This window comes from Ylistrum balloti, unplaced genomic scaffold, assembly GCF_031769215.1.
Source record: "Ylistrum balloti isolate Yb309-2 unplaced genomic scaffold, AGI_CSIRO_Ybal_v1 Utg370590, whole genome shotgun sequence".
NCBI lineage: Eukaryota > Metazoa > Mollusca > Bivalvia > Pectinida > Pectinidae > Ylistrum > Ylistrum balloti.
The window spans coordinates 1,142,958-1,195,212 of NW_026782366.1; the positions used below are offsets into that span (position 1 = coordinate 1,142,958).

A 52,255-nucleotide genomic window follows, 5' to 3' on the forward strand; every position below is an offset into this window, starting at 1 on the left:
TCAACTATGTCCCATCTCTCCATCAGCTCTGTCCCGTCTCTCCATCAACTACGTCCCATCTCTCCATCAACTATGTCCCATCTGTCCAGTCTCCATCAACTATGTTCCATCTCTCCAGTCTCCATCAACTATGTCCCATCTGGCCAGTCTCCATCAACTATGTCCCATCTCTCCAGTCTCCATCAACTATGTCCCATCTCTCCAGTCTCCATCAACTATGTCCCATCTCTCCAGTCTCCATCAACTATGTCCCATCTCTCCAGTCTCCATCAACTATGTCCCATCTCTCCAGTCTCCATCAACTACGTCCCATCTCTCCATCAGCTCTGTCCCGTCTCTCCATCAACTACGTCCCATCTCTCCATCAACTATGTCCCATCTGTCCAGTCTCCATCAACTATGTTCCATCTCTCCAGTCTCCATCAACTATGTCCCATCTCTCCAGTCTCCATCAACTATGTCCCATCTCTCCAGTCTCCATCAACTATGTCCTATCTGTCCATTCTCCATCAAATATGTCACATCTCGTCATAACTTACGCCTTATCTCTCCAACACCTTTGCACATTTCCCTGTCACCTTTGTTTCATACTCATCCGTGTTATCTCGTACCTCTTCCTGATCTCTGTAATCATACCTATTTTATGTCGCCATTGACTTATTTATCCACAACTTTTTCTATTGCTTACATATTCAATTCACTACCAGATTGTGGTATATTGATTGGTAACTTTAAGTTTGTCGCCGTAATCGATTACGAAAAGCAACAATAATCCGTTCATAGGTTAACATGTCGCTGTTGATTCGTTATTCAATGAATTGTTTCCAATATCCTTATTTTTTGTGAAAGGTCTTCACAGCATACGTATAAATTTACGACACAGGGATTAAAGATGCATTTTGATGAAGACCATAGGAAATTTCTATGGTCGCCACAATGATATTATTAGGAAATAGTCCATCTACCTGTACAATATGAAATTAGATATGTTCAATGCCCGATAGTATCCTTGGTTGCTACGTTGATGCTAACCTTCTAACTTCGATCAAGCAAGGTGTTGTCGATAAAGCAGAAGACGCTCACCCTTCCGACACCTGTTCATCCTTTTTGAGTTCGGATAAGTTGTCGGTGCTTTCTGGTCTAGATGGATGTTGCAGTATCATTGCGGTCTAGAATCAGCTTACGAACTGAAATTGATACATCAATATATTAACCAACTAAAAATGTGAAATATGTTTTATCACCAAAATTGATTATACTTCTGAATCGATTGGCTTTAAGATTTATTTTCACCCCGTTATACGGCATAGGACACGGTTTACTGACACAACAGTAATTTACACGACCCTGTCCTAGAACTGACCTGCAAGCTTACGACGAGTAAGCCTGCATATTCTGCGGGCCCTAAAGGCTCTAAACCGTCATCACAGAAAATTAGAAGTTGAAAGGTGATGGCAAAAGCAATTAAATGACATGTCGTCCAGTTTCAGAAGTACACCCTGGTAATTATCTCTTTTTTAAGTACGTGCCTGGCATTGCAGTTACTCGCATATGTATTTAGTTGGCAGCAAATTCATTTGGAAACGTTTTCTTTTGTCAGTTCCGTCACCCTGGCGATTCCATAAACATTGCTTTGCGTGCCGTTACCGACAATGCCTTTTTGTAGTAGATTACAGAACTGTGAAGCAAGTCCATTTATACAATAATACCATATTTTGTGAAGCCTAGCGTAAAATTCCTTTTTAGAAGATAGGTAACTTTCAAGAAAAACAGTTGCTTACATGGTACATATGTAAGTTTTCTCCTAAATCTCCAACCGATATATTGCCAGAGCGAATTTCTGTTCCACTGATCTCGGCCTCGACTTCGACAAGTACATTGTGTACCGCATTATTTCAGATGCAAAAGAACAAGGAACAGTTGATATCGATCAGTAACGAATTACTACCATGGGACACAGACTAATATTTTCTGTTGAGAAATCGACAGTCGTGAGCATATATCATGTTCATTTTATGTTTGGCTCACTGATGATATGAATAATCGGTATCGGACATTGCCATGGGATATAGCTCAGGGGACAGAGGAAGATCTCTCTGCCATATCTATAATGTATGATACATACACGATCCCTCAAGGAGACAATAGTGCTTGTCTTTTCCATTGGGAGTGAGTCTCTAGCGACCCATATGTTTTTTTATGACACGACCTACCGGAATATTAACACATGATAATTCTTACAAAAATCTACTTCAATTTTTTAATACATGGTAGATATTTAAAAAAAAAACCTATAGAAACATTATAAAGACATGGTAAATCTTACAAAATGTCGTTATTTCCTATGGTTTGATGAATGTTACCAGTGAGTTTTATGGTTTTGATAGACTAGTATGTTGTGATGATTTCTAGGGTCTAATGAGTTTTACTAACCTGTCGTATTGTTTGCTGAATGTTATCCGTAGTTTCTTATGATTTGTTCAACAATACCAAGTTTTTTCTACAGATTGCTGAACACTACCAAAATTTCTACTGGTTTGCTACGTTACCAAGGTGTCCTACGGTTGCTAAACGTTGTTTTCTAGGGTTTGCTGTGCAAGACAAGATTTTCCCAACGACTCCAATAACGTTAATAAAGCCTTTTATTGCTTCTTAACCTTATGGTTGTTTTCCATTGTCCAATGAACTTAGAAATGTCCGTTGGTTTACTTACGCTGTCAAGGTTACCATGGTTTGCATGATGTTGTCAAGGGTATCTATAGTTTTGATGACTGTTTCTTTAAGTTCAAACTAGCATTGACAATACATGTGTGTAGAATATCGCTTCCGTTTCCGATAGTTCCTTTTAACATCCAACACCGCTACACATGCAACAGTTTACGACAAACGCTTTTACACTATTCAGAGAACATGCAAATTGTATAGAGCTTGAGATAGAGAATTGCAATCTAGTCCCAGCAAGTTTGACATAAACACATAATCGTTATTCAATATTTATCGTAGGCTTGCATTTTATATCCGAACATCACGCATAACGAGCGCCGCGTCAATGAAATTTGACTTCAGCGTCATTAGGCTTACTGTTTGCTTTTGTCTGAGCATTGCTTTCAAACATTCCTGTAAGCAATATTATTGTATTATAGACGCAAATCGATATCATCTTTATGGCACGGAGTCCTAAAAATGTCACTTATAATAAGAGTGTTACCAATTGATGTTCATATCACTATGAATAAGAATACAGTTCTAAACGAATTTCAGCTTTTGAGCAATTATGTGATCAGTTGTTAGAATATATGATAATTTCCTAAGTATTTCAATCTTGAAGATTTTTGAAACCATTGACAGTTTTGTGTGCGATATTAGAATTGATCGCTTGATAGAATAAGTATTTGGGAGCTATGTCATTATCTCGCACAAATCTTTTAAAAAGACGTCTTCACATAAAATAGATATATGGTATTCTGTCTAATAATGCTTCGATATTGTAAAAATCACCAGTGACAATCTAACAAGATGGCCACGTTGTCCCGAAGTGCGAGGAATGCAAAGCACGGAATCTGATTGTCTGTCTCGGCGGAAAAAGAAGATTAAAAATTATGCAGATCTAATTAATAACAAGAATAGCCAAGAGAATGATTTTCTTCTAGTAATATTGTAAACACATTGGATTACTGTTCTTTCGTGATTGGTTACTGAAGTTGATTGTCCCAAAATGATTACGCTAATGCTTTCTAGTTCATTGAAATAGGATTTTAAGGAAAGAGAACCAGGACAAATCTGTCCATTTTTAATATACCAAGTTGTTTTCGCGCAAAAAACAGTGCTAATAACTAGATTTATAAAAGTTATTTATTTCCGTAAGCAATTCAAATACTGTCAATTATTACGCCACCATAACAGATATCATTTGAATTATTGAATTATTCCTCCGCGTTTGGGGCAAGACTATTTGCGTAGTCTCAGCTAAGCGGCCATACAGTATCAAAAACTTTGACGAAACCAATCAAAGTTTAACGCAGTGATTTATATCTAAACGTTGGTACTAACTGGTAAATTTTAAACACCGGTGCCGTGGTAATGATCTCATATCGATATTTAGGATGTAAGTGATGACTGTTTATCACGTCATCAGCAACCATTCCATATTAGGTCGTCAGTAAAAAAGCCATGTAGAAATTTATTCTAGCAGATTGATTGCGTATCCAAATAATCATTATGTAATGTTTACAAAGGAACATATGTACAAAAATGAAATGCGACTGTTTCAATTCATTGTGTTGACACGATACAGTAAAGGCCATTTGACGACCAATCTCCTTTGACGAGCGGATTACAGATATATGTGTTTGACCACGGCAAGCCCCCCCCCACTCCCCACTTCAACTCAGTAGTTTGTTGTGCTGTGGTAGAAATGTCTGAATGTCTGTTTAGATTTCTTTTCATTTGTGATTACAGCAGGTTGTAGACAGAGAAAACTGTGAAATTGAATTTAAGATACCAGTAACACATACAACTAATCAATAGTGTTAGAAAAACGGTAGAGGTCCTCAGAGCTGCAGAGTGATCAGACACTGGTGGTAATACATACAGATAAACGTGACATGTTATTTTCCCGATCACACTGTCGTCTGGCCAGGAAACTAATCAGAGAACAGGTCATAGCATGGGCAGTTATATGATCTGTCTGGAGACACATCACTGACACAGGCCACAGCAGGGCTACTTATATCTGTCTGAAGACACATAACTGACAACAGGCCACAGCAGGGCTACTTATATCTGTCTGAAGACACATCACTGACAACAGCCCACAGCAGGGCTACTTATATATGTCTGAAGACACATAACTGACAACAGGCCACAGCAGGGCTGGTTATATGATCTGTCTGAACACACATCACTGACAACAGGCCACAGCAGGGCTACTTATATCTGTCTGAAGACACATCACTGACAACAGGCCACAGCAGGGCTGGTTATATGATATGTCTGGAGACACATCACTGACACAGGCCACAGCAGGGCTTCTTATATCTGTCTGAAGACATATAACTGACAACAGGCCACAACAGGGCTACTTATATCTGTCTGAAGACACATCACTGACAACAGCCCACAGCAGGGCTACTTATATATGTCTGAAGACACATAACTGACAACAGGCCACAGCAGGGCTGGTTATATGATTTGTCTGGAAACATATCACTGACAACAGCCCACAGCAGGGCTACTTATATCTGTCTGAAGACACATAAATGACAACAGGCCACAGCAGGGCTGGTTATATGATTTGTCTGAAGACACATCACTGACAAAAGGCCACAGCAGGGCTACTCATATGATCTGTATGAAGACACATCACTGACAACAGGTCAAGACCGGGCTACTCATATGATCTTTCTGAAGACACATCACTGACAACAGGCCACAGCAGGGCTACTCATATCATTTGTCTGAAGACACATCACTGACAACAGGCCACAGCTGGGCTACTCATATGATCTGTCTGAAGACACATCACTAACAACAGGCCACAGCAGGGCTACTCATATCATTTGTCTGAAGACACATCACTGACAACAGGCCACAGCAGGGCTACATACGGTATATGATCTGTCTGAAGACACATCACTGATAACAGGTCACGGCCGGGCTACTCATATCATTTGTCTGAAGACAGATCATTAACAACAGGCCACAGCAGGGCTACTCATATAATTTGTCTGGAGCAATGATATTAACCCTCCAAACACTAGAAGTCATGGTGATGTTGACAATATTGACCATATCATGTCATACTCTTATAATCAGAGGGATGTATGTTAGAAGTAGGAAGGTATGTCCAGCACTTTAATTATCAGTTTAATGGTCTTGTTTTCATCCACTTACAAGATGTATTTGCAGCACTGTCTCTACAGAAGCATAAATCATCTGCTTCTCTTTAGGTGTTTCTAACTCAATTTTTGAGGAATACACTTATCATGCATAAAGGTGACACATCATACTATGCTGTCTAGTCACTGTAACTCATCACTACTTTGAACTAAGATATCTCCAGGATAATTGCATCATCATTATCTAGAGAATGGCATACTGAATGTTTATGTTATCACATTTATTAACAGGTCTCGCCTACCTTAATTAAAGAAATTAATTCACAATTTCTGATTATAAGGTTATAATAGGTGTTGCTGCGTTTCATTTCATAGACATGCTCAATAAATTGGGCTTCTTTCTAAAGAAGAATGCATTTAATATTACGTTGCTTTACCAGACAAGCTCCAGTGTTTCTAGTACACCATTAAAATGTTTGTCAATAAATCTTGTAGGTATTACATTGATGAAATCAACCTTCTGATCCCTATAAATAACAAATAAGTTGAGAGCAGATATTTTTGGCAGTAATATATGTATTTATAAATATGAACATGATTTACACCAGAAATACACCTCATGCATCCCTGCTGGATTAAAGTTATCTTGCATGTACAATTAAAGACTGCTCAAGCTTCCTGTTATGTTGACCATGAAACAACCACTAGCACTCAAAATTTACACAATAAATTGAATTGTATGAGAGTATTCTTGGTTTCAGAATGGATGGAAATGTAAACATTGATACAGATGCACGCCTCAGCCGACTACAGGTAATTGTAGTCTATATCTAAATCCTTGTGGTGTACTATTCAAGTACAACTCCACCTTCAAAGTAAAATCTATTCAAATTGTTTATCAAAGCTCACACCAAAACCTTGCTGTCATTTTTATACCACAGGTTAAAATTTTAGCAACTTTCTTTTAAATTAATCAAACAGTATTTTGATGAATTCAAATTTCAAAATCTGATTGTTAAAGGACATCTTCACATGTGTCATTATTTTCTCAGATTAAGTTTTCTCAATCACATTAATGTACTGTAAAAAAGCGAAAATATACCTGCAAAACAACAGTATCTTTATTTCCTCTCTTATAATGAGATAGACAGAAATTTGAGGTCTTGTTCATGGGGCTATGTTGGATTGATGTCTGAAAGTTTTAGAACAAGGGGCTTACAAGTTCATAAGCTATATGTATGTTTTAAGCAATTCTGGACAAAAAATCACAGTTTATCAGTAACAAAAGGAATTAATGTGACATTAAAACTAATATCACATTCATCACATAACTTTCACCTTTCTAACTTACTATTGAAAACTAAAATAAAAAAGCAGACAAAATAGGATGCAAGATGTCTATGGGAAAGTATGAGAAATTCCTACCTTACATAAATAATGAATATATCATGATATCAACATTTTGATACAGATTAAAACTCCAATTATGGTACAAATTAAAAAAAATATTTTCCTATAATAAGTTCAAAGTAAGATTGAAAATAACAAAATTTATAGAAATTCCCAAAATTAAACATGTAACCAAATTTTGTTGTTCTAAATAGTTTTACCAGATTTAGAACGATATTTAACATTAAGCTACTTTGATTCAGACGGCAAAATGTTATATCTATAACAATACCTCTCCTGTTTCCAATTCTCTCCCCTGTACTTTTTCTCACAGTAAATGCTGATAATTGAATTTCACTATACACATCTGACAGAGCAGATACATCTTTTTACCAAAAGAAATATGCTGTCTCTGTTCCTGATATTTAAAAATGGTACGTTTAGACTTGCACTCATTTGTCTTGCTCTATGTTCTAAACAACAATCATCTCTCACTCAACTCCTACCCTCATACACCCATTTCTTCCATTCCTTGTCCTGAACAAACACCGACTCTCATCACAAGGATGGCAAACCTAACACTTTCTTCAATAACAAAAATAACCTCGCATACTGCTACCACATTGCGTCCAATCTGGTAAAAGCCTGGATTGCACTACTTCTGGCCATCGATAATACTGCATGAATTCCTCTGATCTCAGTACTTTTCCAGTTATATATGTCATTGCTTGTACATCTATATAGCAGAAATGTGTTTTATATCTGAAAAGTCTTCGTTCTCTTTTTGACAATGTAGAAATGAATGGTGACTACATCATCTACAGAGCAGGCTATCATTGTAGGTGAAATATTAGCTCTGAACATCAAAGTTTTTACATCAGTTGATGTTTCTTCAGCTTAAGAAATATGAACATTTGCTAATGGAAATTTTGTTTGCAATTATCAAGCACCATCCACCACACAAGCAATAGAACATTCTTGTTCTTAAGGTCAAATGAAACACAAGGGATTGGGGTCAAAGTTTATAGTTGAAAGGCAGATGGACTGATCATCGTAATGGTGAAGTCATGGTTGCTAAGGAAGACTCCTCCTCCCTCTCGGCAGCGTGTTGTTTGAGTTCGTGTAGTGTGTGTGCAAATCGTGACCATTCATCATGTTTTGGTGTTGCAATGGTCTGAAGAAAAAAAGAAAAATAATTGTAAAAATTTCAGCATTCATAATAATACAGATTGAAGTATATACTGAAGTAGCGATATTCTTCTCTCAGCAGAGATGCCATAAAAATGTTTGGCAAACATTGAACTGTTAAGTTTTAAATGAGAAATAGTTACATTATATGTTTTTGCTCAGCAATGATGAAAATATGATACCTTAATTTAGATATTTTGAAACCAAGGTAAAAGTTTCATGCAGAAAAATAAACCTGTGATACAGTGTATGATAGTGAACATATTTCTGTATTTTATATCTATTTCCATGTAGCAAACATGTAACAAAAATTATCAGCTTTGTATCAAAATCAAAATATAGTACCCTGGATGAAAATCAAAAACCCATCTTCTTTTGAGTCAATTCTGAGATATGGCATGAAAATGGAAAAACAATATTTCTGAACAAATCTCTCATATTAAAAAGAGATCAGATTACATATGGAAAAATTCTGTACTAACCTCTGCAACATCGTAGATGTATATATGTCCAAGATCATCACCAGTAGCTATATGAGCACCTGTTTGGTGCCAACGACAACGATTCAGAGCCACATTATTCTCCATGACAATGGTGGCTGTCGGTACCTAGACACAAAGAAATAATTACATGGTTTCATCAATTTACCTGGACAAACTAAATGATATGGATATTATATATCTTTTTGATTCGGAAATGATTTTCACTGGATATGGTTGCTTGTTGATGATAGATAGCACTTATCTGTAGTTTATTCAGAACTATTATGTAACAGACCTATTAACTAGTATTATAATAATTTCTCATCCTGAACAACTAAAATCATACAGTTAATTGTTTTAAAGACAACTGCTAAGTAGGTAATGATTTAACATAATTCAGACATTTTTCTCATATTTGCTAATAATTCCTCTAGTTTAATAAATTATAAGGACACATGATCTGGAAAGTAAACTGTTAAACTAAAGTAAAACCTTGTGAACTACATGACGCTCCTAAAGTCAAGTTATTTTACTGCATCAGGTGTAATGAGAACAGGTAATCTTATCACTACTAATGATACTATTTCTATTTTTTCCTGATGATTTTTTACATAAATTAATTTGCTAATTTCAATCAAACCTGTCTGTGGACAGATCTAGAGTCAGTTTTTGTTTTCCCAAAATACAGGATGGAACCTTTTTTGTAAAATACTGAAATTAAAACTGATCAATGTGAAATGGCAAATTATGAATATGATTTTTCATTGGGAAGCCCCTAGGACCTGTGTGTCACCATAGTTCTACTCCCTCAGTACTTACCTCTGTATCATTATTAAGATGCCACAAGTCCAGGCGTCCCATACCATCCACACTGGCAAACAGTGCAGGGTGAACTGGTGACCACTGTACATCATAAACATAGTCACTGTTGTCCTCAAACGAATGGATAAACTTGGAGTCCTGTGAATGAGATACTGTATGCTGAAGACAATGTGTTATATAAAAGACCTTTCTATTGAATATTGTAATTAATGATGAAATGAAATTTGTAAAATTTTGTGAAATTTTCATATATTGAATTTTAAATTTGACAATTTAATTTCTTAATATGGTTTGAAACTTCTAAATTCAGATGAATAGGACAATTTTTATGAACTGCTTTGCAGAGACAGTACTTAACAGCTAGAATGAACTCAGTTTAGTTACATTTTGATATTATTGTCCTTACTTTTATACTCCACAGCTTAATAGTCCAATCAAAGGAAGATGTCAGGAAGTAGGGAGAGAAATCTATCTGTCCTGGCACAGAGTGGCAGTTTATTCCAGTGATGGGACCCTGGTGACCTTCAAATGCCTCACTGATACCAGCCTTACTGTAATTAAATACATATATTGTGTGTATCAGTATACAAATCATTTCTTACCCCCATACAACAACATCATAGATGACCAAATGGTCATCCTTCCATAACATCATGGATACTTTACTAAAACTTTCCAGTAAGTAAACAAACTCTGGAGTAAAAGGAAAGAGTATCTCTCATGATCATTTTAGATAAATAAATGTCAGTATATAGAATTAAAATGCATTACCTTAAGGGGAAAAAAAACCCCAAGCAAACTGAGTTAAAAATACTACAGAGGGGAGATAACTCTGAACTTTCAGTGCAATTTTTCCATTCATTTAATTGGAAACATGACCTAACTTTCATGCTTACAGGAGAGGCTTCATTCCCGACATGCCTTCAAGAGACTTTACTTGTGACCTGCCTGCCTTGACCACAGCCTGTGTATACTGTACAGTCATCAAACCAAACCTTCCTTTCATACCTGCAGTCTATGTATACTTCATAATCTTCGCTCCAGACCTCCCTTACAGACCTACAGGTGAGATTTCTCACATGACCTATCATACATGCCTTCAAGAGATTTCATCCCTCACCTACTTTCTCTTACTACAGGTTGTGTATACACTACTATCATGAGTCTGTATATTCCCTGCATCCTAACTTCCCACCTTCCTTCCATGTCTACAGACTGTGTGCATTGTTCAGTTCCCACCTACCTTCCATGCCTACAGGCTGTGTAAACTGTACAGTCCTCACTCCCCACTACAAAGTTGTTGACATCATTGGCTAGGAAAGAAAATGAGGTCACAGCCACAGCTTTACTCTGTTTGTGCTGGAGTTCCATACTGTCCTGGAAACAATAATTTCAATTTTTTTTTGTAATTTCAAAAAAAAAAGATTTAACAAAAACTGAATAACAGTATAATAGGAAAAGAATGAATCTAGAAAAATCAAACTTTAAAGGATATATTTCATATAATAAACTCAAAAACATGTACAGAATGTAGGACAATGATATACTGGTTACAGAGCTATGAAACATACAGGTTTTACTATACTGTAGTTACCAAACTTAAAACAACCATTATCAAACCTGTAATTATCCATTAATGATGTACCTGTGGTTGTGACAACATGTCAAGACTCCATGAACACATCTTGCCATCCGTGGACACACTGATCAGATTGTGAGCGTTCTGTGTTCCTACCACATTCACACAATAAACCGGATGCTGAAATCATCAAACAAATTCATAATCTCATGAATTGTTCACATGACAAACAAACTTTTAATACATTTTGATATGCAAATACAAATATAAATTCAACTTGTTTGATTCTGTATATTTGTTACATGTTATATAAGTAAAATTTCTTGAATTGCTTGCATAAATGTTTGCCTCTTCGGTATTTTACATAACATTACATTTTACAAGACTTTATAAAGGAAGCCATGCTTTATAAGTCTAAGATATATGTGACCCAAATTTCAAAGTCAAACATGCAAAATATACACCTAACTGGTGAAACCTATATGACTTAGATTTTGAGATATGAAGTACATGGTCGGGACCCTTAAATCATCTCTCTAAAATATCAATGATCAGAAATAGATAGAGTAGTAACATACAGTGTGAGCAGCAGCTGACAGTGGAGTTCTCTGTACTGGGGTCCTCTTGTTTACTCTGTTGTCCCATAATACAATCTGTCCCGAGTATGTACCACCCACCACCAGATTAGGGTGGAATTCCGCAAAACAGCTCGACATCACTGCTGACTGTAATAACACATTATTACTGGCTGTTAATAACTCATATTTAGACGTCTAAATTGTAATATATCCACAGATATATCTATGCTAAGATAAAATAGACAACAATAGCTCTTTTCACACACAGGAATCAAAAGCTTTTTATAATTTTTGTTTTTACTTAGTGAGATCGACAAAACAGTATGATTTTACATACCTGGCAATGGAAAATATACTCTGGTGTCTGCTTTTTGAATTTGACATTCCACACTAGTGCCACACCATCAGGGTCATGGGGGGCATCTTCGTTTGTATTGTAAGAGGCTACAATTAATTCTGGATGCTGAAATTCAAAACACAATATTCATTTGAATTAACATCATGTTTTCAAAGTTGCATTTTTAGGAATTAATTATTTTTGGATATCAGATTGACATAATACAATACAGCACATTTTATACCTAGCTTGTAGACATGATTGTCACATTAAGAAAAATAGAGGTTCAATTGGCCTGCATTACCATCATTCAATGCTAGTTGGAAACATACTTTACATCTCAATCTGTGACCCTTGATCACATTAAGTCAAAGTAGAGAAGTTGACACAACAGACTACAAATGATGTGAATAAATTTTCCATATTAATCTTAACATTAGTTTAAATTTGAACAAATTCATCTCACTGCTTGCATCTCTGAAGGCTACAAGCTAACATATCATAATGCTATACCAACCTGTTTTGACCAGTCCATGCTAGTGATTGTTCTATGCTTAGACCACCTTTCATCATAAAATTCTCTATTAAGTTTCAGTCTCTCTCCAGCCAAATCACTAAAGAAACACAGAAATAGCCTTTAGTGTGTAATCATGAAGAAACAAGTAAGCATACATTTTCCTAAGCTATAATCGTTCCTCAATGTGGTACCTGATGACTTATAAACAAATATGTTCAATAAGTACTGAAAACTACAATAAACACATTTCTTTTGTCTACAATAGTCTACTTATATGTAAATCTGCTGTGTGCTGGGTTTAATGCCTCCTCCATAGAGAGGCTGATGGATGTTTCATAGATAAGGGAGATCTGTCAAATGTCATCAAAAACATACGGGTAAAATATTTTGCTCAAAGACACAACCAAGTTAGTGTGCATTGACTAGGTCATTTCTCAGCTTCCTGAGAAATATAACTAGTAGGGGGCATTAAGCCATGTATTCACGCGAGGTTCTTTAGGTCAATCCTCTACCTATTTGAATATCAGTAGAAGTATGTATATCTTTATTCCAATATAATATCAATTAAGATGCGATCACTTACACTATGTAGATCAGTATAAATGCTGTATATCATATATATAAAAGTTTTAACATTTAAATTGGAATTATATTGGGGTACAGATATTTCAGCATCTCATCTGACTAAATCACAAATTAAATAACATTAAATAACTTATCACACAGTAAGATCCTATATTGATTAAGTTGACCCATACTCATCCTTTCCCTCTCCATCTCCTCCAGTGTAATCCATGAAGATATCAACACTTTCACATAGAGCACGTTCAACGATGCGTGTCGTGTGATCGAAAAAAAGTTGGAAATCTTCTGACATCATGGCTTGTTTTTTCTCCTCCTCACTTAACTCTGGTACTGAGAACAGAAGACATTCAGACACCACTATCATTCAAATGCTCCTTACAAATTCAACCTCATTTTTTTCACTTTTTTCTTAGATGTCAATTGTAGGATTAAAGGCTAAATTAGGAATAATTATTTTATCTACACCTAATTTACATGGTCCCATATTGACATTGTTACACTTTGATAAATGATAATAAAAAGAAAACGAGGTACATTTATATAAGATAGTTTTACTTATCTATTAGAATACTTGAGCAAACAGTTCCTCAAATCTAAGATATCAATTTTATCTGCATATCTCATATTTCATTCATTAGTGAGGGAGTTACAATGTCTATTTAATTTACAAATCTGATTTCATGGATACGGATATAGTCATTTCAGCTGTATGGTCTAACAGCTAGCTTCAGACCTGAGTTAGCACTGCTATAACAACAGCAGTTGCTCTTGCTGAAGATGTAAGGTGATTGGGTAGTATAGTGGGGATGGACCAATGCAACCAGGGTTCTGATTTACTGATCATATATGAAAATGTATGGAGTCACCTGTTTGACCATGTGGGTTTACCCTGGGTACTCTAGCTTCCTCCCAGCTTCCTCAGACCCTTTACACACTTTCATCCCAGTCAATAAGATGAATCAATAGAAGTGGACAGCTTGTTTTGCAATTGTATATAGATGTTAGGTTAAACACATGAAAACTTCAGGATGAAGAAGATAAATGTGATGGTTTATTACACTTATGTGTGATAGTCAAACTGCTAACTTTTGTGGCTGTGTGGCTGTCTGTGTTCCTAAGTTCGGCAATGTCTAGAATCTAAATGGATGACAGCTCTGTTGTACTTCTGAAATGTGCTATTCATAATATGTCGAACACACGCTTTAACATCAGTGTGTGTATGGTGTGTGTGTAGGATTTAGACACTGTGATCACTGTAGTTCAAATTCTAATGTTAAATTCACTTGGCTGTTTCTCTTGGAAAGCAAAATTTTGTACATTTGCTGAGTTGATGTAGGACTTAGAGAATTGAAGACACACCGTATATCTATGAAACAATGAAGATTATTTTGTTTTATGAATGACCTAGAACTTACATGGCTTATCTTCCTTCTTGTCATCATCGACAGTCTTGGAAGGCGGTACCATCTCAACATGTGGCATCTTGTGGCTTGGTGAATGATCTGTCACATCAACTGAGTCAGCATCGTCATCTGTACGACCAACAGGGTCGTCATATACAAGAACTGTTTGTTAATATTTCCCTCTGCTGTTCTATAACAAATGTTTCAGAAACTCTTAAATTAGGAAATACTGATAACATCTCCTTGATTTCCAGATCCTTGATATCAGTACATACCTTAACATCACCAATACATATTCATAGTGCAACAGCAAAACATATTTTTAATAATTTTATTCACAACATTGAGTCAGTCTTCTTTAAAACTTCTGGGCAGAAAAACAATGCAAAGTTCAATAAGTACAAGGATAGGTAGGAAAGGTCCCTGCAATATGATTTACGATCATAAGCCTGAAGCAGAAGCCACAGTGATCATTGTGGATTTTAAGATATAGTATAGGTACCCTATACCAAGAAGTATATTTGTCAAATAAGACAATCAGAACAGAAGTCTTCAAATGAACAGTCCTAACCAACATAGAACAAAAGTTATAGAGATAGATTTTGTCTCGGTCATTCAAAAGGGGCATATGGAGGCCATATTGAATACTACGAGAAGGGCACATGGTGGCCATCTTGATTACTGTGAATGTATGTGATACTTAGGCATTATCAATATACCTATAACAAATCTACTAGCCAGCTATAACTTCTGATCATTGTGAAAAATAAAGGAATTGTCAGAAAAGGCAACAGAAACGTTTTTTTTTTACCAATTTATTGCCATATTCATGTAACAGTGAATGAACTTGACTGTAGCCATCGTGTTGTTTGAAATTACGATAAATATGGCAAAATTCACAGTATCAGTGATGATTATTTCTTATACTGAAAGAAGAGTGACTATAGAACAGTATTTTGAGAGATATTTTTTTAATAAGATTAAGCAGAAATTTTGATAAGGGAACTGATACCATTTGGGTTCTCTGTTCTTACCTTTCATATCATGTAATTCAAAAAGGTGACCTTCAATTGGCGGATATTTTTTTTAAAACAAGATGTTACAAGCTATAAAATAATACTTGCTTTAAGATTATCAAGAGTCTTTCAAAATAAATCTTATGTCAAAGGGACAACTCATCTAGAATTTAAAATCAAATAAAAAACCAGATCACAGTCTTACCTGAGAATAAAGTCTAGTTCATAATTGTATTTCATTTGTACTACCAGTATAATACAATCATGCATTTAATGTTCTACTTTTACTACCTACGCCGCAATGCATGGTAAGGACACTGGTATCTTATAGTAGTGTTGATTACATAATACTAGAAAGACATGCTAACCAATACAAATGTACAAATATTCTAATAAACAAAACCCTGTGTTCAAAATAGTGTCAATGTTACATATTACTTTATTTGAGATGGTACAGACTTTAAATACCTTATTTTTACCATACTGTTGTTATTTCTATTCTGTATTCATTTTCATTTCCATAAATTAGTTAAATATCAGGGCTAAAAATTCCTGGTACATGTATTAGAAATTTTTGAGTTCCTCCCAAAAATTCCTGGTACATGTATTAGTAATTTCTGAGTTCCTCCCAAAAATTCCTGGTACATGTATTAGAAATTACTGTGTTCCTCCAAAAAATTCCTGGTACATGTATTAGAAATTTCTGAGTTCCTCCCAAAAATTCCTGGTACATGTATTAGAAATTTCTGAATTCCTCCCAAAAATTCCTGGTACATGTATTAGAAATTTCTGAGTTCTCCCAAAAATTCCTAGTACATGTATCAGAACTTTCTGTGTTCCTCCCAATTCTGAAACACAATATTGAAGTATGTAATTATGTAGTGAAAAAATCTTAATCAAGTCATTTACATTATGAGATAATGTTTCAATTTACACACAATTATATATGACAATGTGTTTACACCTAAGGAACATTCATCATTACTTTTTGTTTAAAACACAGTTTGCTGCTACTACACATACTGCTATATATAAGTCTAACTATGGAAAATCATGGGAGAGAGTGATGAAGACATAATAAGCAAATAAACCACATCTGAATCAAAAATATCAAATTCAGATGGCACAATTGGAGCAATTAAGAATAACATCATCATTTCAATGCTTCATGGAAATTTTCATTTCAGCATGGCAAGATGACTATGGCTGCTAACTAAAGCAATACTAGTTAAATGCTTGACTAAGTGCAGTTTCTATAGTAACTGTTATAATCCTAAGAGAAGCTGTATTAAGATGCATCCTATCAAATACAATGTTAAGTATTGGTATAATGACTGCTTATAAAACATTTTCAGACATACCTTATGCAGAAGTTTATCAAATACAATAACATGCATCAACTTTAATTGAAATAAAAACTAAATATAAAAAAAAATATGTTCATATGATAACGTCCTCTTCAGCATTACTCAATATCTTATCAATTCAACAACACATGTGTTTATAGATGCATGTATATTTAGTAATTCTGAAGTTGGTCAGATATAAACTTATTCCATCTATCATGACTTATGACCCTTGGAGTATCAAAGTATCAGTTGTATAAATGCATTACAATATTTTTGGCATGCTGAATGTTGATATATGACCAAAATTTCAATAGTATCCAATTTACTACTGTCCTATCAAAAACTATGTTTTTATACACCAAAGTCATCCAACTTCAACATAAGTGAGTAAGCATTATATTGAGAGAGAAAAGAAGTAAAAACATAACAGAAGCACTTGTGCTGTCCTATAGTAATGGCAATACAAACACCGAATTACAAACCTACTTATATATAGACATTTACAGATATATACAAGTCGCTGGCTATCATTCCTCTACAGCTGTATATAGACAGGAGATGACAATGGTGGTGATGATGATGAAGATGATATAAAGTGATGAAAAACCGATAAAAAAGGACAACAAATACAAGAGAAGTCACATTTAAAATTATAAAAGTGATAAAAAAGCATTTCCTTAACTCACTTAAGAGAAAACAAGTATGTACAATCAAAGTTTTGAACTTCACAAGACTTGGTTACACTGAAAATATACTTAATAAGATTTACTTTAACAAACACCATGTACATAAGTAAACTGATATAGCACTGGTACACAGCTAAATCTACTGTGCTACAGTCTTGTATATGAGTTGATGATACCTACAAATTTTAACAACTGGTCTTTATGTATTTGTCAATGATGAAGAACTGTGAAAACTTTTCGAGTATATTTATCAAATGTAAGCTTCAGCATGAACTGAATACCTAGAACTGATGTCAGAGAGGACAAGAATTCCAGTAAGGAGTAAGTAAACTACATTTTTTGTTGTTCAAGTTTACAATTTTTGCTATGCATTTATTAATCATCATAAAAAAATCAACTCTGATGATTGTCTTTACTTTAGTATATCAAAGTTTAAACTACAAGTCACATGTAAATTTCTTTTCACAAAACTTCCAAAAGATCAATATCTTAATCTTAGAAACACAATGACATGCTCTGTACATAAACAATACACTGAATACATTAAAAGCTATTTACATGAGGATGAAAGAAATTTTAATATATATGCTATTTATCTAGTTATAAGCCCATCATTTATTATAACTGGAATTTTGTTGTTCTGAAAAATTACAATCATCTAGGATGTTGAGTAAAAAGTAATATGTTGCTACACCCTGATTTTGAGTAAGCAGTAAAGTGTTAGCCCCCTGTGCTACAGGGTATAAAGTAATTAGTCTGTCCACAGGGCTACACCCTGGCTTTGAGAAGGAAGAAATGTGTTGGTCCCTGACAACACTCTCACTTTGAGTAAGAAGTAATGTGTTGACCCCTGACAACACTCTCACTTTGAGTAGGAAGTAATGTGTTGGCCCCCTGACAACACTCTGGCTTTGAGTAAGAAGTAATATGTTGGCCCCCTGACAACACTCTGGCTTTGAGTAGGAAGTAATATGTTGGCCCCTGACAACACTCTGGCTTTGAGTAAGAAGTAATATGTTGGCCCCTGACAACACTCTGGCTTTGAGTAGGAAGTAATATGTTGGCCCCCTGACAACACTCTGGCTTTGAGTAAGAAGTAATATGTTGGCCCCTGACAACACTCTGGCTTTGAGTAGGAAGTAATATGTTGGCCCCTGACAACACTTTGGCTTTGAGTAAGAAGTAATATGTTGGCCCCTGACAACACTTTGGCTTTGAGTAAGAAGTAATATGTTGGCCCCTGACAACACTCTGGCTTTGAGTAAGAAGTAATATGTTGGCCCCTGACAACACTCTGGCTTTGAGTAGGAAGTAATATGTTGGCCCCCTGACAACACTCTGGCTTTGAGTAAGAAGTAATGTGTTGACCCCTGACAACACTCTCACTTTGAGTAGGAAGAAATGTGTTGGCCCCCTGAAAACACTCTCACTTTGAGTAGAAAGAAATGTGTTGACCCCTGACAACACTCTCAATTTGAGTAAGAAGTAATATGCTGGCCCCCTGACAACACACTACCACTTTGAGTAGGAAGAAATGTGTTGACCCCTGAAAACACTCTCACTTTGGGTAGGAAGTAATGTGCTGGCCCCTGACAACACTCTCACTTTGAGTAAGAAGTAATGTGTTGACCCCTTAAAACACTCTCACTTTGAGTACGAAGTAATGGGCTGGCCTATGAAAACACTCTCACTTTGAGTAGGAAGTTATGTGTTGGCCCCTGACAACACTCTCACTTTGAGTAGGAAGTAATGTGTTGAACTGTTAATGGGCTTATTGCAAGATAAATATGATAATATAACTGTATATAAGGATAGTTGAAATGACAAATGTTTTATCTAATGGTAATGCGATGTATGATTCATCATATATTTCCTACTGTTTACCAGAGACACGAATAATCTTAACTAGACTTAGCATAATATCACATGATCTCACTATTTATACATAGACAGTAACATATACTATCTACCTTTATTATTCTAAAACACTACCTGTATTTCTAATTATCTGAATTTCCAATCACCTCACACTTCAAAAAGCATTTAATTGATATTTTTATGACACATCATTTGACCTCTAACTATGACTTAATGATTAGGACTTTCTATGACCAATCATGGTTGACTTTTACATCAAATCTATTACAGAAAGCTAAAATGTGAATTAAAATTAACAATCACAACCATCCATCATATCAAATAGTTTTACAAATTTATTTAAATCTTTCCAATGAGTTAACACAGGTGATGAGTATTTTTAAACCATTCCAATGAAACGCTAGTATCACTTTCTCAATAGAACTGAGGTAAAACTCAGCAATATCTAACACATTATCAAGTGCACTTGTATAACAAATGTACCAAGAGATATGAAAATTAACTTATCAACAACTAAATGAAAATGACAAACTATACATTGTTTGTACCATAAAATAACGAAAAAAAGGAAGAAAGAGAAACTAAATAAGAGATGAAATGATTATGTTCACATGACAACATTGACCCACGTAAAGCAAGAATGGGTGCCACACTACCGTGCTTCTGATACACAGTCATAGTCAGTCAGACTCTTGTAGCCTCAAATTTTTAAAAAATTACATGTTGATGCTGAGGGAAACATCGGGTATTTAGAAAATTAATTTTGAAACCAAAATACAATAGAACATACCACATAACCTGACAACATGTTACAACTTTACATTAAGTGTGATTTTGTTTGATTTATGAATTAGTTCATGGTTCACAAATTCTACAACAAAATAATCCTCTGAGACTGAATGTTATAGTGGAGCAATATGATGGTCCTGTCATTTTCTGTTCCCATAGATGATTTAGTCAACTTTGTTTCAAGATGATAACCAGCTGACTGCTTAGATTTTCTATTAGATAAGATACCTGCAACAACAGCCAACTTGTATCTTATGTTCATGTCTTCTTAAAATATATTGTATTTGTCTGATACATTACATATATATGAAACAGAAAAATATACTATGAAACATAAAAAGGTATTGCCCTTGATGAAAGTAGTCTATAGAATTTTGCAATATGTGAAATTCCTTCAGAGAGAAGCATGTCTACCCCAACACTAATCAACTACAAGAGTCTGACTAACCATGATTTAACAAGACAAGATCTAGTGGACACAGACTTTTACATCACTAAATACCTTCATCATCATCAAAAAACTCGTCCTCCCATTCCAAATCGTGATAAATAAATTTGGGTGAACCATGTCGAGGAGAGCTATATCGCGACGACCCACCTAAACGCAGAGTCCGAATGAAGCATTAACAAGCAGAAAAATAGCAAGTTACACAAAAACAAAGTTCCTGTCTAATCTCTCATATAATTTACAAATATCTTACTATCATGTTTAGTTTAATACTCTGACAGAAAACTAGGTACAACTTTAACAAATATTTTTTACAGTTTTAATAAGAGTTCATCCATAAACGGTATACAACATTTCATTATTTAAGAAATTTTAGTCAATGCATAGTTTATATCGATGATAATATCATACATATGTGGCATAATTGTGCTCACTATTGTACATTGTATGTCAACGTTTTTGATCTTTTAACAAGATAAACGGCATCTGTCCTTCACATTAGCAAGCAAGCCAAGAAAAAACAGCATAAAGATTGTATTTTGTTTGTCTGTTTGGTTTGAAACAATCAAATGAAAATAAGGATGCAAATTTCTCAAAGGACAAAATTGTTACAGTTTGGTAGTGTTTGTTTTTTTTTTATATTTTTAATATTTGAATTAATATAGGTAGAAAATTCACAATGGGTACAACTTATCAATGTGCATTATAACCAGTACACCTATATAGTAAATATAAACAGACTATTAGTGAAAAGAAATGGAAAATGGATTGTAGTAAAAAGGCCAAAAAAGTGCTTAATGTATTGAAAAGTTATTTAACTACTTTATAAATCTATATGATCCTATGTCATATTCAACACAGAACAAGAGGTAAGAATTAGAATACATCTGGTAGTATGGAACACCTAGGAACAAGGGCCTGCCAAGCCTATATAGAACATGAGGTACAATGGGCCTGTCAAACCTACATTGAACAAGAGGCACAATGGGCCTGAAAAACAAGGCCTACATAGCATCAGATCTTTAGGTGTACATAGAACAAGAGGTACAAAGGGCCTGACAAACTCACATAGAACAAGAGGTACAAAGGGCCTGACACACCTACATAGAAAAAGAGGCACAATGAGCCTGAAAACAAAGTCTACATAACATGAGATCTTTAGATGTACATAAAACAAGAGGTACAGTTGGCCTGTCAAACCTACATAGAACAAGAGGCACAATGGGCCTGAAAAACAAAGCCTTCATAGTACCAGATCTTTAGATGTAGATAAAACAAGAGGTACAGTTGGCCTGTCAAACCTACATGAAACAATAACTACATTGGACCCAAAAATCAAACACAAATGTAAAGCAATAGATAAAATGGGCTTGCTTCCTATAAACAAGATATCCAATAAGAGGTACAATGGGCCTACCAACTAAAATCACCTTCCTGATTAAAAAAAAAATCTCAAATACAATGTGAATGCAAATTCCAAATTGAACATGAGATGCAATTCGATATAAAATTAAGATAAAAACAAGGTACCATTGGCATTCTAGATTTACAAAAGGTATGTACAATGGACCTGTTAAACTTTAAAAGAAACAGAGGTAAAATGGACATGTCAGATTTACTTAACCTGATCATATTATCTATGTATATACCCCATCAAATGACAGTATAATAAGATTGAAGTAGAAACATGCCTAATTTTTTGTATCTATCTGGTACATGCATATTGATGACATTAGCTTTGTTTACAGGCAAGAAATATTTGCAACATCATGGAGGTTTTATCAGACTTCCATTCCATTTTCATTTAACAGTTCTCATAAAAAAATCAATTCAATGCGTGTTCGAAAGAAAGTGGATAAAAGCAATCTACTCAAAAACATTTCAAGCTAGCAGGACCACTATATCTTTTTACAGTCATACTTTCAGCCACATGTTCATTTTGTACTATATAACAATCACAGGATGATTCCAGCTTGAATTTTTAACTGTGCCACAAATTGAAGTTTACAATAAACCTTCAGTGAAAAATCAAGTCAATTTGATTTTTACATCATAACAAATATGTCAAGGTAGGTACATCAGCTGAATTATAATACTTGTATCGAAATACAGTTTGACATGTCATAAAAATTGGTCCAACAATAATGAAATGTACTAACATAGCTATCTGGACCACAGAACTCACCAGAACATGGCAAAAAAAACTATGAAAAATTACCCGATAGACTCCTATCTAATATAAGTCCAACTGTACAAGCCAAACGTGACTATTGCATCCTCCACTAGATGATCTAAATTTCAAATATTCTCTTCCTCTAAGCCATGAGAAAACCATTTCGTACAAAGTAATATGGTAATCTACATTTGAAAGTTACCATTTTTAACTTAGATTCATTTCTGATCAAATTACTTCCTTATATAGTAATCATTGTTATTGTAGAGACAAGCCCCACCACAAAGATAACATAAAGGTGCAAGATCTAACTTCAATTGAATTGTGTGTCAGTGAAACCATAATCTATATTTCATCTATGAATTCACTTCATTTCATAAGCTAGACAAATAATCACACAGTGAAATACAAGTGAGAAGAACAATTCTGAAGCACAAGAAACCAACCATTTAACACACATTCAACAAACAAGACATTTTACCCCCTAGAGGAACACATACAAAGCAATGTTATCACTCTATAAGTGTATGCACAGCCATGTGATGCCCAGACCCTTAACTATGCTGAGAACTTTGGAGATCACCAATCATAGAACTACAAATCAAAACATGCATAAAGTGACACTTACCCCTACTACCAGGCCCTTGGCCTACCATGGGCGGAACATAGAGAGAGAAAATAGCATTGGTTTACAATCATGTGTGTCACCATTAAAATAATGAAACCAAGCTGGGCAAATGTTTATATTAAACCAAAGTTTTGTTGAATAAACACTCTATTTTTCTCAAAAATTGGAAGACCTTCAAAAGTATTATAGCTGGGAACTACAACTATGTAACATTGATTAGATCACACTGATACTTCATCATAAACTTTATCTTCCCATTTGAGAGCTTCTTCATCTTACATTATGAATTCAAGACATCGCTTCCTTTCTTGTACAATGTTTGAGTTCTTTTGTTCATATCTACACAATCCTCCAGACACCCATTAAATTCAGTACTTAAAGAAAATGACTTTGTACCATGTTGGTATAGAAAGTATAAATAATTTTAATGTTTTATTGTTATGTTATACAACAAACATCTTCCATCCAATGTTTTACAAGATAATATTCATACAATCCGTCTTTTTCTAACACAAAGTTATCTGCTCTTGTGAACAAGTATTGATTGTTATATTTTTAGTTTGCATGAGAAAATCATGTTTCCTCACAACTTTATGATGCTATTTTCTCTGAAACAAATGATGTAACAATCAATACCTGCCAACAAGAGCAGATAACCCTGTAAAAAGATAGAATATCTATCAGAAACACTGTACTGATATAGTCAGGAAAAAATAAGTGTTCCAGGATGACAGATTCATGCATATCGGTACTAACTTAATTTGGATAAAAGGCATCAGGTAAAACAGAGAAAACCAAACACAATCAAGAGGATGTAAGAAAATATATAAGCATACATTCCCTAAACCTTTTAGCTACAAGGTACATCAGCATAAATTGTCAGCTCTAGTCGTTTTGTAAGTATAAGCTGTATTATATAATACTGGAAACACATCAAGTATGTACATACAACCATACACACAGTAGACTGAGATGTGTAGGTAAAAAAATGTTTGTATCAAAATAAGTCTAAAGTATTGAATTTGATTATGTCTTTGTATCATCATAAAAAATGTACACATCTCTGTTTCAGTTGTGATAAATGTCTCTGAAAATTTGTTGTAATGTTGCAGACTAAAACTGACCATATCATAAGCAACTGAAATACAGGTCAATATCTTCATACAAAGAAATACAAACAAATAAAAACATCAGAAAAACAAATCTACCAATGCTGAAATTATATACAAATTATAAACTTAATTTAAAATTGTTTTCTGTAAATCTTGGTACCAAATCATGTATTTTCAAATAAAAAAGGACATGTTTGTTCAATTCTAATAAATGTATTACAACACTTTTTATCTTTTGAGTAATCAAGATTAAAGAGTATGTATGGAAATAGTATCCAGATTTACAGATATTAATAATAATAAAAAAAAAAACAGATGATAAAATTAAGAAAATGTGTATGCATGAATTGACATTAATGAGTATGACATGTTTTGGTATGACCACTGTGTATGAGACATGGAAGTATGGCACAGCAAGAGCAGCAGCAAACTGTATATAGTCATCAAATATAGAAACAAGAAGATTTTATCATCTCGAAAAACCTACCACGCTTTGGACTGCTACCTGCATCTGAAATATCATCTACAAATATAAATAGCCAGTTCTGATTTTAAAACATTGCCATTTACTGATGTAGTGACATATTAATGATTAAACCTACAATCTGAATACAAGTGTGGAAATCAAAGACTTTTTTTTATAGATTTCACTGTAATGTGGTTTTATAATATGGCTATCAGATTGTTGTTCCTATACTACAGTGTTATGTGTTTGCCTATATTGGTTGCTATCTTGGAATTCCCAGTAAGTTGTGTAAGAACTAGCTTTCCCCACCAGCTAAAAGCTAGCAGTACAGAATATATACACTATACTCAGTACTGACAAATAACCTTTTAGCAAATGCACTTACATTGATATGTAATATTACAAAGATAATATAACTTTTCACACTGTCTCAGACTGTTTATGCAACTAAACATTATAATTCAAAGATAAAACCTAACACTGCTGTCACTAACAGGTTATAGTATAAACTGTCTAGTGCCCTTTGAATTTGATGAATGAAGGAATTAATAAATAAGTAAATAATTTCTTGTAAAAAAAAATGATGCTTTAGAAAATAAAAAAAATTCCTGTTAAGACTGCTTCAATACTTGTCTAAAACAAAACAGAAATGACCAAAAAAGCAACAGAAAATGGTTGGGTTGGAATGAAATCAGGTCATCAAATCACATCAATCTATAAATTTCAGAACAAATCCAGTTCATATAAAAGGATAGAGCCTATGCCACTGCTGCTATCAATGGAGGATAAAAAATTCCACGTCACTTGTCTGGATACCCGAGGGTATGCAGGGGATTGATTTGAAGGAGTCAGATTAACTAAGGATGAATCACTCCAACAGATTAGAGGCAGGTTCTTCAATGTTTTATTTGGTAGTTAAATTTGGGCTTCATCAGGAATTAAATTGATGAAGTCAAAATTTAAGGGCAAAACCAGTAGACCAACAGCCAAATAAAACATTAAAGAACCTGCCTCCATTCTGTTGAATTGATTTGTCTTTATTTAAATCCAGTCTATGTTCCATTCTTAGTATCAGTGGCGCTCTGTAATCAAAATTATAATTCCAAAATAAGGAATACCCACTAACACTGTATTTAATGTACCAAACAAATAAAAGGATAAAAAGAGAAAAGATATGATGTGGGGAATCAAATCAATGAAAGGTCATATCTTCTATCATGCCCCAATGTTAATAGATGTAGGGTCCATATTGAAGGTATGTGTAAGACAATACTAAAGGTAGGTTTTGATATAGTGATAGGAGAAACTAAGACAAAAACAGCTTATATTTATAAAACTAAACAAAATGTTTTTGAAAATAAAGGGTAAGGATGGTTTCCAGTGTAATAAAACAAAATCTTTAAAATGTATCTTTACACATGGTATGTCAACTTTGAGAAAACAGAATAAACACAACCTATAGGTCAAAGGTTTTGTTTTAAAAAGACAACAAACTCATACTTTAATAGTTACTGTGATGCCTGTAGAAATTTTCATCTTTCATCTGAAGAACTACACTTACCGTAATAATCCCAGGGCCCTCTCACTAGTGATAGCATTAACAGAAACACACCAACTTTAGGTGGCAGATACGTCACAGTGAAAATTTTAAATAAGTAAATGTTACGTTTTTATTTGTTTATGCAAATATTTCTTTGACAAATAAATAAAGATAAATAAAATAATCAACAATGTAAAATTGATGCAATATGTCTAATGAGACTTTCTGTTCAGATGTCAAAATAAATTTGAAAAAAAGTAAACAACGAAAATAAAATAATAGTAAATTACTTCGTAATTTCTTAAATGCATATATTCAATTCTCTCTTAAATATTCATATATGTTCCAATCATCAATAACTTGATAATAACCGATAATTTTTAAATTTTAGAATCAGACAGGCTTTGTTTTACATGATACATACTAAAGAAACATATACATAAACATATTTCCATGTCTGTATGTTTATCATCTTAACATTAAACTGGAAAATATTGATTAAACAAGTTACTTAAACATGCATTGTACCTATAATTTAATACAAAAGGTTTTTATGTATATTTCCTTTTTTAAATATTGGTAGACGTCCAAAATTAAAAGGTAAACAGAAAGTAGCCAAAAACAAAAATTAAAAACAATAAATCACAATATTTGCTAGTGTACGAACTACCTTTTTTCTACAGGTAATATATAAGTTTGAAAAGAACAGGTGATGCGTGTATATAGTATGTGATACACATCCCTTATCTATATGGGATCAAACTGTAGTTCTTAAAATTTCTTGTATATCATATACACATAAGTCAGAAATGTTATATATATCATGTATATGCTCCGTGGGTAGAGAATATGAAAAATAAAGACCACATGCATATACCTAAAAATATACCAGGTATACAGCAAATTATATGAAAATATATAAATTAATATATAAGTGAAGAAAACAGGAAATTACTCATGTACAGATACAGCACTGCCTGTTAATATACTATATGTACCAGGCACATATTTTACGTATTGGACCAGAAAGCTCCCTTAACTGAAAAGCTGTTAATAACTTCCATACACATAGAAGGTACTGTCAACGATGTTCCTTTCACAAATGCATGGTTCCAGTTAGAGTTGATTAGAAAAGCTTTGTTTCTTATAAATAATACAGTCATACATCATATCAAAGCTGAAGTGAATATTATTTCTAGATATCATTTCATTTTTACTTCCATTGTTTTAGTCAATTGTTTGATGTGTGTATGTTTCGTGATAAAAAACAAATTACCTGGACTTGAAACTGTTTGCACAATTAGTATAACTTCTTTGTCTCACATAGTTTTGTGTTTGACCTCAAAAACATAACCGTTTCACACCATATTCAATCAAATTTCTATATAAAGATTACACATGATGTAAAAATGTAATGTTTTAGAGCTGAATAACTTGGTCTAACTTTAGTAGTATAGGTTTGTATGTAGGCATTTGTTTTATTCAATGTATCAACATGAATGCTGTGTGTGTATAAATACAGAGAAGGAAGAATCAAAATAAATATACAGACAACTAAATCAGAAATATATATTTTTGAAATATTGTAAATTTGATAACATGCTTGTGTAAATCACTCAAATTTAGTTTGTTTTGTAAAAAATCAGAATCTGTATAGAATCTTGTACCAAATTTTATCCAGTGTTTACTGGCTGTTTTTGCTTTTTGGAATTTCACAAATCAAGATTTTTACCATCAAAATATGTCTGTCAGGACGTTCATAATCTGTTTTAACAATTTTAATTGAAAATGTAAGTGATTCACTGTATGGTCTATAGATAATAGTCCTAGAGCATAAACACTATATTGGACTTTTACACTTACCACCATGCCTGTGTCCTGATTAGGAATGCAAGGTCACAAGTCACATTGGTTAAAATACACATACTAAATTATCATATGTATATGTTGTCAAACAAGTAAGGTAAGATTAATCACTAGTTGAAATGCAGAAGTTCTATCTACTGTTTAAAAACTAATTTGCATATTATGAAATAAATTACAATAATACATAAGGAAAACAATTACATCCATAAGACATGTATTACTGCATTAAGTAAGTTGTACACACAAGAGTTTATTAGTAATATACATATATACAACCACAACTTACAACAGTGTAAGAAATATTCATCCACAGGTGGAATTGAAAATACCAGAGTAATCAAAATATCTTGTGTTTCATAATGTAATATATATATGCACTAACACTTTTTGTGTAATATTAGGTTTAACTTTTGTCATCTTCATCAGTATGCTCCTACAAAATATGTTGTCAATCTAAAGTTGCAATACCTACATGTGTTAATGAAAAAATATGATTACATATGTAATATTTGAGTTCAGGACAATGAGTATTTTTACCATCACCTTCACACATTTCAGTTTACAGATTCTTTTGATCATAACATAAATATTGGAGGCATAAGTCTAAATCATACATTCTTTCACATGTTATAATTAACCAAAAACTATCTATGGAAATTTCAAAAGATTCAATACAAGATTTAGACATGATAATGAATTAGTTTCAAAACCCTGATTATATGCTAAACTTTGTTATTTCTACATGTTGTACATTGTGTAAACATACAACATGTACATCTGGGTTGTATATCTATAATCTAAAAAAATAAGTTTTTCTATAATGCTATAGTTTTTTAGTAAGTAAAACACTATAATTATCTCTGGTAATACCAATCATTTACTTGCCTTCCTTATCAAGGGGTTCCACAATGGTTGTCTGGGTTTCTTTGTTGTACACGACATTTTCACGTGGTGGGATGCTTGTTTCAGATACTTTGGTTACACTCAGTTTCAGTTTTGGCCTCATGGACCTGCAAAGTTAACAATTCAATTTAAGCTAATCATACTGATGTAACAGTTCAGCTGGTAGATAGACAAATTGATTATGTTATATCTATATTAATCAAATGATAGTACTGATGACAGATACATATTACACTTATGCGGTTGTTAAAAGAATACAATTTCATAGGCACTTAATTTATGTTTAAACAATACTCAAAAACCCACTTCTACCAACAAAATTGTTGATTTTAAATATTTATCTCTTCATTGACAGATGAATTTGTGGAGTCAAATCATAAAATCTATCTCCAAAAAAGCCATGAAAATTTATGATATCAGAACTATATTTTATCGATCAATCAGGTTAAGTTTAGTAGATAATTTCTGAACACCTAGTTTTAAAAAAGCAAAATTGTTCTTTTACTCAATAATTCTGTTATAATTCTGATATTAGAGTAAAATAATGATTGATTATAACTGAAAACTACTAATTTGAAGTAAAAGATAAAATCAAACATATTGTCAGTAGGACTACTGGGAGATAAGTACAATGTCTGTGGAGGCTGTGGTGTGGCCGATTCTACATCTTTCTGTCCAGAATTTGACTTCACTGCTTCACTTGGCACATTAGCTGCAGCGTTACCTACAAGACAGACACTTTTATCTTCTTAAAAATGTACATGTACCAGTAAATATAAAGATAACGAATTTCATTATGCACACACACCTTTGTAAGCTATTGGAGAATTTAGCTGGACATTAAAACAATATTAATATAAACTTTTATTTATTCACAACAATTGGAAAACAAGCTTAAAGCTTATATCAAACACTATTGTTGGCCTGGACGGAAGTCCCTGAGGAGTCTTATTGTGGGAGAAAATCGCAGAACCTGGGGTTTGGTAGGTGACCCCCATACCTTTTTCATGTCCAAGCTGGAAATAGATACCCAGATGCCTTGGTGAAAGGTGAGCGTGTTATCAGTGTGCCACCAAACCATCAAAATAAAGTAACAAAAATAATATTGTGTTCATCCTTTTACAATCATAAATACCTATCAAAGGATAACCTGTTTATCTTTTACTTAAGAAACAGCATTCTTTAAACAAACAATAAATGCTGAATTAAGTATTTGACCTAAATTGAAAAAGTTCTGAAAAAAGGACAATTTTGAATTAATTTAATTTATGCATACCAGCAGGGGGTATTCCTAGATCTCTCAGCAGATCTTCTGTTTCCTTGTGAATATCTCCTGTTGGAGCTTTCTTTTGTACATTTTCATCTGGAGTCTACAAAATAATTGTATAATAAGAGGAACATTGTAAATACTACAAGAAACATTCAAGAAGGGCTATAACTCCTCTACAATCAAGAAAAGCTCCTGGTAATTAAGGTATATATGGCATAAAGATAGTCATATTGTGAAAACAATTGATTAGTTGAGTGCAGGTCAAGAATAATTCAGAAATTTCAGATCATCTGTAGTTCTTCATGTCAATTTGTTCATTTAGAGGTAGTTTAACTTTTGGCATTGAAAGGCTGTACCAGAATACACATTGGTACTATTCAATAATCACCCAGAAAATACCAACATGGCAACATAATCATAATTCAAACTCAAATTCCATAAAACTAGGGCAAAATGTGAACAAAAGGTTTACACGGAGACTCATGAAAAAGTACAATGAAAATAAGACCAGGTGTTCCGGAAGAGAAAGCTTCTTCTGCTTCATCGACACCTTGTGAATCTTGGTCAATCCAATTAGGTACTCCCATGTTTTATAACAACAGAACAAAAAGGCATACTAATGAGCATTAAATATGTCCAGATTCATGTCACACATAGAAACAGAATATTTCTCAATGAGATAATTATGGTGACCATGAAACTTCCCCATAATTTTCATCAATCTGCATCTTTTGAACCCTTCTGTTACAAGTTTGTCAGTAAATTGACAAGTTCTCGCATAAAAATTGTGATAATGAGAACAGCCCCTTGAATATTGAATCAACTGTGACATGTAAATAGGTTGGCAATGCAGGGATTTTTTTTTATCCAGAAATGGAAAATTCACAATAGGGAAATTGAAATCATCATGATTATCATACAGCTTTATGAAAATCTGTCTGTGTTGGTTTTGTTGTAGGAAAAGACACAGATAAGCAGCTGATGTAGAACATGTAAAATAATTATGAGCTTATAAAAATGATTTTAAAATACACAATTATCTTCAATGAGAAAAATCAAACACCTCAAAATATTTTGCAATTGATGCATGACTCTGATTGATTGATCATGTACAACGTGTATTCAATCATCAATTGTGAATCGAATGTAAAACCCATTTCGATTACCAAAGGCCATGTATATAATTTACATTGATGGCTATGTCCTCTAGTCCTTGTTGATGTTGATGCTAGTTATAGATGGATTTCCGGTCTGATGCTGATGAGGCCACAGCCAATTTTGTGGAGTCTGGTCTTATTTCTGCAGTAATTTTTTGAGTAATTTTGGGTGACGCCCATCTCAATAAAGAATATACACGTAAGTACATTACTTCGATTCAAATAGAAAACATTTAATCGAAACCCTGCGGCCGTTTCTACGTCATCTGATAGTTGAAGACGACGCAATAGTGCACACAAAATCGTCACCCCATCACTAACTATTCACTAGATATTCGTGCTACTTGACACTGGTGTCAAAATCCAATCAATCATGACTCACTGAAAACGCTGTTCAGTGTCAAAACAGAAATATTGTGACAGGGAGAAAATGTAAGTAAGTGATATGTAGCATGAAACTGGATGGAAAGCAAACGTAACTGGCCAACATAAATACACAGATAACTCGATATCTTTATCAATTTTATCAGGATTTCGGTCGGCGATGTAAAAATTCTGATGCTGGAGTACAGTAAAAAAATCTTACCTCTTTCAACTTTTTAATTCTATCTTTCTCCTGTCTCTCTTTTCGCATTTGTTCCAGCTTCGCCTTCTTGCGCTCTAGCTCTGCTTTTCTGTCCGACATTTTCGGGCTGCAGGCGGTTAATCAATAAATTATTCAATAATTTATGCTAAAACGATACTGCAGACTAGTTTCCGGAAGTGACTTAATTTCTTTTCGACGCCTCTCGTATTTTACTATATGCGAAATAGACACTGTTAGAAAACATCCGAACGGTATTGTGTGCAACTAAATATAAAGACGACCTATAATTTCCGGAAAGGTAGTCAATGCTGTTCTCATACAAATAAACTAAGAAGTTTGCGGTTAAAACCGCCTTATTATGACAAAAGCTCCTACCTGTATATATTGCAACTACGCTGTGTAATTTCATTTGTATGACAGTTTGATATCAGCCTAAACTTGCCAGAAGATTTATATGAAAAACTGGTCATTAAGGTTATCATTTTACAGAATGATAGTAGATACCAATCTAGCAACAGGAATGTCGAACAATAAATAAAAATAAGTAAGGTATTTTGACACAAAATTAATTTCTAAGATGAAATAAATGCTTCATTATCAACTGATTTTAGTATACGTATGTGATAAACATGTATTTCATATTCAATTTCACGCCCCTATGTAAAAGTTAATTATCAAAGAGCATAAGCGCTTGGAAGAGAAAATGACAGAAAAGTATACTTCGTTTTGCAGACCCAAAACAATGCATGAGTTTTTATACAAAAGTATTGTTTTCGTTTATTTCATTTTTCAATTCTGACTGACTGGTTGACAGATTTCTATGGGGGAAAACAGTAAAATTACATGAGTAGAGCGAACATTTCCCTAAAAACACAAAATAACTCCTCAGACTGAGTATTGAGTTTTGTTCACCACGGATACAACATTCCATGATTATGGTATATAACATGTCGAGGGTTACAGGATGCTTGACTAAACAACGAAAATAACGTCAGAGATATTTTATGTCGTTCGATGCCAATGTTTTCACTGTGAACGTGATTTATCACAAAATTGACCCCATAATGTTATGTCGACTTCTTTTTATATAATTGTCTGGATTTATAGGCAATAAACTGATATATGAAGAAAAAACTTCGAAAGAATTTAGTTTAAACAACATCGTATTCAACATTCAACAATATTAACAAATATATACCACTGTTGTACGTATGGATGGGAAATCAAGGTACCACACAATACATATATCTAAAACATTTGCAAAACTATTAACGAAAACGTTTACTTAGTTGATATAAATTTCGACAGTAATTTTTTACTGCTTTGAGTAAGCATCATTTCCCAATAAAGCGGTTTTTTTTTTTTTTTTTAAAGATTTTACATAAAGCATATAAACATCAAAAAGACACACTTTCACACACGCTCACACTCCATGTGCAAAAATATCATTATCATCATCATATCGCCATAGTAATCATCACCATTAACAACAACACATTATTTTTATTCTATTTATTTTTTTTTATAAATATGATAACGTATTTTGCCTGATCGCGGTGTAATTGTCACAAAACAGTAAAACTGATGGGTTCTTTCAACTAATCCGAAGCTAAAACGCAAGTTTTCGTATCATCCATGTGCATGGCAAGCATGCCATGCGGAATACATGCAAGTCAACATGCGAAGCCTGAGTGAATTCGCCCGTCACATATTCTACACTAAATAAACAAAAAAAAAACTACTAATACTAAACAAACTATTTATGACAAAATATAGGAACACGTACAAATGTATATCGTGCAGCTTCGTCATGAGGATATACTGGTATGATGGGAGGTCTGGAGTCTCCTTGTCTGTATCCATCTAACATTCTTGAATTCGTATGTTAAACAAATTTTTAAGTTGCTTCCATTCGTATATGATATAAGAAACTCATCACAATTTTTTTTCAGTTTAGCTTGCCAATACCTGGCAAAATATCAATCATTCGTAGACTCGTCATATAAGTCACATACCATACATGTACACATGATAGAGAACATCGATGGGAGTCTTGGTACATTAAAGACACACAAGGTGCTGTTACTTTCAGGATCACGCGGCATTCAATCACATTTTCTATTAACCCTTTTTTATAAACTGAACACTCATGCATTACACAGTTGTTTTTTTTATCTCACAGAATGTTCAACAATGTAAGCCTGAATGAAGTGTCTGCTTGTTATGTACACAGTATGGTTATAAACAGAAAGAGGAACAGACAAAGAAATAGCGAAGAAAGATTCATGATAAACACATACACACAGACATATATATGTTAATAAATAAACTGTATACCATTAATTATGATGTTATGATTACAGCTGGTCCCGCTGTATGTTTGCATACATAGCTGTACTCGTGTCTAGATCTGCTGTCCCCGTCACTAGGTTTTCACGATAAAAATGTTCTTTGCTTCCAAGATATCCACCTCTTGTCAATGCACATTCGGATTATTGGTTTCAAACATGTTTTGGAATTATATTACGTTCAAAGAAAATCTTCAAAACCTAACAAAACATTTAAAGTAGTAATAACATTCGCATACTGAGTTCACCATACATTTACAAAACCTAACATAAACGAAATGGATTTTGATGAAAAATCGTATGTTTTCCTATTTGAAATTATGAACATAGATATCAATGTAGTTTAATTTAGAGATACTACAATGTTAAAAAGACTACAAATCTATTGTTTTTTAATGTTGTAAATTGCTGTTCAAGGTTAGATCTAGGTCTTTAAATGACATGTCACCATTACTTTTGTGGCAGATTTTTAATTGTACTTGTTTAGTTAAGTTCAGTTGAAGTAGTTTTTGCGGATGTATGAGAGAAGAGTGTGGCAAAATTTTAATTGAACAAGACGGTCGCCTTCTTGTTTCACGCTCGGAAGACGGACTACCGGTACGCAAGGGGTCACAGGCACACGACTCCATTCCTGTTACACTTTCAAATCGAAATCGACGGTTGTCTCAACATCAACATTTCAGTCCATCAGCTTTACTCGCTAATCTTAACACTGTGGTTGTGGTGTTGTATTTCCTTATTGTTTTGCATTTAAGAAAGGGTTGATTATTAGAAACAGAATGGAGATGACCTGTAAATTTTCCCGTGGATATATGCAAAACTTAATATTTTCAACCTGGTTTCAATTTTTCTCGTTAAAATGAAATTTGTCAATGACAAATCAGGGACCAAAAATTTGTTGATAAATATCTTCAACCTGGGATTAATTGTTATCGTTAAAACCATATTTGTCAATGTCAAATTAGATAAGGTTTATATCAATAACTTCTCCATTTCATATGAAAAACGAGGTTTAGATATTTTTTTTTTCATTTGGGACCCAAATTTATTATCAGAAGTCCTGAAATCGTGCGCCCTCTCCGTCATCTGAATGAATATTGTAAACTTCCGGCAGATTAACTCCCTTTTCACAAGTTGCAACTAGACGACAAGCATGGCTGGGAAGCAACAACAAATCGACGTTTCCCAGTTACCGGCGCCTCAACTGAATCAGTTGACACAACAATTAGATCAGGTACAGGCTATTTTAACTACCATTATTTCTCATTCATTTTGATATCAGATTGGTAGCTAACAATAATATAGGTCCCATATAGTCATGTTTGCATGACATCATTTTTCACTTATATTTCGGAGGAGGGGGGGGGGGGTCATTTTTACCGATGAATCGAGAAAATCACTGTTGAAATCAATGATAGATTTCCGTACGGAATACTTGTATATATATGTGCATGGAGCAATTGCTAAAGACAAGACCCTAGATGGATATCATGCTAGTATCGCCTTGACATCGGTTTCGGACCAATATGCATTTCGGAACGGCCATTTTGTCGAGCATTATAACATGAACTTTTAGCTTTCATGACCTTGCATCCGGACGATTTTGGTTGCTGTAATATGGCACGCTTCCAGACTGAATAAAAAAAGCGTTTTAAACCATTTACTATGAAATGTTATGTGTATATATTTCATTGGCAAATTTGTGTATTTTTTTCTAATACACATTTTCACATTTCAAACATCCTACTAGATATGAAATAGCCTATCAATTTACCCTCAAATACCCATACTATTTTGTTGTCTCTCGTGCAAACAAAAATCAACCATGGATAAAGGGCCATGCCTTCTTGCAATATTTTGGCTATAGAAGCCCAGAATTGCATGTTTTATATTGATGTATAAATCATCACTTTTGACAACTCATTTATAATTTTATTAAACTAGCAAGTTGTAGACCATGGGATGAAAAGTCATATTTATTTAAATAGATTGTGCTATTGTGATATTGGATCTGTGGTTATCTAGTCAGAAAAATACTGGTCAGTTTTTAAATAAATCTTTGAGTGTGACATTTCAAGTCATGTTTTTTGTTTGATGACAGTTCATCAACATAGCGTTATTAGAGGAAAATAATTCTTATGGGGTCCCAAACTAATGCATCAAGGATATCATAATACTTGTTGTTAAGATTATCACTACCAAGTATTTTCAGCTTATATTGATGAAAGATATGTTGATTATATTTTATTGATTTCATTTGTTGGTTTTGTTTACAGGAGATAGAGTTCTTTTCAAACTCCCTGAATCAGCTAAAATTGGCACAGGGAAAATTTGTCGAATCCCAGGAATGCTTGAACAAAGTCAGCCCAGACAATCTAAGCAAAGACATTTTGGTGCCTCTTACCAGCTCTGTATCCTTTATAGACAAACATTTTTCAATATTTTAACACCCTTTACTCTCTTGACTGTTACTTCTTTGTAGTTCACAGACACATTGTCCGATTTCTTTCTTTCCATAAAGTTTGATTTTTGTTGATAATTCCATTACAATTGGTGATTATTTACTAACCTGGCAAAGTTTGTGTATATTTTTCAAGTGATCAATCCATTTTTACCAAAGTTAGTGATTGATTAAAAAAGTAACCCTCGCCCTCTATAAGCTCTGAACGGTAGACAGCTTGATTAAGCAACTGATCAATATTTCAATCATCTTTGGTCTTATACCAATGGTATCTTATTAGTGAATGTGTTAATACTGAAGCTGTCACCAATATGCATGATTGAGTAAAGTAATACCCATTATAAAAAGAAATGGTACTGTGTAAGTTTTATTCAGGTTTTCAGCTTAGCAGAAATATATAGGAAATGGGAGTTAAGCTAGTGAGGGACTTAGGAAGCATCTTCTTCTTGAATACAGACATGAAATTATCACAAACATGTGCTATGAAGGGAAATTGTGAAAGTTAGTAGCCATGTAAGAAAATAAGTTTATAGCAGGAAACAAATCGATGTTGTGTCGTCTCGTAACTGTTGTTAGACCATGGAGTGTCAAACATTTGTATTACAGATGAGGGTTACAATTCAATCCATTTGTGCTAAACCACGAATATCAAATTTTTGAAAACTGAAATCATGAAGTCCAGTTGTTGAAGTTGGTACATACAGAAATTTATTTATTTAACAGGTTTTATGGTCACTATTATGGCCTTTCAGAGGACGAGAAATTGAGAATGTGACACTTATATTTCAAGAGGGGTTTGTTTTCTTTTTGTTGACATTTTGAAAATTGTAGAAGTATTCAGTATCATGTACCCTTCATGGTGTTTGTTAATCACTGATGTCCATTAACTGCCTTCATGTCAAGTAATAATTAGTCATATCTCATTATGATGTTATATGTTGTCTTTCTGATTTCAGTATAATTGTTCTAATAACAATATATTCTTAAGGTTAAATATGATATCAGTTTGATTGGAACAAGAGTCATATATCTGCTCAGAATAAGAATTTTGATAAAGTTAAAGTGTCCAGTGGCAGCAATGCCTGACACTGTTCTTTATATGGATGCTAAAATTACATTAAAAATTTAATGTCGATATATGGCAGGATGATTTAAATTCAAAATACATAACTATCGTAACAGTATCGAATTGGTGACAATAATGATTATTATAAATAATTACTCGCCTTAACTTAAATAACAGATGTATGTTCCTGGGCAGTTGAGTGATGTACAAAATGTGTTGGTAGATATTGGAACTGGGTACTATGTAGAAATGGTAAGTACAGATTTACAGCATGAATATGAGAAGGAAATGATAGAATCATTGTATGGATGACCCCGGGAGGCTTAACCTAATGGTCAGAGCATGAGTTAATAAACTTTGAATCACCTTGTGGACAAGTCATTGAGTCATGAGTTGATGGAATTAATGTATGGGTGAGTCTTGAGATACCTAGTATAGCTTGGACAAAGGTTAATGGAATTAATGGAAGTATGGGTCAAATGAACTATAAAAAATGATGTAATCAATATGATAATCCGCATGCAGAATTTATGTGTGGGAGAATGACTCAATAAAATTGATGTTTGGGTATTACTTATTATACAAACTAATTTATTAGATACTACCCTGACAAAGGTATGTAAAGTTTGATTTTATCACTGTTAAAAGTATAATTAAGATTCAGATATTGATGACCGAAGTCATTAAATGCAGGGGTAACAAAGTTAAAATTATCACCTAACTATGATTACAATATGAAACTGCAGCAATACCTAATATAATTATTCTTCATTTGACATTTCTGTAATGTTGAGATACCTTAAAATTGAAAATAAACGTTTGAAATTGGATGTCATATTAAGTTGTAGCTTGGTATATACTCTAATGTTTTTTATTAATTTTACCTAGACTGCTGGTAGCTCTTTCTTTATTGGATGGAAATGCTGTAAACTATGGACCCTGATAACATATGCCAAAATTTGGAACCAAGAAACACTAATAGCTCTCATTTTCTCCTGTTTTACCATTATTTATTAAACAAAATATCATATATAGTTCAAAATATATATCACACTGGCTTGATCCAACTCTTCTGTTACATCATAAAATGTACTATATTTCTGTCTGAAGACACGTAGATCTGTTATAAGAGTTCCTACCTAAAATCAGTCATTACATTCACCATCTGCAGTCAGTTGATTCACTTCAATTAATTAATAACCTAATTCAATCATGATTTAAATTTTGTGTATATTTCAGGAAGTAAACAAAGGAAAAGAATACTTTAAAAGAAAAGTAGAGTACATCTCAAAGCAGATTGAAAAGATCCAACCTGTTTTACAAGAGAAATATAGAATGAAGCAAGGTAATTATTTTATAATAAACTTAGTATTCATATTCAGTAATATTAAGCTCTGTTAATAGTCATATCAGATTGCTTGAAATCCACTTTAAACATTTTCTGTGATTATTTTCTGATATATATGCCAGCTTGTGGTAATTGGCAAATGATTAACAAACATCAAAAAGTAACTTTCAAAGAAAATGGTTATTGTTGTTAAAATTTCCACAGTTCAAGATTTACAGAAATGAAGCCCATTTGTATCTCTGTACTTCTTTCTTCCAGCAACAATGGAGATCCTTCAAAGTAAAATCCAGGCAATGAGTCTACAACAGCAAGGTTCGGCACCCAAAGCTTGATCAACCTGTGTTTGATTATCTCAAATCCTGTGTCCCTTCTAATCTGTTGACAGTTCTACCTACTCATTTGCTTTGTAACTCATTTTGTATTACATAGTGTAAACTTTATAATAAATTGCCATGTTGTAAGCTCAAATTGAATTGTATTGTGGTCAAGAAAAGAAATTTAGTGTCAAACATTTTAGGAGATCAGAATACAGGAATTGAAGTAAAGAAGATTTGCAAAATTCTTAAGAGACACCCTCTTGCCTATGTTTGTTGAAGCACTGAGGTCAGAACAAACTTTAAGTGTCATTAAACTGACATGTCACAGCCTGGGCACATTAGTATGACACCTACTCTATCACATTATATTAGTACTGACAATTTGCTTAAAACTGAACATAAATCAGAGAGTTTTGTTAGAGCCCTTAACCTTCCTGGCTTGGGCAAACTCTAAATACTAGACAAAATGATGATTTAAGAAGAGAAGATACCAATGTGAAGACCCCAAGTTTAATCGCCTCTAACTATCATGCAGTGGAGACTGTACAAATATATTGCACAATTTTCAACAACTGGTGCCGATCATGAATGAAAATGTATCAAATGAGAGGGAAAATATACATTTTATGCAATACCGCACATTTTGTTCAGTTAAAACATTGTCACGTACTTTCGTGACATCTTCATGATACTTTCTTTGCATTTACTTGCAAAACAGCTCATCCAATCCGTTAACTTTTTCTCCGTCAAGAAACGTGCACAGTATAAATAGATAGATAGCAAGCGAGAGAAACAACATATCTGTGATTGTACAACTCCTGGTTAAAGGATGTGTTTTATTCTTCATGATATATATCATTTTAAACTTTTAGAACGCATGGGAATACTAAAACGACACTATACACTACATATATGTGTGTGTGTATAAGCAACATGAAACACCAGGGAAAGTTCATCTGCCATGCACTCTTAACGAAAATTCAGTAGTTAATATAAAGTGGAAAATTAACAAAAATGTGTTATGATATACACCGAGAAATAATTCAAAGTTTAATGCATTTATTATACCAAGGGCAAATATTCCGAATATCTGTCAAAATACAGGACTTCACAGCTAAGTTGAAACGTTTTCTAACAACAGGAGGCGAAGTGGGGTATTTGGGTGTCAGCAAGCAGTATACGACTCGTCAGCTTTTGGAAAAAGATATCTTTAGACTGATAGACAACAAGCTCGGTTTATATATATCTCGGCCGATTTGTCTTGCACCTACTTGTGATAATGCGATCGTTATGACTGGTATGAAAATATGAATTGGTGAAAGAAAATCTGACAAATGTGTAGCTGTCAATTTTTTTCTATTCACTTGGTGCACTTTGCAGTAAGAAAAGCACCAGTCATTACCAGCTATTGAGGATGTGCTAGTTGATCTCCAACTTTAACAAAATGAGGCTCTGGACATGAGTGTTGGCGACCAGAGCAAGATGATAAAACATGTATGTACCAGATGACTGAGTAGACGGTGCATTGATAGTCATTTCTTTTACCTCAAGATTAATATAATCTTTCTTCCGTCTTAAGCCAAGGGTGAAACTAACAGGATCTTACACTTGTCCACGGAAAGACCCATCTTAGATAAGTTTTCTCACAAAAATTTACTTTAAAATTGTATCAAATTGTATTTTGTTGTGAAATAAGAATGAAATCTAAGAAATGTATGGTATCACAATGTATTTTTTTACCAACGACAGATTTTCCTGTGCGAACGCAATACTTAATAAAAATCAAAAGAAGGAACGCCACCCAATGAACTACAGGCTATCAGATTATATTCTGATGTTATGTGCTGATTCCAGACTGTACGTGACTACTTCTGATGAATATGGACAAAAAACTTTCTCATCCCCATCGTAATACTCGCGGTAAATGATCTTCTTTACATTTACAAATAATAGAATATGGAAGTATTCTCTCTTTCTGCATCGACACTTGAAGCTCTCTTAGTGTTGAGGGGGCAAATCGGGGAAATTTGGGGTAAGGAATTATGAAAAGGAATCCCTAGATAGACTAGGTGGCTTATTACAGGTCACTGAAAGGCTAACCTGGAAGATATTGGCTTTTCACAGTACGATTTGTTACAATTTTTTATTTTCTCATACTTTAACATTTATGATAAAGATTTTTTCATCTCGTGAAGGTAGAAGATAATTTTTTTTTACTTCTTATAGTCGCTTTATCTGTACAAAAATCTCTCAACACTATTATCGCGTCTGTATACACGTATATCTCTGTCTAAAGGTCGGGCCATAAAAATACATTTACGCCTTTGAAATAACTATTAAATGTAATTTTGATTTTTTTTTCACACACTATCAAATTGATTATCAACTGTCCTATACACCTTTGGTGTAGATGACAATTAATTTTGTATACTGGATGTTGTTGAGTTTGTTCACACCGAATTTACCTACTGATAAAGTATGTGATGATGGGCAAATAAATGCGGAAGAAGTTCAACAAAACCTCTGTCCATTAACCAGCTTGAAACATACATAACATTTGACCTGCTTTTCACAAAAATACAAGAGCTATTTCTGGTATTCCCCGCCCCTTTGTGCTCTGTAATGTCTAACATCATGATGTCATTACATTTTTGATCATGAAATTAAGGAATTCGTTAATCTGATAAAACTGTATCTATCATCACTGCAGTAATGATTTAAGAAATCTTATCAAATCATTAGCGATAGTACATTTTTTTCAATGATGACATCACTTCCGTACTTTTCACCACCTAGAGCAGTGCATTCTCATCACTGCATTGGAATTTGCAGATTTTTCTTTCATGTACGCAAATGAAGCGAATGTTGAATACGTTGGTTTTCCCTCAAATAATTCCGATGTGTATTTCTGGTTTTCTCTTATTTTCAATGAAAATGGTAGAATATAACGTAAAACTGGCTATTAAAAATGGCGTCGCCACTTGTATGACATAATATATCTATGTTCACTCTTGCTTCGCATCCGTTAAAAACGCATTTTGTCAGAATTGTGAAATATATATGATATTAATTATAATATATTAGTTACCCTCTATATCTTTAAGAAAATCATGAAGGATGAAATCATGATAAACTACTGACTTAAAAAGACATAAAAAATATAACAATACACAAAGGACGCTCCAGTTACAGAAGGAAAGGGAGGTAAACGAAACCCTCTTTTCTCGATTTCTTGTCGTTGTCGAAACACACCTGCCACATATATTTTTTCTGTTACTGAAAACAATTGTATTTAAGCACGAGCAGCAATTCGATAGAATTACTTTCTGAATCTGTTTAAACATTAAATTTAAAAAGATATAACACCTGCTGAAATAAGAGATCTTGCATGTTATAACGAACAAGTCTATTTACGAAAATTCATAAAATCGCTGTCATATATATTGAAGTTTGGAACTATATTTCCGCGTAACGTCAAAGCAAAGTAAACAAAGAATGAAGAAAAAAACTGTTGAAGTTTTGATGGTCTGATTTGCAATCAAAGTTGCAGGATAAAACATAAGTTGCATTTTGGCTCGGGACATAAAGACAAAAGTGACTCGCCAGTGTCGCCACATTTGTCTTTCTTCACTCCTGCCAAATACAGCTTACCCTATTTAAGTGTTTAGGTAACCCAGATAGTGCTGATTACTTCCCCTTCCACACATCTATTCGGTATGTGACAATATATATAATCTGGTTGTGAACCAGAAAAGAGGAAAAGTCATAGTGCGATGACGTAAGCTCTATTTTAGCCATGTTTTACTCTGATTATAGTAGCAATCCTTGTTTGGTCACGTGTTATTCTTGGTTGGATGCTAATTATTTTCCAAAGCTTGGTGTATAATGTGTGTACTGAGAATTTCGATATAGAGAATACAAGGTCAGTGTCTTAACATATAAGCTGTGCTTTAGCGAGAGTGAAGAAAGACAAAAGCCTTTGGCGAGCCACTATTGTCTTTCTGTTCCGAGCCGAAATGCAGCTTATTTTTGAAGGCACCGATCATGTATTCTATACTGCAACATTTATTGCAGAATATCGAAACTTCGTCGGTTTGTTTGGATCATTCCATCTCCGTTTACCTGACGTTGACGTAACTGTTAATTGTGCCTAATGGTGCACGTTAAAATAATTGCTCCGCGTGGAAATGTAATTTCACACTTCAATGAATATAAAAATCAATTTTCCGAATTCGTGAATAAGCTGGTTTGATAAAACAAATGAAATAGTTTATCAAAATAGTTATTTTTATTTTTTAATGAAATGTTTAAATAAATCAGAATGTAGTTCTGTTGGATTAATGCACGTGCTTACATACAGCTGTTTTATGTCACTTCCGAACGGCAGCATAAATAAATGTGGCGATGTAATCCGACCATAGCAGCACCAGTTGCAGGATAAATAGAGAATACTTGGTCAGTGTCTTAAAATGTAAGCCGTATATCGGCTCGGGACAGAACGACAAAATGTCACATTTGATATACACCTGCATCTTGACGTCATGGAATATTTGAATATGAAGGCAGGTGTGCTGTATCCTACTTAAGCTGAAACAACCCATTGGTAAATAAGATCCATTTATTAAACCAATTCCAAAAGATGTTTCCACAATTAGATGATACAAAAATATATGGGCCCGGAGATGCATCATAATTATCAGTTGATCTTTAGGTTGCAACAATGGTTAGACACTTAGCTATTAAGTCCCATAGTAATAAATGCAAGGCTATGACATCAGGGCAATATACAATAATTATCTTTTTCTGTACAGAAACAAGATGTCCAAAACCAATGAAGAAAACGGTCCGCGAATAAGGAAATTATAAAGGACAACCAACGTAAAATCACTAGTATTCAAGCTTCGTTGAATAAAAAAAATGAGGTCAATAAATATGATCATAATCATACGAGGATGATGTTCCGATGTAGACGTCTAGTACGATCACATCTTAAATATGGAGAAAGTATATGAAACCTTTACTTAATAAAAGACATAAAAAGGAGAAATAACAAAGAGCAAACAAAACAATGCAATATCCAGGGCTAAAATGCCGTATGACAATGGACTGAAACATCCGAGTCTGTAACCTGTAAGATACCACAGATTACAAAGCGATAGGATACAAATATACTAACTCACTCAGTCCCCTTTTGTGACACACGTAACCACAACAATCGTACCTTAGGTCATCATTTGAACACTACATATGTGTTAAAAGGATATTCCGCCCAAGTTGCAAAATTTCTAGCTGTTCTCTTCCTTTTAGTCATTCTTATTTTTTTAATTGTTGCTAGCATTAAAATATCTCTCCTGTGGTCAGTTTGGACAGGCGAGAAATGGTGGGAAAATACCCAGCCAGTCTAAATATAGCGCATCAGGAAATCCGGAACTGAAAGGTCACTGGATCATATATTTCATACAGGGTATTGGGTAAATAAACAAGACAGTATGCTGTTCACTAAAATTTCTGCAGGGGTTACAATTCCATCACTTCATTAGCCTTATTTCTGTTGAAGTTGTAATATACACAAATATTTTATTCTGTTCGGCTTACTGCAACGCAAATTTGTTATGACGTTTTAGGGCCGAGCTGACGTTTGTAAGTCGTTCTAGCTAGATCTATAAAGAATTTCTGCAAATCAAATATTATATGTTTATTTAAATGGTAAAATGAGATGAACGATTTCCATCAGAGCATAAGTAGATGATTTTGTAATTTTTTTTTCAAAAGCTCCTCATGAAATCCTAACATGTGTGGAATATCCCTTCAATTGTCATTACATATTGAACTGTTCGAAGCTCTCCTTTACACAAAGAATTGTAAATTGCTGGAATTCTTCCCCAGTCTGGTAGTAGCAGCACTAACGGCACTTCAAAAGCAGGTTTGTTGAACATTGCTCCAATCTTTAGACCGATATTGATCTCCAGTGTGTGACGTCACGATTCCTGTTTTAGAGGTATGACTGTCTGATGAGCTTCGCCCAGTAGACATCTATGTATATATATATGTATGCATAATTTCGCTGCAGTAACTACTAAATAAGTTATAGAGTGTCACTCACAGGCATTTAGTACTTATATTGTGACATATGGCAACAATAATTGCAGTGATGGAGGCGGTAATTAACAGGTGTATACATGATATTCAATGCCACAGGTATCATATATGATTCAGGGTTGCTATATATGCAGGCGTGAGTTATCTATCTTGTTTTGTGTGCATTTCATCGTTGAAAACTGAAAATTAAAAAAAAATAGATTATATAATGGCGATGATAATAATGATAATGAAAAATTAATGCATATCTTTATATTTGAAATTACATTTATCATATTTGTTTTACCACTTAGTCACTCTGTGTGTTCTTTTTTTTATACTAATCCAAGAAGCACTTGTGTAACGATTAGAAAAGCTGATATCTATATTATGTAAAGTACTTCATTGTATTCTTTAACCGAGTCAGTGATTCCGGTACTTTTCTTATTTACTATGAAAAGAGGTTGTAAACTGACGTTTTCTTCACTTAGTTTCGAAGGATTTCAGTCTCGAGTATTGTTGAATACGCATTCATAATGCTTAAATACAAACGAAAATATTATATGATTGCTTTTATTGTGACAAAGGGTACTTTATAAAACCTGACAACTTGTTACAAGTGTCCTGAGATCTCTCCCGTCCTGTTGTATATATCACTTAAGACGTTGTAGGTTTGTGGGAGTCTTATTTCTTGAAGAAAATTTTCCTCTGTAGTCAGTAACTAACTGGTACACGTGAGGCCTCGAGACTACCACACGAAGTGTCCTATATACAGTCAATAAACAGACAATGACAGAACCGGAACAATCTATATAGGGACTCTAATGCTGAAAGAGAGGACTGTAAAATCTATAGAGGGACTCTGTTAATGAAAATGGGGACAGTAAAATCTATAGAGGTTCTTTGATAATGAAAGTGACGACAGTAAAATCTATAGAGGGACTCTGATGATGAAAGAGAGGACAGTAAAATCAATAGAGGGACTCTGATGATGAAAGAGAGGACAGTAAAATCTATAGAGGGACTCTGATGATGAAAGAGAGGACAGTAAAATCAATAGAGGGACTCTGATGATGAAAGAGAGGACAGTAAAATCTATAGAGGGACTCTGATGATGAAAGAGAGGACAGGAAAATATATAGAGGGACTCTGATGATGAAGGAGAGGATAGTAAAATCTATAGAGGGTCTCTGTTAATGATGAAGAGGTTCTTTGAGAGGACAGTAAAAATAGAGGGACTCTGATGATGAAAGAGAGGACAGCAAAATATAGAGGGACTCTGATGATGAAAGAGAGGACAGAGAGGACTCTGATGATGAAAGAGAGGACAGTAAAATCTATAAGGGACTCTGATGATGAAAGAGAGGACAGTAAAATCAATAGAGGGACTCTGATGATGAAAGTATAGAGGGACTCTGATGATGAAGGAGAGGATAGTAAAATTTATAGAGGGACTCTGATGATGAAGGAGAGGATAGTAAAATCTATAGAGGGTCTCTGTTAATGAAAATGGGGACAGTAAAATCTATAGAGGTTCTTTGATAATGAAAGTGACGACAGTAAAATCTATAGCGAGATTCTGATGATGAATGGGAGGACACAAAATCAATAAGGGGATCTTGATGATGAAAGAGTGGACAATAAGATCCATAGAGGGACTATAATATTGAAAGGGAGGACAACACAAATTACAGAGGTAATATAATGACGAGAGAGAGTCCAATACAAACGAAATAGGGACTTTAATGATGAGAAGGGATGGCAGTACAAACTACAAAGGGGCTCTAATGATGAATTAAATTTCACTACTCGCCAAAGCTCGCCAAATTCTTTGAATCATTTCACAAAATCCTCATACGAAAAGAAAATTCAAATAGGATTCTTTATACATTTACTTTGATATATATTTTTTTAATTATAAATTTTGTTACCTTTGTCATCTTGTCCTCTTGTCTTTGTGTCGTCATCTGTTTTGCCATCTTGTCCTCTCATACTTGTGTCGTCACCTGTGTTATCTTTGTTCTCTCATCCTTGTGTCGTCACCATTGTTATCTTTGTCCTCTCATCCTTGTGTCATCACCTGTGTTATCTTTGTCCTCTCATCCTTGTGACGTCACCATTGTTATTTTTGTCCTCTCATCCTTGTGTCGTCACCTGTGTTATCTTTGTCCTCTCATCCTTGTGTCATCACCTGTGTTATCTTTGTCCTCTCATCCTTGTGTCGTCACCATTGTTATCTTTGTCCTCTCATCCTTGTGTCATCACCTGTGTTATCTTTGTCCTCTCATCCTTGTGTCATCAACTGTGTTATCTTTGTCCTCTCATACTTGTTTTGTTACCTTTGTCATATTGTTCCTCGCCTCCTTAACTTGTTACCTTTATCATATTGTTGCTCGCCTCCTTAACTTGTTACCTTTATCATATTGTCCCTCGCCTCCTTATTTTGTTACCTTTATCATATTGTCCCTCGCCTCCTTATTTTGTTACCTTTATCATATTGTTCCTCTCCTCCCTGTGTTGTGGTTTGTATCATCTTGTCTTTTTATTCTTGTGTCACCTGTGTTACCTTTCCCAATGTCTTCTTTTTAATCATAATTCCTTTCATTTTTGTGTCCTCGTCTTCTTTCACTTCTCGTCCTGGTCTAGAGTCCTTTTGTCCTCTCTGTTGTCACCACCTTAGACATTTTGTCTTGGTGTCGTTATCATCATTGTCCTCTAGTTGTTTCGTCCTGGTGACAACCCCATCGTCCTGTAATAGTGATATCCTGATGGCGTCAACGTTGCCGCCGTATTATTTCTCCTCTGTAATCATATTTATCATGTCGTTCTAGTGACGTCATCTTGTCCCCTCGTCATTGTCTTTCCCTTTGATGACGTGGTTTCTACCAAGTTATTACCTGGTAATATAACATTTTCTTTTGTCATCATATATATCATTTCTATTTTTTATTTAGTTCTTTCTTAGTTTCTTAACAGTCGTTGGCATTATTGCTCACAAGCACCCATGTAGTACTACCAATGCCTAGTTTATCATCGCCCACTTTATGATGCATTTTCTTTTTTACAGTAATTCATATGAACACATAGTGACACGGTTCAGAACATACTGATATTCTTCATATTCTTTTTCAATATTCAATATTGAAAATTATCCAATCTAATTATAATTTGTGTTGGTCTCCTCTTCATTGCTATTGGCCTTCTATAATTTGTGTTGACCTCTCCATCACGAGAGTCCTACTATACTTTATGTTCGCCTCCCCTTCATCATAACAGTGTTTATATACTTTGTGTCGGCCTCCCTTTCATCATAACAGTCTTTATATACTTTGTGTTCGCCTCCCCTTCATCATAACAGTGTTTATATACTTTGTGTCGGCCTCCCCTTCATCATAACAGTGTTTATTTACTTTGTGTCGGTCTCCCCTTCATCATAACAGTGTTTATATGCTTTTGTTGACCTCCCCTTCATAATAACAATTTTTACATACTTTCTGTAGGCCTCTCCTTCATCATAACAATATTCATATACTTTGTGTTGGCCTCCCCTTCATCATAACAATCTTATATACTTTGTGTTGGCCTCCCCTTCATCATAACAATATTCATATACTTTGTGTTGGCCTCCCCTTCATCATAACAATCTTTATATATTTTCTGTCGGCCTCCCCTTCATCATAATAGTCTTTATATACTTTGTGTTGGCTCCCCTTCATCATAACCGTCTTTATATATTTTCTGTCGGCCTCTCCTTCATCATAACAATATTCATATACTTTTTGTTGGCCTCCCCTTCATCATAACAGTCTTTATATATTTTCTGTCGGCCCCTTTCATCATAACAGCGTTTATATACTTTGTGTTGGCCTCCCTTTCATCATAACAATCTTTGTATACTTTGTGTTGGCCTCCCCTTCATCATAACAATCTTTACATACTTTGTGTTGGCCTCCCCTTCATCATAACAATATTTGTATACTTTGTGTTGGCCTCCCCTTCATCATAACAATCTTTGTATACTTTGTGTTCGCCACCCCTTCATCATAACAATCTTTGAATACTTTGTGTTCGCCACCCTTCATCATAACAGTGTTTATATACTTTGTGTCGGCCACCCCTTCATCATAACAGCGTTTATATACTTTGTGTTGGCCTCCCCTTCATCATAACAATCTTTGTATACTTTGTGTTCGCCACCCCTTCATCATAACAATCTTTGAATACTTTGTGTTCGCCACCCTTCATCATAACAGTGTTTATATACTTTGTGTCGGCCACCCCTTCATCATAACAGTGTTTATATACTTTGTGTTCGCCTCCCCTTCATCATAACATGGTTTATATACTTTGTGTCCGTCTCCCCTTCATCATAACAGTGTTTATATACTTTGTGTCGGCCTCCCTTTCATCATAACAGTCTTTATATACTTTGTGTTCGCCTCCCCTTCATCATAACAGTGTTTATATACTTTGTGTCGGTCTCCCCTTCATCATAACAGTGTTTATATACTTTGTGTTCGCCTCCCCTTCATCATAACAGTGTTTATATACTTTGTGTCGGCCTCCCCTTCATCATAACAGTGTTTATATACTTTGTGTTGGCCTCCCCTTCATCATAGCACTGTTTATATACTTTGTGTTGGCCTCCCCTTCATCATAACAGTGTTTATATACTTTTGTTGACCTCCCCTTCATCATAACAGTCTTTATATACTTTTTGTCGGCCTCCCCTTCATCATAACAATCTTTATATATTTTCTGTCTGCCTCCCCTTCATCATAACAAATTTTACATACTTTGTGTCGGCCTCTCCTTCGTCATAACAATCTTTACATACTTTGTGTCGGCCTCCCCTTCATCATAACAGCATTTATATACTTTGTGTTGGCCTCCCCTTCATCATAACAGTCTTTATATACTTTGTGTCGGCCCCCCCTTCCTCATAACAATCTTTATATATTTTCTGTCGGCCTCTCCTTCGTCATAACAATCTTTACATACTTTGTGTCGGCCTCCCCTTCATCATAACAGCATTTATATACTTTGTGTTGGCCTCCCCTTCATCATAACAGTCTTTATATACTTTGTGTCGGCCCCCCCTTCCTCATAACAATCTTTATATATTTTCTGTCGGCCTCCCCTTCATCATAACAATTTTTACATCCTTTGTGTCGGCCTCTCCTTCGTCATAACAATCTTTACATACTTTGTGTCGGCCTTCCCTTCATCATAAGTCTTTACATACTTTGTGTCGGCCTCTCCTTCATCATAACAGTCTTTACATACTTTGTGTCGGCCTCTCCTTCATGTATTGATTTTTGAGACATGTACGAAATGTATCATGGGTTTTTGTTGGTGATTTATGTACATGGTCTTCATAAAAGCATCACAGCAGAGCATTTTTGAGTTACTGGTCAATATAGGAATATAGTATAACTCAAATTAAACATTTCTCAGCAGTTTTACTATAAAACTGTGTAAAAAAAAACTGGGAATGAGAATGTCATGATGTCTTGTAAAGCTAAATTAAATTCGTTGTAAGTCGTGGTTGCGATTACGGAAAAACTGCAAAGTACCCGTATGTTACTGTTATGTGTATATATACTTAGATGGCGTTGGTTTTCGTGCGATACACGGAACCTATAATAGTTAGTAGAACTATGTCTTATGTTTCAGATTCGACTGTTCTGCATCTATTTTCTCTTTTTTTTTTTAATGACAATATTAAGAGTTTGCATTGAAAATCGAATGATAATTCTGCTGAAAGGCCGCAATAGCAGACTTAGTATCCGTTGAAAATAAAATAATAATTGATGAATATCAATGTTTAGCGGTAAAACATTAGACTTTGAAGATATTAAAAGCGAAAAGATTCAGGAAAGTAATTTTCTATCGACTGCCCAACTGCTCTACTATACTATACCAGCCAAAGTTTCGTTTTGTGATATTTTCTCCGTGATGACGAATATATAAATCCGTCTTCCCATGCTGACCCCTTGAAATATTTTGGATTCTAAACAGAATTCATTTAGATTTCATCACTGACACATCAA

At 34.1% G+C, this 52,255-nt stretch overlaps 2 protein-coding genes across 3 annotated transcripts; one reads left to right on the top strand and one right to left on the bottom strand.

The window, feature by feature from the left end:
- Positions 1–6,393: 6,393 nt before the first annotated feature.
- On the bottom strand, positions 6,394–32,756 carry LOC132556742 (cytoplasmic dynein 1 intermediate chain 2-like). 2 transcript variants are annotated; one of them, XM_060221184.1, is made up of 15 exons: positions 32,585–32,756; positions 30,848–30,941; positions 30,202–30,295; positions 29,554–29,678; positions 14,730–14,846; positions 13,488–13,644; positions 12,730–12,826; positions 12,213–12,338; positions 11,876–12,022; positions 11,364–11,477; positions 10,962–11,095; positions 10,125–10,269; positions 9,716–9,856; positions 8,897–9,022; positions 6,394–8,400 (listed from the first exon to the last, which is right to left on the bottom strand). In XM_060221184.1, the coding sequence occupies exons 1-15, from the start codon at positions 32,681–32,683 to the stop codon at positions 8,275–8,277; spliced, it is 1,842 nt and encodes a 613-aa protein (XP_060077167.1). In that variant the 5' UTR covers positions 32,684–32,756; the 3' UTR covers positions 6,394–8,274. The 2 variants fall into 2 exon arrangements, with proteins under 2 accessions (XP_060077167.1, XP_060077168.1); XM_060221185.1 differs by lacking the exons at positions 29,554–29,678; positions 30,202–30,295; positions 30,848–30,941; positions 32,585–32,756 and adding an exon at positions 23,685–23,727 and having other exon boundaries at positions 14,730–14,879.
- Positions 32,757–36,067: 3,311 nt separating this feature from the next.
- LOC132556794 (prefoldin subunit 5-like) lies at positions 36,068–40,275 on the top strand. Its single transcript, XM_060221240.1, has 5 exons — positions 36,068–36,166; positions 37,209–37,343; positions 38,637–38,711; positions 39,699–39,804; positions 40,066–40,275. The coding sequence occupies exons 1-5, from the start codon at positions 36,086–36,088 to the stop codon at positions 40,137–40,139; spliced, it is 471 nt and encodes a 156-aa protein (XP_060077223.1). The 5' UTR covers positions 36,068–36,085; the 3' UTR covers positions 40,140–40,275.
- The last annotated feature ends 11,980 nt before the right edge of the window (positions 40,276–52,255 follow it).

Excerpts from the sequence above, each read along its gene's own strand:
- LOC132556742 (XM_060221184.1), bottom strand. The coding sequence starts at position 32,683 with ATGTCGGACAGAAAAGCAGAGCTAGAGCGCAAGAAGGCGAAGCTGGAA. Across the intron at positions 30,296-30,847 it reads TCTAGGAATACCCCCTGCTG|GTAACGCTGCAGCTAATGTG; the intron begins GTATGCATAAAT and ends TCTGTCTTGTAG. Across the intron at positions 12,339-12,729 it reads GCATGGACTGGTCAAAACAG|CATCCAGAATTAATTGTAGC; the intron begins GTTGGTATAGCA and ends TTTGAATTTCAG.
- LOC132556794 (XM_060221240.1), top strand. The coding sequence starts at position 36,086 with ATGGCTGGGAAGCAACAACAAATCGACGTTTCCCAGTTACCGGCGCCT. Across the intron at positions 36,167-37,208 it reads TGACACAACAATTAGATCAG|GAGATAGAGTTCTTTTCAAA; the intron begins GTACAGGCTATT and ends TTTTGTTTACAG. Across the intron at positions 38,712-39,698 it reads CTGGGTACTATGTAGAAATG|GAAGTAAACAAAGGAAAAGA; the intron begins GTAAGTACAGAT and ends TGTATATTTCAG.